At 48.7% G+C, this 67,211-nt stretch overlaps 3 protein-coding genes across 3 annotated transcripts; 1 reads left to right on the forward strand and 2 right to left on the reverse strand.

Moving 5' to 3' along the window:
• Nucleotides 1–1,693: 1,693 nt before the first annotated feature.
• On the reverse strand, nucleotides 1,694–12,164 carry LOC143268269 (uncharacterized). Its single transcript, XM_076549596.1, has 3 exons — nucleotides 11,916–12,164; nucleotides 4,664–4,790; nucleotides 1,694–3,393 (listed from the first exon to the last, which is right to left on the reverse strand). The coding sequence occupies exons 1-3, from the start codon at nucleotides 12,162–12,164 to the stop codon at nucleotides 3,371–3,373; spliced, it is 399 nt and encodes a 132-aa protein (XP_076405711.1). The 3' UTR covers nucleotides 1,694–3,370.
• On the reverse strand, nucleotides 8,770–10,804 carry LOC143268270 (ELAV-like protein 3). The gene is made up of 2 exons (XM_076549597.1): nucleotides 10,344–10,804; nucleotides 8,770–9,670 (listed from the first exon to the last, which is right to left on the reverse strand). The coding sequence occupies exons 1-2, from the start codon at nucleotides 10,672–10,674 to the stop codon at nucleotides 8,883–8,885; spliced, it is 1,119 nt and encodes a 372-aa protein (XP_076405712.1). The 5' UTR covers nucleotides 10,675–10,804; the 3' UTR covers nucleotides 8,770–8,882.
• A 92-nt stretch (nucleotides 12,165–12,256) lies between the features above and the next one.
• Asb1 (ankyrin repeat and SOCS box containing 1) lies at nucleotides 12,257–33,626 on the forward strand. The gene is made up of 5 exons (XM_006995455.4): nucleotides 12,257–12,715; nucleotides 16,528–16,669; nucleotides 19,097–19,399; nucleotides 26,280–26,665; nucleotides 28,696–33,626. Exons 1-5 carry the CDS (start codon nucleotides 12,667–12,669, stop codon nucleotides 28,821–28,823), a joined length of 1,008 nt encoding a protein of 335 aa, XP_006995517.2. The 5' UTR covers nucleotides 12,257–12,666; the 3' UTR covers nucleotides 28,824–33,626.
• The last annotated feature ends 33,585 nt before the right edge of the window (nucleotides 33,627–67,211 follow it).

The following is a 67,211-nucleotide window of genomic DNA, read 5'->3' on the forward strand; positions in this document are numbered from 1 at the left end:
AGGCAGAGCCAGGTGGATCTCTGTGAGTCTGAGGCCAGCCTGGCCTACAGAGTGAGATCCAGGAAAGGCACAAAGCTACACAGAAAAATCCTGTCTCGAAAAACAAAAAACAAACAAACAAAAAAAGAATCTGTAATCATTCTCTCCTAATTTGCACCTTTTGGCATGTAATATTTTGTAGACCTATTTTATATCCTAAATAATTAATAGAATCTCCTCTTTGTATTTTTTGTAATCCCCAACAAGGCAAAATTTTCTTTACTTCTCCAAATATTCTTTCTAAAGTATCTACATTTGAATCAGCTAGTAAAATGTTGTCTATGTAATGGTACGTTATAGATTGAGGAAATGTTTATGTATTACTTCCAATGGCTGTTGTACAAAATATTGGCACAGGGTTGGGCTATTTAACATTTCCTGTGGGAGAATCTTCCATTGATATCTCTTAACAGGCTGAGAATTATTATAAGTAGGCACTGTGAAGTCAAATTTTTCTCTGTCTTTTTCTTGTAAGGGTATTGAAAAGAAACAGTCTTTTAAAAGAGACAAAACTTCTGTTTTAAAAATGTTTCCCATTTTTTTAATGTGAGGGGTATAAACTTTCCTTTAACTAATTTGTCCCTTTAAGAAATCCCAATTAACTTACCAAATTGACAGTGACAATTCAGATGACAGTGTGGCAGCAGCCGGAGAAAGGAGCCCAGAGAAAGCCAAAGGGAAAAAACTCTAGTGCCAGCCGCACGCACGCGGGGACTTGCGAAAGCAGCTAACTCCTGTGGTGTCCGGAGCCCCCAAACCTATGGAGTTTGCTGTAACTCTACACTGAGCTGTCTCCTCAGCGCTCAAAAGTAGGCATATAATAGGATTGAAGTAACTGGAGGCGACTTAATTTGGTTTTTAAAATTCCCCCCATGCACTCAGGTTCAGCGTCTATCAGTGTAGATTGAGTGCATGGATGTTAGGCCTGTCCTGCAAGCGGGAGAGCCAAAGATTCAAGGAGTGATAGAGAATGGTTCATCGCCATTGCGGTGCTGGTTAGGTAAAAATAGAGAAGCGGCATAATAAAGAAGACATGTTAATATGACATCGACATGTGTGTGTCCTACAAGTCAGAGGTAACTCTAGAACAACAGTGTGGGAGGCAGCCAGCTCACAGGGGTCTCGGGGAGCGGGAGGGGAACAGGTCCCTGGAAGAGAGTAGAAGTTGTGATTCCACATAGAGCTAAGAAAATAGGATTCCATCTCGAACTGTCCTTGTCGCCCTACTAGCCGGAAGGGGTCTCAGCTGGGAGGAGGACAGTGCCCAGCATGAAGCCATGAAAGCATAGCCTCTTCACTCTCCTAAGAATAAGTCGGAAACAATGAGCACAGAACTGAGAGTCATCTCAAGGGCAAAGGGCACAGTGGCCCCAGACCACCACCCCACCCCCTCCGGGCTGTCAGCAGGCTGCTCTGGGTCCCCTGTCTTTGAGCCCTCAAGCTGGGATTTAAACTAAACAGATTTCCTATAGGAAATGCACACACAATAACGCTCTGCTAAAGCTACTTTTATGGACATTTCCCCTCAGAAATATTTCTCTCTGGAAAAATAAATTCACAGGATGTAGTTAAAGCCATTGTGTGTGTATGTTGGCTGAGCCTGTTCCTAAGTACTTCACCAAACAGGCCACCAAATCAAGAAGTGAAGGCAGGCTTTGTTCCTGTCTATCAACAGTGATATTTATTAATTTGCAACGCAGGGTGTTTTGAGCCTTTATGGCTTCAGAAATAGCCTTCTGCTGGTTCCCTGCCCAAGGTAGTGCCGTAGATTCTGACCCCAACGTGACCTCTGCAGGAGCCTCAGCTTCCACAACACCCCCTTTGTGCTTGTGCCCTTTGGTTTGGGGCCTATGAGGAAATAAATTCTAAGTGTGAGAATAATTAACTTCTGAAAAGAAAGGTCCCCCCAACAGTGCTTTTGGGTAACACAGCTAAGAGCAGTTACACGCTGTGACTTCTTTGCCTTCTCCTGTCTTCCAAGTCCTTTAGGGGAGCCTTTTGTCTACCCTCTGTCCTGGTTGGGGATCCAGCTGGACTTGCTCCTGATCCAGAGGGAAATCAGAGTGTTGCTTTCTGAGACAGTGTGGGCAGGCGGTGAAAATCTCTCCTTTAGTTGCAGAGTGAGGAGCTGGTGGCCCGTGGGTGAGGCCACAGAGCAGATCCACAGTTTTTGAACTAGTGGCAAGATGGCACTTTATGGGGGCATGTGACAAAGCAAAACCACCCACTGCATGGCCAGGAAGTAAAAGAGAATGAGGAAGGTCTGGGCCCCACAATCTGATGGGACATTTCCAGTCACCCCAGTTTCTGACATTAGGCTCCTCCTCCTAAGGGTTCTACCAACTTCTAATAGCCCCACAGACTGGGGGCCAGGCCTTTAATATCTGTGTCTTTTGGGAATAAACTGTACTAGGAGTCTACCCTACTCTAAGTGACTTCATTCTGAGGTTCTTCATTGGCATTTGCCAAGACCCTTGGTGTAGCTGCCTTGCATGCACAGGGGCCAATTCTCTTTGAGGCCACTCTTCAGCGCTCTACACTGGTCCGCAGGTCCCGCATTTCTGGATCTTGTTGGCTCTGGCTGTTGAGTGACATTGATCCACTTGTCCCCATAAGCCCAGGCAAGTTCCCCTGAGAGAAACACACCCTCATCCCAGCAGAGGGAGAGGTGAGTGTCTGCAGGAGATAGCTTCTGGGGCAGCTGTGAGGTGGGGTGATAAATGCCAGCAATCACATGGGTGGAGCAGGGCTGGGAGTCAGGGCCCTGGGGGTCAGATGGGATACCCGGTGAACTGGAGAAAGAGCTCCTGGGATGGTGTGAGGAGGCAAAGAAGCCACATCTGTGTGTGTACAATGGGAGGTCGGGGTGGGGTAGATAGCTGGGCTTCCCTAATGAAGGGCCTCAGATGTCTGCCTAAGGGGCACAAGGCTGGCCTTCAGGGATCATTAGCGGGTTTATGAGTCCAACTGATAGAAGCCATGTTTTATGGGAGGAAAATGTTACCCGGCAGTGAGGAGCATATAGTGAAGGGCAGAGTCCAGGCTGCAGACTGAGGGGCTGCAGTCCCAGCTTAGCCTGGTTGTGAAACTATAGTCCTGTGTTCTGGAGGCCCTCTGTCCTGGACTAACTTCCTGATCTGGTATGGGAGTCACTCTTGGATCCTCTCTGTCTGTCTGAGTTACTTCTCCTCTGGTCCTCTCCCGCTTCAGGCTGAGGTTTCTTCAGCTCAAAAGCTCCTACAGTTCCAGGACACAGTAGGCACCACACACAGGCAAGTGTAGTCTCTGCACTCCTGCCTACGACAGTCCATGGAGCTCTTCCAAACTCCACTCAGAGGAAGCCAGGATTCCTCACTGCAGAAGAGAATTTCAGTGTGAGTCAGGATAAAGCAAACCCTGTGTTTATTTAGAAAAAGCTTTCTCGAAGATCTAAGCATGGGGATTAAGAGCTGACGATTGGGATGGAGAGATGGCTGAGAGGAGAAGAGTGCTTGCTGCTCTTTCAGGGGACCTGAGTTTGGTTCCCAAGCAACCGGATCAGGTGGCTTACAAGCACCTGTAACTCCATCTCCAAGGGAACCAACACTGGAACCTCTTCTGGCTTCCTTGGGCACTGAATGTATATGGCATATACAAACAAACATCCACCATCTCAAAAGGAAGGGAAACATGTAAGAGAACAACAGTCACACTCTGGAATGGGCACAGGCTTCTCACGGGAGAGCCGTATTCCGTGTGTCAACTGTGGACAGATCTTGACTTTTGAAATTAAATTGTTCAAAGGGTTTAAATATTAATTTAAAAATGTTTTAGCTAGGTGTGGTGGCTCATACCTGTGATCTCAGCACTTGAGAGACTAGGGCAGGAGATTTGCCATGAGCCTGAGACCATCAGAAAGAAGGGAGGGCAGAAAAGGGAAGGAGGGAGAGGTTTTGAATTGATTGATTGACTGATTTCACAAACTCCTACACTGGGGTCCGAAGCCCTGGCACCAAAAGGGCAGCTACTGGATGTCCCCCAGGAAAAGGTGAGTTCAGATCATTTATTGGAAGCTGTATGTACAGGTACACATTTCCTGGCATTTGCTCATCTTTTCTATCATTTGGAACAGGGCTACAGGCAAGGGCAGAGAGAAGCTGAGAATTTTTCTCTTCCAGATTTTGCTGGTTCCTGGCCCTTCAGTAAAGTAGTGAGCAATGAGCCTGGTTCAGGTAGCAGAGGACCTGATCACTCAGCTTTGGACCTGTAACACTGGCTCCAGGGCCGCCACCTTTGAAGGCAAAGAATTGCTGTGATTTGAGTACCTAGAGCTTTGAGTTTCTGGCTTTGAAAGGCTGGGACCACAGGGCTCTAGGTATCAGGGCTTGAATGCTAAGCTCTGAGGCTTGGAAGCCTGCTTGCGAGTTTCAGGTGTGTAGGTCTGTCAGCACTGAGGGAGCCACCTCTGTTTGTGATTTCTATTTGAAGAGAGTAAAATGCCCCTCAGCCAAGTGTTATGAAAGGAACATCCACAGGGGCTGCCCATACAGTTCTGAAATTTTCTGTATCTGTTGGTATATGGCACTCATGGAATTTTGGGTCACTACCCAAATTTGGGTTACCACCCCAATGAAGTGGCACTTACCGCCAGCTACAGTGACAGGGAGGGAACTGATGTGTGGAGGAATTGCCTCATTTGGGATCCACCAGCAGGATGTGGACTCTGCCTCCCAGAGCTTTGCAACTTGGCTTTGGGGCTTGGGTAGCAATGTCTATGGAGCAAGCAGGGAAAGGAGAAGATGTTTATGGGGCAAAGCCCAAGTCTTCTGGACTCACTGGAGAGACCTGAAGAATCTTCCTGCCTCCACCAAGGACGGAGAGTTGCAAACATGGTTCTTCAGAAGAATGGATAAGGCTTGCTTGGAACAGGTACCCCCCCCCCAATACTGCCCTAGGCTCAGGACCAGGAGAGATGTCCATTTCAGGCCCCCATTGATTCAGTGTACTGCCCAGTTCTCAGAGGTAGCTAGCTACAGAGCATGAGCTGTGGAGGGTCAGCACACCTGATGGGGTAGGGGCAGCTTCCTACCCTATATGCAACTGGGGACTCAGCCTGGTAGCCCCATGTTCCTGCTTTTGGGAAGGCCCTCTAGCAGCCTGCAGTGGGAAAAGGCTGAGATGGGATGAGGGGCGCCTGAGCCTGAGGTATCCTGGCTCCTTGCTGGATTCCTTTCTGGGTAGGTCTTATAAGCTCAGAAAACCTGGAAGAACTGGGATTTTGTAGGAGAGAATGTATTCTATTCCTTTACACTGTATGAATATATGTTGCTGTTATTGGTTTAATAAAGAAGCTTATTGACCAATAGCTGGACAGGATAAGGTTAGGCAGGAGAACCAGACTAAGGACATTGGGAAGACGAAGGGTGGAGCCAGAGGAGCCTCGAGAGATGCAGAAAGAAGCAAGATGAACGAGTCATGTTGAAAGAAGGTACCACCATGTGGCAGAAGGTAGATAAGAAATATATGTTAATTTAAAATGTAAGAGTTATCTAGTAACAAGCCTGAGCCATCGGCCAAGCATTTATAATTAATAAGTCTCTGTGCATTTATTTTTGAAGCATTTTTGTCCCGATGACAAAAACTCTGTCTACAGGGGAGATATGTGGGACTAGGTTTTCTTTGAGTAAAGGCCTGACCTAGTTAGCTGCAGGCTCTGAGGTCTCAAGTACAGCTACAGCACTAATCAGGCTCCTGACCTTGGGGTCCTGACCTTGGGGGTAATGGTAGAGTGTGGGTCAGTGAGAATGGGGACTTCTATTTGCCTTACTCCAGGTACTGAGAATGCTGCCATGTGCTTTGGGAATGGGAGACCACCTTCCCTTCATGAACCAAGGACTGCTTGTCTCTTTCCAAGAGCAGATGGCCTTTCTGGGGAAGCAGCAGAGGCAGGTGAGGGGCATGAAGGTGTAGGAGTAAGGCTCTGCTCAGGCCACGTCACCTACACACAAAGGATGTAAGAAAATAGGACAGCTACCTGGGCTCCTTGCGACTAGGGAAGTGGCACAGCTGAAGTTGGCTGCATACTTAGTCCCCAGAACCTTGGACAACCTGACCAGGCAAGACCCACCTAACCAAAATCTTATTTTATTTTAAAGATTTTTCATGCAATGTATTTTGATCATATTTTTTCTCCTCCCCCAACTTCCCAGATTCTCCCACTGACCCAACTTCAGATTCTTTCTCCCTCCCTTCCCCACACCTTAAACCAAAACAACAACAAAATAGTACACACACACACACACACACACACCAAACAAACAGAAAACAAAAACAAAAAACAAAACCATACAGTCCAGAATCTCTTTAAAAAAAAGAGTGCACTGGGTCAGTGACTTTAATCCCATCACTTGGGAGGCAGAGGCAGACTGATCTCTGTGAGTTCAAGGCCAGTCTGGTCTACACAGTGAGTTCCAGAACAGCCAGGGCTACATAGTGAGACCCTGTCGCGAAAAAAAAAAAAAAAAAAAACAACCCCAAAAACTGATGAAAATTAGCCATCTTAACCTTTTTTAAAGTTATGACTATAAGTAAACACGATATAATCAATCCCAAACCTTTTCATCTTTCCAAACTGGTATTGTTCCCATTAAAATACTAACTTCAGCGGCTGAAGAGATGAATCCATGGAGGAGAAGAGTTCAGTTCCCAGCACTCAGCTCACCACTGCCTCTAACTCTAGCTCCAGGTTTTCTAATTCCCTGCACACACAAGATGCTCACAGCATGCACACACATACTTTAAATAAATATAAAAACAATCTTGCCAGGTATGGTGTTGCACTTTCCCAGCACCTGAGAAGCAGAGGCAGGTGGATCTCTATGAGTTCAAGGCAAGACTGGTCTACATAGTGAGTTCTAGGCCACCCAAAGGCTACATAGTAATACCCTGTCTCCACCCTTGCCCCCCAAATCTTTAAAATGTATTCACTTCCTATTTATCCTGAGGTAGGATAGAAAGGGAAACAATTAGGTTGTGAGAAGGAAGAGGAGCCCCCTCACCCAGAAATTTGGTTGAAGCCTCTTACCCACAGAGAAGCAGGAATTCCGGCACAATTAACTGTTCAAGACCTTTTTCCCTCCTCAGCTATAAATCTGCAATTTTCTAGGACTTTCATCAGAAACTTTATTTACAGGAAAAGGACATGTACAAAACTCCTTATGCAGCCAGTGGCTCCTGGTTTTACCCTATCAGATTATAATTCCATCCAAGGCATGTCTGAAGCCACCCTATAATCTCATAATACACATGTACAATGTGCAAGCATCCTTCTGAGATCTAAGTTGAGAGCCATCAAAATGGTGTATATAGCGAGTGCTAAGATTGTGACTCCTTTGAGGATCTACATGTGGGTATACCTTTCTTTTTTTTTTTTTTTTTTTTTTTTTTTTTAAGATTCTGAACTTTTTATTTTCTGGCATGAAAAGTACAAATAATTAAACAATTCCATGTAAAAGTCAGTTACCGCGGCCAGGCCTGGAATCTCAGTAATAAATAGTCTAAACGCAACTTGAAGTGTTCGTGGGTTTGGGTTGAGGTTTGGTTTTTTGTTTTTTTCCTACAGTTCTTTTTTATCACCTCCAACATGGACTCTGTCCTGGTTTGAAACTTTCCCAATACACAGGATGAAGGGAGGGTTGGAGGGGCTGAGCCCCCTCCCTACTGGCCCTGCCCCTGGCCCCCAGGGACTTTGGAAGACCCAAGGGCCCCTCTCCCTGGGAGCCCTTGGCCTGGCCCTCTTGGGGGACTGGCCTCCAGGGAGGGGGCCTGGCTGGGCTAAGCTTGTGTCTTAGAAAAAAGTCCCCTCCTCCCAGTCTTGGGGGCAGCAGGGACCTAGGCCTCGGTGGGAGGGGGTGGGGGGAGGAGCCCCCTCTTCAGAGCCCGCCCTCCCCCCAGGGTGGGGGACAAACCCAGCCCTTATTGCTCGGATGCCTCCAGCATGTGCGGAGGGCAGGGGGAGACCCCAGAAACAGCAGGGAAAGAAGGGGTCGGACCCTCCTGAAGGCGGGGAGCCCCTGTCCTGCTGGGAGGGGGGATTAGGGCAGACTTAGAAACCACCAGAATAAATAGGTTTGGTGTATCGTGAGCAAGCTAGAGTTCACCAGCTAAATAGACAAAAAACTTCTCAAGACAATAGCAAAACAATCCCGTTGAGAGACCCTGGGCACCGACAGCTGTGGGGACCCCAGCCCTCGGAGCCCACGGCACCCCCGGGGGGCACTCCGCTACCATTACTGTTATTAATAATTATTACTTTAATGACTCCACTTCCCCTTTTTATAAATAAATTAGGCATAACCACATCTCAGCAAAACTGAAAGAAAAGGGACCCCTTCCTTCAACTTGCAAAGCAATGAGAACAGAAATATACACAAAGGTCCTTAACAGGCCAACAAGGATAATAAATAGTTAACATAGCAATAAGTTAAAACTACATGAAGCTAAATTCAGCAAAAAAGTACAAGAAAGTTAACTGGTGACAGTTTATCTTTTTTTTTCCTTTTTTTTGTTTTTAAATCGTCTTTGTGTGTGTTTTTGTCTTTTTTTCTTTCTTTCCTGTTGCTATATTTCATCTTCTGAGTTTTCTTTCTTTTCTTTTTTTTTTTTTCCGTTTTTTATTTTTTGGTCTTTTTTTAATTTTTTTTTTCTTTTTGTTCCTTGCAGCAGAAACTCCACAGACGGTTAAGAACAACACCAGGAGGGGTGGGGAGAGAGAGTTGGACGCTCAAATGGGACCGTGGCCAGACACCAAACGCAGAGGACACCGGAAGAAAGCAACCAGAACCAGTGGGCGGGCGGGCGGGGCTTCACGACTCTCGGGTGTGACTGGGCCCACTGAGGGGTGGGTTGAAGGTTTGGGGCTCCCAGGGGCTCCAGCCTGTGGCTTCTGTTGGAACCAGGCGGTAGCCGTTCAGGCTGGCGATGGCCATGGCTGCCTCATCATAGTTGGTCATGGTGACAAAGCCGAAGCCCTTGCACTTGTTGGTGGTGAAATCTCGGATGACCTTGACATTGGTGACTGCCCCAAAGGGTCCGAAAAGCTGCCACAGCACACTCTCATCGGCTTCCGGGGACAGGTTGTACACGAAGATGCACCAGCCGGCACCCGCAGCGCCTCCAGACAAGCCCACACCGGCCAGGCCGCTCATGCCGTCGATGGCGATTGGGGAAAACCTTTTGACTCCATAGGCCATGTTGAGCAAATTGTCCAGCCGGAAGCGCTGTGTCTGATGATGCAGGGGCCCCGCGTAGCGCCGGGCAGAGGACTGGTACAGGTGGGTGAGCAGGGCCTGTCCCGTCTTCTGACTCGGGTTGTTTGCGAACTTGACAGTGATTGGCTCGGCTGCACCCAGTGGTTTCTGTCCATTCAGTCCCTTGATGGCTTCCTCCGCCTCGATCCTCTTGTCAAAGCGGATGAATCCCACACCCCGGGAGACACCTGTGGCCTGGTCCAGCAGGATTCTGGAAGTGATGATCCGACCATACTGGGAGAAGAGTTGTTCCATCTCCTTCTGGCTCATGGTCTTGGGGAGGCCGCTGACGTACAGGTTAGCATCCCGGATAGAGGCGGAACTGGGGCGTGCATAGGACACCTAGTTAGACTTTGGTGGTATCTGTACTTGGTCTGTCGTGGGCTCCCTATCTGGGGGGAGCAGACATGTGTGCTGTATCTCCTCAGGAAAAGTTTTGTCCCTCACCCTCACTGCCTCCAGAACAGGGACACAACCGAAGCAAAGATGAGCTGGGCCTGAGTGAGAGCGCAGTCCTGGCTATGGGCAGCAAGGCCGGCCGCAAGCTGAGAGGCCTGAGGGGGAAGCTTCCAGGGAGGGAATCCCGGCAGAGCTGCCTTGTCCTGTGTGCTGTTGTGAGTGTGTGTCTGTGCTAGGACAGCAGTTACACGGTTCTCGCTCTGGTAGTGAGACATGCAAACAAGGCTGAGCCATCAGGGTTAGCGTGTGTGGGGGAGGAATCCCAGGAGGGCCGGCTTCATCTGGAGGGATGCCTGCTTGATAAGGCGGAGGGCACTACAGGAATGTGTGGAGATCCCCTGAAAACAGTTAAAAGTTAGAGGAAAGTCTGCGGTCTTTAAGATGAGTGCAGAAGAGCTAAGAGTGTCCGGCAGCCCAGCGGAGTTAGCCACTGTTGTGTGTAGTTCAAAATACATCTGAGCCTGAGATGGGGGCCTAGCAGGCGCTCGTCTGTGTGGAAAAGCCATCGCAACAAGGAAGGGAAGAGATGGCCGCATCCTCCGTGTTAGCCTCGGATCTTGATGGTCTTTGTCTGCAGTTTGAGGCCGTTGAGGGTGTTGATGGCTTTGTCCGCATCATTGGGGTCAGAATAGTTCACAAACCCGTACCCCAGGCTCTGCCCTGTGATCTTGTCCCGGACCAACTTGCAGGATTCGATGTCCCCGATGCTGCCGAAGAGACTCTTGAACTCATCCTGTGTCATGTTCTGGGGTAGGTAGTTGACGATGAGGTTGGTCTTGCTGTCGTCAGTGGCTCCGTTTGTCCCAAGGAGTGGCCCGTTGGGCAGGGCCGGGCCGGCCGGCCCCCCCCCAACCTGAGACTCCATGGCCCCCAGTATCTGAGTGACCATTCTTGTGTGCCCGGTGGGCGCGGTCCGTATCGAGGGCGGCTCCGGGGGTCGTGCACTCCTGGGGGGGCGCCCGGTGCTCACGCCGGGGTCCCGCCCGGGCGTCTGCGGCTGCGGACGCTGCAGAGGCGGAGATGGAGGCGGCGGCGCCCTCGAGGGCCGGGAACGGACCCGAGCCTGGGGATGCGCGCGCCGACGGCCGGGTCCCCGGCGGCAGGTGGATGGAGGGAGCGGGCGCGCGGTGGAGGACGCCCAGTGCGCGGCCCCGCGGGGCCCGGAGAGGTCGCCCTTCCCTACTAAGATCTCGGCAGCTCTGCCTTCTGCGGTGGGCCCTCGGTCCGGCCTGTCCGGTGCCGGGTGCCGGGTGCCGAGTGTCGGGTCCTTGCCTCTCGCCCGCCCTCCCTCCCTCCCTCCGGCCCGCGCTGCGCGCTCCGCGCTCTGGGGTATACCTTTCTTAATCTCTTCTAAGTCTATGTTAAAATATCTTCAATAAAACCTCAAATTTGATTTTACTAGTCCTAAAATTCTTGTCTGAGTCAAAGCCATAAATCCAGTTTGGCCTGTGTTACAGTCTCTAAGAGATAAAGGGACGTTCTCTGGCTAGGATGAAAGCATGGAGTTTTATCTGTCCCCTCACCACTGACACTCCCTCTTCTGGAAACAACCTGCAATCTACTATACCATTCTGTTTCTATGAAGTTGATTCCTTTAGTGACCTCCATGAATGGAATCATGCACGATTTGTTCTTTGTAAGTGGCTTATTTCACTGAGCATAGTGTCCTCTGGGGTTGTCCATGCTGTGACCTGGGACAGAGACTTTTTAAGGCTGTATGGATGGTCCACAGCGCCACAGGTTGATGTGTATTTATCCATCTGTGCACATCTGGGTGGTTTAACACTTGGGGCATCCTAGCTGGAGATTTGCAGTTGTGGAGTGGAGCCATAAGGCTGGGCCACCTGGCTCTTTGCCTTGCAGCGTCACTGGTGTCACCTGTCCCTCACGCCAGCGGTGTTATCAAGCCAAACACCACTGCAGCAATCTCTTCTCTGTGCCCTCAACACCCTCAACGCCCGTGGCTCTGCTCCAAGTTGCCCCAGCCAGCTCCACAGACCTGTGCAACTGAGCCAGTCGGGCACGAGGCTATGTTGGGTACCTATGGGTTGCTAGCTCTCAGCTCGTGTGCCATGACCACACAAAGATGCAGTCAAGTCACAGCCACGGTGTTGGGAACTGAGGCCTCACCTCCACCTCACCGTACGGCAGGGCGCAGCCTCCCCGGTTCACTGGGGTCCTTCCCCTGCAAGAGAAACTTTCCCTAAGTCGCGAAGGGGAGTATGGAAGGACCCGACGGCGTCCATGCTTAAGAGCTGTGGAGAATGTGGTGCACACGGCGTGTCCGGTGTAAAATCGGGAGCGCTTGAGGAAAGCCACTCGGTCTTGCCAGGCTACAAACACCGCTGGCTCCATGGAGACATTCTGGGCTGCATTCATCTAACACCACTTTACAAGTCACTGACTCCGAAGGGACCGTCTGGAGCCGCACTGCAAAGACAGGCGGCGCGGCCCCAGGTCTCCAGACCTTCAGCCGCTGCCGGAGGCAGTGAACAGTGGGCTTGGCCGTAGACGGCTCCGCCCACGCCCCGCCTTTTCCGTGGGCGGGGACAGAACCTGCCAACCAGGAGTTCCCGAGGCATGCAAATAAGCTCCGCCCCCAGGGGAAAGGCGTTTCCCCAGACTTCCTGCTTCCTCCGTAGGCGCCCCTGCAGAGTTTTGCCTTCCTCACTGACCGGCGGCGCTCAAGTCCGTTAGCGAGGCCGGAAGTGCGATAGGGAGGTGCAAACTGGCCGGAAGCCGAGCTCCGGACACGCCCACCTGCCGGAAGCGCCGGAGCTGTATCTCAAACAGGGTTGCTGTGTGACAGGATCGCTGCGTCGGCGGACGGAGGGACGGACGGGCGGTGTGGTCAGTGCGGCGGCTGAGGGCCGGAGTCGGCATGGCGGAGGGCGGGAGCCCCGAAGGGAGGGCTGGCCCAGGGTCCGCAGGTAACGTGAGCGGCGTGGGGTGGTGGTGGTGGTGGTGGGGCTGCGTCTCGGGTCCAGCCAGAGTGGCCCTCGGTTCGTCCCGGCCCCGTGTCCTCCGTCCCCGTCGGCCAGGTCCGCGGAGCCGCACCCCGGGTCAGTAAGTGGGCGTCAGGCTTCGCGGGGCCCAGGGCGCGACCCCCGCTCCCGGCCTCTCGTGGACAACCCTCCCGCGGTTTTTGTTTTTTTTCCCCAAGGTGGAGTTACAAGGCCAGGTGGAGTTGGCCTTGAAACTGCCACCCTGTTAGCCGATCCTAGTCTGCGGTGACCCCGGCTGTGCCATGGGGCACGGATCCTCTTCCAGGTCTGAGCGCACTGGTCGGGAAAGGTCCTCAGCGGTCGGCCCTCTGTAGGGCAGGCTCCTTTTCCTCACCCCGTCCGACAGTCAGCGCATGGCCGAGATGGTGCATGGTGGCCCCTGCGCCCCCCACCCCCACCCTTTAACAACCGCGCTGTCCCCAGCCAGCCAGCCAGTGACACAGCGCTTACAGCGGCGCTCGACCCACCTGCAGAGAAAGGCGGACGGACGGTGGCCACCTGGCTTAGCGTCTCCGCTTCGCAGTGCTGCTACTGTGGGGCTGAGAATTCCCAGGAGAAGGAATTTCTGGTACGAAGTCTCCCACTGGACTGGGGTCTTTCTGAGACTGCCATGTGTGTCGTAGGTAACTTGCTGTGTCCGTCTCTGGTGTTGGAGAGACACTTGTTTTGTTCAAGGAACTCTCTTAGGTATCCAGAATCTCAGAAGGCCACACTCATGACAAACTCTTTTGTCGTTCCTCCCTCCATCTGGTCAACCAACTTCATTGATGGTCTACTGTTGGCTTAGCTCACCTGGCACTGTCAGGGTGACCAGAAAAGGCTAGACGAAACACCAAGAACTTCGCTTTGGCATTGACTTTGTTCCCAGGGACAGACAGGATCTGTGAGTGGACTCCCCTGTCACGCAGGAGTGTGAGATGGGTAAAAGCAGTTATTTCTTAGCGTAGAGAAGGGTCCTGTGGAAGAAACAGTGGTTTTGGCCTCCTGCCCTCTCCTTTCAGGACCTGTTTTGTTAGTGTGTTTCCAGCCTGGGGTGGAGGGACAGGTCTTGAGTGCTGTCTTGGGTAGTTGTGTTGTTATTGGATTAGATGATCAGACAAACACAAACTCTAAGTGGCCTTTTGACTCTAGAATTGGGGGACATTCTGAAGGTGCCTTGGCCCAGGCTGGTAGTGCTGAAGAATGGTGAGCAAATGGAGGTCCAAAGACCTGATCAAGTCCTCTGGTGCCCACTTGCTGAATCTTCCCCAACTTTGGCTTTGAACTTTGATACCCATTGGTAACTGCATTGTACTTGCAATGGAGGGTCATGATTGAAGGAGGTCCTGGATAGGGCCTTAAAGAGTGGTTTCTAGGCTGGGCAGCCGGTGGCACAAGCCTTTAATCCCAGCACTCGGGAGGCAGAGCCAGGAGGATCTCTCTGAGTTTGAGGCCAGCCTGGTCTACAGAGATCCAGGACAGGCACCAAAATTACACAGAGAAACCCTGTTTCAGGAAAAAAAAAGTGGTTTCTTGCCCCATTCAGTGGACTTTCAGATCCTGGAGGGCAAGGACACTTACTCATCACCATGCTGTAGCTTTAGGAGAGTCTTGTATTCAGCAGAGACTCAAAGGACGTTTTATTTGAATATGAAAACAACTTCAATATCTAGAAGAAGCCTGCTTTTGAAGGGATGTGCTTGGTCACATGCTAGGACACCATCCCAGGGTGGGAGGCTTGTATCTCAGGAGTTAGGATTTGTGCTATTTTTATAACATCTGTTGGTGCAATTGTTTTATAAAGCTTTTCAATCCCCTGGAGTTAAGTTTGGGCTGTGATATGAGCAAAGATGCAAGTGTTTCCAAGCAGGTGATTATATAAATACTCTCCATTGACTACATCTCTCTCCACTTTTGATGCCTTGTTTTGTTGTTGTTGTTATTTGTTTTTGTTGTTATTTAGTTTGGTGAGAGTTTTGTTATCTAGTATGGTAGAGGTTTTTTTTTTTTTTTTCATGCCATTACTCTTTTGTTTGTTTTCTGTTTTTCAAAGACAGGGTTTCTTTGGCTGTCCTGGATCTCACTCTGTAGACCAGGCTGGTCTTGAACTTACAGAGATCCGCCTGTCTCTGCCTCCCAAGTGCTGGGATTATAGGTGTATGCCACCACTGCCCTGCCCATTATTCTTACTAAAACAAAAAGCAATTTCCCTTATGTATATTTACAAATAAATTTTGGAATAATTTTGATATATCCATTATCAAATTTCTGAAGAGATGAGCTACACTTGATTTATAGGTAACCTTGAGAATTTCTCTAATATTGAATCTTCTCATTCTAGTACATGGTATGTTTGGTTTTCCTATTTTATCCGTTCCATTTTTTCTTATATAAGCTGGATTTGTATTTGTGCATATATCTTTTAGTTTTCTACTTTACTGAGGTATAACTTTTTTCTGTGTGTGTGTGTGCACACATGTATATGTGGAGGTCAGAGGTCAACAGTTAGTGTTATCCTCACTTTGCACCTTATTTTTGAAACAAGGTCTCTCACTACACATGGAGTTTACAGATTTGGATTTAGCTAGGCCGGCTGCTAGCCAGCCCGGGGATCCACAACCCTGCCTCTGCCTCCCCTACCCCCAGTAGAACTGTAGGCATGTGCAAATGGTCTTGGCTTTATGTGCAAATGGTCTTGGCTCTTTATACGAGTGTTGGGGATCTGACCTTAAGGGCGTGTGTTTGCATGGCAAGTACTACCAATTGAGACATCTCCCCATCCTCTTGAAGTGTAATTTTTATACAAAATGTGTACCTTTGAGATTTAATTCCTTTTCATTGCTATCCTAAGATAGGATAACTGTAAAGAAAAGAGATTGATTTAGTTCAGTCTTAGAGGCTGAATATCATGGTGCAGGTTCTGATATAGGCCCCTCACCTTACCTGTGGCACCTCGAGGCAGACAGCAGTGGGAGAACTGTGATCTCCAGGCTAACCAGGAAGCCAGAGACTAGGTGGGACTGGTCTCAAGCTCTTATAATAACCCTCCGATAAGAACTAGCTAGGATTCCAGAAGAAATTCTTCAGTCCCGCAGGAAGACACTTTCCCACTGACTCTGTGACCTCGTGATGCCACACTGGTTGATGGTCTTTGTTGTCTCCCAGAATGCTAGTTCTGGGGACCACGCTTCTAACACATGGATCTCTGTGGATACAGTAGTACTCTGATGAATTGTTTCTTATCTAGATACCCTTGTTGCTATTTCTTGGAGCAGCATGGTAGGGAACTTACCTTCCTTCCAGGTAATAACCCTTGTTTGGTCCTTGGCTTTTGGCTAACCAGCTGTCTTTGTAGTAAAGGAGATGGCTACCATTTTCCTTTCAGATGCCCAAATTTAGAGGTGTTCATACATACTTGGGATAAATTAGAGTAGTTACAGGCTAGATTTTTTGGGGCATAATATTTTCGATTTTAATTTGGTAGTACTTTAGGATCTTCTATGTTAGGAAGTACTGAGGCTCATTGTTCCATTGTTCCCTAATCCATCACATTTTTTTCTTTTCAGAAAAAATTCTTATCAGGCTTGGTGCCAATTTGATAAGGGGACGTTTACAGCTTGCTCTTTCTTATGAATTATCTTCTGGGGATTTGGAAGTTCCTGTGTGGCCAGGCAGGAAGAGCCACTGCAGAAGGCATCCCCTTTGCTTGGCCTTGCTAACGTTTCCCACGCTGATAGGAGCCCCTGTCTCCAGTGCAGGTCCTAATCTGAAGGAGTGGCTGAGGGAGCAGTTCTGTGACCACCCACTAGAGCACTGTGAAGATACGAGGCTCCATGATGCAGCCTATGTGGGGGACCTCCAGACCCTCAGGAACCTGTTGCAAGAAGAGAGCTACCGGAGGTGAGCATCCCTGCAGGGGCTGGAAACAGGATCGGCCTGTGGGTCTTCAGGAGGCTGGAATTGGTGGTTTGGATTGCAGGTTAAGACTGACGCTACGGGAGTACATTGACTTCAGAGGACAAAAGGAAGAATTATTGGTGGCCAGATACTGTGGGCAGGGGTCCCTGGGTCCAAGTCTGGCCCTCTGATTGACATTTGTGTTTTCTGGTAACTTGTTCTAGCTGGGCATTAGTTTCCTCAGTGTTTTTCTTGATGACAATGTTATTTATTTTAATTGTGTGTATATGGGTGCGTGGGTGGGTATGTACATGTAATTACAGGTGGCCACAGAGGCCTGAAGAGGTCATCGTTGGAACTGGCGATACAGGTGATTGTGAGCTACCTGATGTGGGTGCTGGGAATTGAGCTCAGGTCCTCTGGGAGAGTGGCACATGCCCTTAACCATTGAGCCATCTCTCTGGCCCTTTTCCTATGGCTCTTTATACTGAGTAGTTCTTTTTCTACAGCCACTTTATTGACATTCATTTGATGTTTTCTTTTTCACTTCTCAGGTCTGTAGTGATCAGCCATAGGCCAGCTGACTTCCCACTATAGGGATATGGTGGCTGCCATCTCCTTTGTTTTCTTTTACTGGCTTCTTGCCTCTTGATTACAAAATCCTTCTGGTCACTGAGTCCTGGCTCTTCCGTTAGAGCAGAGAGTCTTGCTGTGTCTCCCTGTGCGGGATGCTGGGAGTGCACCCATCATTCTCTCTGGAGGTCCCTTGAGTATGTTGTGTGAATGACGTCTTAACTAGATATTGAATACAACGGACACTGGCACTATATGCTTCTGTGTTTCTACTTTGCCTTGAGTGGATGCCGTTAATTGATGGAACTCCCTGTAGCAGACCTACACTGCTGCTTTTGTGTAGACAATTCCCAAGCAAAGGATTCCTGACCAGCCAGGAGTGTGTTCCTTTCTTATCCTTCTAATGTCTTAGCATTATTTCATAGAGCACATGTCAGTATTTAAAAGCCAAAACACTAGAGGGCTAGAGAGATGACCTAGCAGTTAAGAGCACTTGTTGCTCTCACAGAGGACCCAGATTCAATTCCCTGCACTCACACAAGACGTCCTCTTCTGACTTCTGCAGGCACCAAGCACGCATGTGGTACAAAGACTGTGTGCAGGCAAAACATTCATATATGCAATAAATGCATAAAATTAATAAATCTAATAAAACCAAACACAGAAATTAAATTTGTTTAATGTGTCAAACCCCTAAAGACTTAAGTACACAGATACAGCAGAAGAATGAAAGAGTTCAGTGCAGTTCCTATTGTGCTCCCCCTCCCTCTCCCTGTCCTCTCTTCTTTTCTCTTTTCCCCCACTTCTTCCTCCCCACTTGGCCCTTATGTAGCTTTGTAGCCCAGGCTGGCCTTGAACTGCTGATCCTTCTGTCTCTGCCTCCAGCTCCTGAGTTCTAGATTATTGACCCATGCTGCCACACTGGCTCCTTTTTCTTAAACTCAGGGCTCATGAATGTCCTCTTCCTTTAACATATTTTCTTTTGCTGTTCATTTCTCTGGTGGAGAGTTCTGGAGGGTTCCTGGCCTTTATTGGCCCATATCAGTCCAAGTGTGACTGGAGGAGGAACACCAGGGCTTGCTTTAGTGAGACACTGCCCATGGCACGTTCCCTAGTTTCTGCTTCAGCGCGGAAACCAAGGTGCAGCACACCTTGGTTGCTGACCTGGAGGGTCAGTGGACAGCGTAGCTAGTTATATGTGGTCATACTGTCTGAGAGCTGCATCTGGACAGTTTGGTGCCACTGCTGGCCGAGACTGCAGCCCTTGTAACCTTAATAATCTAGGCTCCCAGTTATTGTGGGTCAGGGTAGGAGGACAGAGATTACTACTACTGACTATCTTTATCTGGAGAGGACTCCAGCCTTGGACCTTTAGAGGTGGTCACTAGTAAGAGGGTGTGCATGGCCCTGCCTGTCCTGCTCGTGTCCCCGATGGATCTATATGTATTTTGTAGAGGATCAGGCTTTGGAATGTGGGTTAGGACTCTAAGAACTAGAAATCTCAGTTTTAGTGCTGATTATTCTGCCGAAGCCTCTAGTTTCCTTGTCAGTGGGCCCTGAATACCTATTTTCTCTGCTCAAGTTCAGCAGGGGCAATTGTGGAAGCATTTCAGGACACAGAACACAAAGGGCTGGAAATGTAGCTCACGGGTAGAGTATTTGCATAGCATGTACAACATCCTGGGTTTGATCCTCAGCACCAGGGGAAAGAAAACAGAACACAGTGAAGGTATTCTAACTGTGAGGATTGGCTGCCTAAATGGCTGTCTTTCTTGGGAGCCTCCGCCAGGGTGAGAGGAGGGAGAACAGCTCATTTGCCTAGGGTGACTCTCATAAACTCCCTGTCCTCCCATATAGCCGCATTAATGAGAAGTCTGTCTGGTGCTGCGGCTGGCTCCCCTGCACCCCACTGAGGATTGCAGCCACTGCAGGCCATGGCAACTGTGTGGACTTCCTCATACGCAAAGGGGCCGAGGTGGACCTGGTGGACGTCAAGGGGCAGACTGCCCTGTATGTGGCTGTAGTGAACGGGCACCTGGAGAGCACCGAGATCCTCTTGGAAGCTGGCGCTGACCCCAACGGCAGCCGGCACCACCGCAGCACTCCTGTTTACCATGCCTCTCGAGTGGGTAGGGATGACATCCTGAAGGCTCTCATCAGGTCAGTACTGCCCGGTCCCTAGCCACTTCTCCTTGTTCCTGAGCTTGCATTTCCTGCTTTAGGAGTGTGCTTGTTAGAGGACTTGGAAGGACGGCTTCATCAGTGCTCTTCATTGCTTTCTGACCCATGATGCCTTACACTTTCAACAGTGTAAACTTTCAATGTAATTTACCTTCATTTATAGCTTTAGCATATCCCCTAAAGTTTCTTAATCTTTAAATATTAAAAATATTATTATGTGCGTGCATGCGTGTGTGTGTGTGTGTGTGTGTGTGTGTGTGTGTGTGTGTGTGTGTGTACTAGAGGGGGCATCAGATCTCCTGGAGTTGGTACAGGCAGGTGTGAGCCATATGATGTGGGTGCTGGGAACTCAACTCTGGTCCTTCGCAAGTGCAGCAAACGCCTAACTTCTGAGTCATCTCTCCAGTCCCAAAGCTTATTTTCTTCAATACCTGTAGCTGAGGTCGATTTCTTCTTTGTTCTTAGAGGTATGGAAGAGGATTCTGTAATAACGTGAAGTTTTTCATTATTAACGCCGCTCACACACATTGTTGCGAATGCTTGCATGGTGTGTTAGCCTAAGTTCCTCTCTTGAGGATTCCCCTTTTTTCTTTGCCATCAGATCTGCCAAAATTTAGAGAAATGTTGAAGTCTGTAATTACTGTTGTGCCTTTTGTCAGTTGCCTCTGCATTTCAATTAGGTTTGCTCTGAGTGTTTGATTTAATTATATTAATATTACAGTTACTTTTGTTTGAGCCAGCTTGTGTTCTCTTTTTTCATATTTTCAGTAACATCTTTCTACCATAGAGATCGTGTTCATCCCTTACTGTGGAGGCCAGCTAGTTCTAGGTTAGGCCAGCGTAGCTTAGCTAGCTAGCTGTTAGTGAGAGTGTTTTGTATAGAAAAGGAGCAGGTAAAAGTTCCGTTGTTGAAGACTGCCATCAATGGGGTCAGATGAGTGGGCATTCTTGCCTTGTACAGAATGTGGTTTCTCAACCAGGTTCTGGAAATAGAGTCTTTCAAAAGGCTTATATACTAATGAGCTATAGACTTGGTGTGGGGGAAGATAAATGATCAAGGAGGTTTTAAATTGATAAATGATCAAGGAGGTGATAAAGTTAGGGCTTCAAAAAATCATTTAAGGGTTTCTAGCACGATGATCTAAGCTACCTTAAATTCATGCCTTTGCATCTTAAAGAATTTAAGGCATTAATGTGGAAATGATGTTTTGTTTTGTTTGAGGTAGGGTTTCTCTGTGTAACAGCCCTGGCTGTCTTGGAACTTACTCTGTAGACCAGGCTGGCCTCAAACTCACAAAGATTTGCCTGCTTCTGCCTCCTAAGTGCTGGGATTGAAGGCGTGCATTTATGTGTTTGTGTGTGTACATATGCACGCTCATGCATGCTCCACAGTATGACTGTGGAGGTCAGGGGACAACTTGTGGGAGTTGGTTTTCTCTCAGTTGTTTGGGTGTGTAGAGATAATAAAAGCAATAGAGAAATTTAGAAAATATTCAGGATTAAAATGAACTGGATCCTGTTCAGTATATTTTTATGAGTTTCAAAGGCTGTCTTTCCTACAGCTCAATTGGTACCAGATTGTCACACTGTCATACCAAGATTGTAAACTATTTGGAAGACATGTCTCCCATGAAGAAGGAAGAAATAATTACTATGTGAGATGTAGATTTCCTTGTTAGTTGAAAAGTGCAGTGAGTGAGGTGGAAGTTTCCTGCTTGTAGAGTGTTCTCCTCTCTCCTAGAAAGCCTCAGAGGAAAGGTAAGGTTTTCTTTGTAGAGGAGTGTAGCTAGAGTTTTCCTGCCTTGCCCACAGTCAGGACAAATCTTTGTCACCCGCCAGTCCCACAGCCGCTCAGACCCGACCAAGTAAACACAGAGACTTATATTGCTTACAAACTGTATGGCCGTGGCAGGCTTCTTGCTAACTGTTCTTTTATCTTAAATTAACCCATTTCTATAAATCTGTACCTTGCCACGTGGCTGGTGGCTTACCAGCGTCTTTACATGCTGCTTGTCCTTGCGGTGGTTGTAGTGTCTCTCCCCCCTTCTTCCTGTTTCCCTAATTCTCCTCTCTCCTTGTCCCGCCTATACTTCCTGTCTGGTCACTGGCCATCAGTGTTTTATTTATATAGAGCGATATCCACAGCAGAGGAGAGGTGCCAAGAAAGGATATTGACCTTGTGTGTCCTCAGGCCTGGGCTGCCCCAAAGAAGCACTTTTGATTCCAGGTCCTTTGGACACACATCTGAAGTGCTAGAGAACCATTATGAAGCAGGACGGCTGGCTGAGACTGTTGGCCATCTGTCTTCTAGGCAGGGAAAATGGTATTTCTCCATCTTCTCTGGATCCTGACTATTAGGTCCCCACATGTTGAGTCCCCTCATCATTGCTTCCTATATGTTGTCATTTCCTGTTTCTAGTGGAATACTCAGGTGATGACACAGTTTGTGAGACTTCACAGAACTATCTGGGGCCGGGGAGGGCTTAAGTAGACAGGTGACTGGTGTTTGCCTACTTTAGAGGATCCTACTGGGCAGGAATCTTGCAGACGTGAGTCCTGCTCTCGTTGATCCTATTACTCCCACTTTTCTTTCTGATCCCTTGATGACAGTGGTGTCAGGTTTTTCGTTGTAAAGCTGCTCCTCCCTTTGTAATTAGTATTTCGTGGGGAGACATTTTGCCCCCATATATATGCCTTGTGCTTCATCTCAAATTTGTATTTATGTTAGTGTAGACTTACGGTTTCTTACCTTGTTCAGGTGGAGTTACAATCCATCATTGTTGCTTACTTTGATGATCACATTAATGCCACTGGTGGTTTATGACAGCTCTGTGTTCTTTTGACATATCCTTACTGTTTTGGGAGCAGTTCCTTACGTTCTTACATAACAGGATAGTCTAAGCTCCGGTAGACTTTCCTGAGTCAGTCCTGGAGTAAGTCCTCCCAGAGTCCAGTCTTCTTTCAGTGAAGAAACAAAGATCTAAGCTGGGCAGAGAAGCACATGCCTGTAACCTAGCTATTTGAAAGCTTGCCACCAGACTGTGTAACATAATGAGACTCTGTCTCAAAAAGAAAAGAAACCAAGATCTGAAGTACTTTTGGGAGTGTGTTCTACTCTGGAAGCATTGTTCCATCCCTGGAGCTGGGGGTGCGTGTCCATATCACATTTCTGTTCCCGTTATACAGTGACCGGAGTTAATATGCATCTCTTACTGCCTCCCCTCACTCCTCCTTGCCCCATTTGGGCTCCATTTCCTTTGCCAAGCCTCTGTCCTTAGTAGGTATCTTGCTCACTTTGTCAGGACTCTGCCCCCTGAGCCAGATTGCCCTCCTTGTTGTAGCTGGCTGACCCCTGGTTAGAGTAAAAGAGATAGGTAGTTTGTACTTGACCTTAGACAACTCTAAATGCCATATATTTGGGTGTCTGTGGAGCATACCCAGGGCAGGCAGAAAAGACTGGCTGTGGGTCCTTCAGCACCTGCACCTGGTGAGAGATAGTCCTACCACCTGGACTGTCCTTGGGAGTCAGGAATGGTCAGCTCTAGGAATCACTGTCTGACTGCTGTGCCCCTGCCTCCTGGGCAGGGCTGCATGATGCTGCCCTGCTGGCAAGCCATGCTTCCTGTCGTAGGTCCTTAGGTCTTTGCAATTGAATCTGATGCTGGGAGTATCCCTGCCGTTCCCCGAGCCTGAATGTTAGACTGTCGGAAAAGAGGACTCATCATGTTGGGGAGCACAGCATGGCTGACCAGCTATGGATGGATGCACTTGGGTTTGTTGGTTCCTCTTTGCTCTTAGGTTTCAGTGGTTGCTTCACCATGTGAAGTGTTTACATGGCTCCAACTGTGGTCTATACAAAAGGTGTATTGAAAAGGTCTAGCTCCTAACCTTGTCTCATTGTCCTGATCTCTCCCTCCCCTCCAGGTAAGCATTTAGGTCTGTGATTTGTCCTTCACTATTACAAATGAGTAAATGCATGTGTATGGCTGAGTAGTTTATATTTACACATGGCAAACCTGTAAAACAAGTATATACTGCACACATTCTTATCTCACCTTTCTCACATATTCATGTGCTGTGGAGGACATTCCAGAGCAGTGTAGAGCAGTATTCCTCCTTCCCTTCATAGCTTCTCAGTTCTGCTTCTTGAGGTAAAGCAGCCAGTCCCTGTTGGTGGTTTCCTGGCTTAGCTGGTAGGAACAATGCCTTAATGAATTGCCTTGTGCTAACATCTTAGCTTTGCAAATGTGTCTTGGGAACAAGTCCCAAGAAGTGTGACGGATGAGTTCAAGGGTAAGTGCATGTGTAATTTTGATAGAATTGCCAAATTTCTCTCCACAGGGATTGCTCCATTTTAGTTGCCATAGCAGTGAGTGATAGTTGTGTTTCTATTACAGCACAGCCAGTCAACATTGGGAGCTTTCTAACCCTACGGGCACAAAGTAGAATCTTCGGGTGCTTTACAATTCGACAACATTTTATTTATCTGTGTGTGTGTGTGGGGGGGGGCGGGGCGGGGGCACTTCATGGCATGGGTGTGGAGGTCAGAGGATAACTTACACAAATTGGTTCTTTCCTTCCAGAGTGTGGGTACCAGGGATTGAACTCAGGCCATCAGTCTTGACAAGTCTTGACATCCCACTGAACAATTTCACCAGCCCCAGGTGGCAAATTTGACCTAAATAATGGCTCCTAGTTTCCATATGGTTTTATAGTTATGTAGCACGAATTGCTGGAAGGTTTTGTTAATAAAATCAAACCTGAAGCCAGGTATTGGGGTGAACACTGGAGATCAGAGAAGCAGAACGAGCCACAGCCACCTCACCTTGCCAGTTCCTCAGCTGGTCCTGTTTTCTCAGACTGGAAGCCTCTGAGTCCTCATCCAGAATCAATCTCAGCTGAACTGTGCTGCTCAAAAGCCTAAAAGCTTAACCAGCCAAAAGCTTCCAGTTTCTGGTCTTCATGCCTTATATACCTTTCTGCTTTCTGCCATCACTCCCTGGGATTAAAGGCTCACTTTTTGGGATTAAAGGCATGAGTGCCACCATTTTCTAGCCTCTGTATCTAGTAGCTTTTCTGTTCTCTGACCCCAGATAAGTTTATTAGGGTGCACAATATTTTGGGGCACACAATACCACCACATAGTTACTTGTAAATTCTGATCTGTTTGGAATTAATATTGTGTGCACTGTGATGAATGGACTTAACTTTATCTTTTCCCATATGCATTTCCAGTTGTCCTAGGGGAAAAAGTATGAAAAAGTCCCCTCTTCCCCCTTAAGATAGTTCCTTACTGTGCATCCTTAGTTTCTGCTTGCAGTTGGGTCTGTTGTAAGATGTTTGTGTGTTTACGTGGGTCTGCTGGCTCGTCCACATGCTCCTGTTACAGTTTGACAGAGCTTATACCAAGCCCTTCTTGAGGTGGAGCTATTTCCTCTGCGCTGTTGCTCTGCTTTTCGATCTTGTTTGATCTTCCAGATGAACTTTAGAACCAGCATATGTAGTTCCAGGGTCCTTTGCAGCTAGCTTCAGTAGTTCAAGAACAGTGTTTTCACTCATAAAGTCGACTTAGGGAAAAGTTGTGTTATTCTGAGCTTCTTCTAGTGTTTGATGTGTCTTTGCATTTTCTCAGGTCTGCTCTTGTAACTCTGAGTTGTTAGGTTTATGCTGTCTAGATCATTTTAAAAATTATTTTGCTGCCATAAGGGCTATTCTTTTCTACCTTATCTTTAAACTGGGCTTGTGTGTGTGTGTGTGTGTGTGTGTGTGTGTGTGTGTGTGTGTGTGTGTGTGTGTGTGTGTGAAGGCTGTCATTTCACAGTCTGCTACTTTAGTGAATTATCTTATTGCTTGTTGTTTATTCATTCCTTGTAGGCCTTTTTGGATTTTGGAGTCCTTTCCTCTGAGCATAGAAAATGGTTTGTTTCTTTCTTTCCAGTCTTGTTTATCTGATTGCCTTCCTTTGCCGTCACACTCGAGTCTTCAGCATTGGTGTCAAGAGGCCGGCAGGTGGAGGGTCTGTGTTGTGCTTCCCTTGGAGCAAGGGGCACCTCTCCTACTCCTCGTGCGATAAGATGATGGTTGCTGGCCTGAGAAAATGTATTTTATCCTTTTTAAGGAAATAGCTGTCACTTTCTGTTTCATAGAGTATTTTAAAACATGCATAACTGTTGGCTTTTGCCCTTTTTGCATTATTAGTGATAATCAGTATTTTTCTTTTAGATTTATTAATACAATATATTATAATATTATGATAATGGAATTTCTAATATTGGAATTAGTTTTGAATTCTTAGGGTAATCCCTATGAGTTTTTGGTACACTGCTTTCTAAATATATGTTAGGATTTTCTTTGTTATAATAATTTTTTGCTTGTTGAAGATTTTGAAATTGAGTTGGGTTATTGTATTAGTTTTACAATGCATTTGAAAGTTTTTCTTCTCTTACCTCTTCAGATCTTTATTTTTAAAGATCTGAAAGACTTCCCTTAGTTTCCTATCCTTCTTAATACCAAGCTCTGAGATCTTGGTACTTCTGCATGTAGTCTCGGCACACAGACAACTTAAAATACAACTCTTCTGTAGGTGTGTGTAACTGCTGGAATCTATTGTCTAGGCAGTAAGGACAGGAAAGTGACTGTGCATGTTCACTATAGGCTGAGTTTTTCCCTCAGTATTTTTGACTTGTAGTTAGTTGAGTCTTTGGGTACAGTGCCTGCAGATAGAGAGGGCTGGCAGTGTTTGTGACCTGTGCAGTCTCTAGAGGCTCCCCATGTGACTGTTGAATGCCTTCCTTGGGGTGCTGGACATTCTTTGTGGTCTGAGTTTGACTTATTATGACTTATTTTTCTCTTCCTGTAGGTATGGGGCGGATGTTGATGTCAACCATCACCTGACTCCTGACACCCGGCCCCCTTTCTCAAGGCGGCTTACCTCCCTGGTGGTCTGCCCTCTGTACATCAGTGCTGCCTACCATAACCTTCAGTGCTTCCGGCTCCTCCTGCAGGCTGGGGCAAATCCTGACTTCAATTGCAATGGCCCTGTCAACACACAGGAATTCTACAGGGGCTCCCCCGGGTGTGTCATGGATGCTGTCCTGCGCCATGGTTGTGAGGCGGCCTTCGTGAGCCTGCTGGTAGAGTTTGGAGCCAACCTGAACCTGGTGAAGTGGGAATCTCTGGGCCCAGAGGCAAGAGGCAGGAGGAAGATGGACCCTGAGGCTCTGCAAGTCTTTAAAGAGGCCAGAAGTAAGTGGCCTGAGCTCAGCGCTCTCCTGTGGTCTGGAGTTGATTGAACCAGTGAGATGTAATAGTAACTAAAACAAAAACAGGGCCTGGAGGAACGGCTCAGATGGTGAGAGCACTGGCTGCCCACAACTGTCCATGGCTCCAGTTGGAGGAGGCCCTCCTGGCTTCTGTGGGCACTGCATGTGTGGTGACCAGACATACATGCATGCAAACCCCTGTACACATGGGAATAAATAAGTAACTCTTAAATACAAAACAACAACCCTCCAAAAAGAATTCCAGCCAAGCGCTTGATTAGAGCCCTTGATAGGGACCAGTAGTTCTCCAGAAGACAGCCTTGGGTGTTTCGCCCTCCTCCCTCGTTCCTCCTCCCTCCTCCCTCCTCCCTCCTCCCTCCCTCCCCAGGGCTGGGATTACAGTGTGGGCCACTCCTCCCCATTTCTTTGGGAGGGTGAGTCCCTGTGCTATCACGGCAAGTACTTTACCTTAAACTCTCTCCAGCCCCAGGTGGTTATTTTGACATTCCTAAACCCCTAAAGCTGATAACCAAAGATCTATAGAAGTAGATGTATGCTTTCAAAGTTCTTAGAATTATATTCTCTAACTTTTTTGCTCTGATTTTTGACCCCATCCCTAGCTAATGGTTTCTTTTTCACATTTTTTTCCTTTTTATTTTTTTTCCCCTTAATTTCTTAGATCATTGTACTAAGTGATGGGTTGCATGTCATTTTCTTTAAAAATATTTTTAATATATCTATTTATATGTGTGTGAGAGAAGCATGCACATGCCATTGCATGCGTGTAGAAGGCAGAGGACAACTTACAGGAGTCTATTCTTTCTTTCTGCCACATGGATCCCACGGGTTGATAAGCGTGGAAGTAGCATTCTTCCCTCTGAGCCATCTGGTTGGCCTATCACGATGTTTTCATTCATGGGTCATTATGTTTCTTTCTTCCTCATCTTTGCCTGTCACTTGTCGCCAGGCCGGGAGTAGCTCAGCAGGAATCAGCCACATTTGCCTTCTCTGCCCTTCTTACCCGTCTTTCTCTTCACCTGTGTTTTTCTCTTTTTAAGATTTCTTTATTTATTATGTAAACAGTGTTCTGCCTGCCTGTATGCCTGCACACCAGAAGAGGACACTAGATCTCATTACAGATGGTTATGAGCCACCATGTGGGTGCTGGGAATTGAACTCCTGTCCTCTGGAAGAGAGCCAGCGCTCTTAACCACTGAGCCATCCCTCTAGCCCCTCTTCATGTGTGTTTTAATGAAGTTATAAGCTCATTTTCTAGAGCCCTTTCTTTTTTAGTTCCACTCAAATAGCCTTAGAGTGAATTGTGTGGTAATCCGTTTTTGTTAAAATGAAATCTGGAGTTTGCTTATTTGTGTAGTGGGATTTGCCAAGGAATTGCTAAGTCAGTGTCAGGAGAGTTTGAACTTTACCTGTGCTTGCATTTGCTGTCAGTGCCCTCTCTGGAATTCAGAAATCAACCCGTGTGTCTGTCCATTTCCTGCCGTCTTGTCAGAGGACAGCTGAAGGGCTTGTCCTCACTCTCTTATTTCCCGAAGAACGTTGATATCAGTGTGTTTTTGTCGTCTGTACCCATGCCAGTTCACGGAAACATGTTCTTGGTCAGCCTTTCTCCAAGTTGCGGGCTGACGGCCGGGTGGGAAGCAGACTGAAGGAATGAAGCTGCTGTGTCCACAGCTTTTATTGTCCCCTTCTCTTCCTGAAGCAGGGCTTGGCTGTGTCTCTGAACTGGAGCAGGACTGTCAGCCTAGTCTCTGGTTTCAAGTCCTGCACACTTGGTGTCCCAGGGCTCCTTGCCCCTGCTGGGACAGAGCAAGAGTGAAGGTCATTTGCTCTCATCTGTGGGCTCTCCTGTGGGCAGGTTAGATGGAACAGACAGCAAGGCCTCCTTGCCTCCGGAGCCTCCTTGGCTCTGAGATTAGGAAGTTGTGTCCACTGTGGTCAGCTTTGGGCCTTTGGAACTAGGCTAGAATCAACCTTTCCCTTCGCACTCTCCAGGTGTTCCCAGGACCTTGCTGAGTTTGTGCCGTGTGGCCGTGCGAAGAGCTCTTGGCAAATACCGACTGCATCTGGTTCCCTCGCTGCCGCTGCCGGACCCTATAAAGAAGTTTCTGCTTTATGAGTAGGATTCAGATGCAGTGTCAGCTGCAGTGAGGACGCCCATCATTGCGGTGAAGTTGACACAGACTCCCGCGTCCTGTGAACTGGGTCCTGCGCTGCCGGCTTGTTCCCTGGCTGTCCGTGAAGATGAAACGTTGGATTGTGGTTCCGTCTCAGGTGCTTGGGCCACCGAACACTCCTTGAGTCATCGTCAACGGAGAGGCGCATACACACTTAATTTTGTTCTTCAGTATCTCTGTTTTGGATTTGTACTGTTATATGTTAATGAAATGGGCTGTGCAATGTGTGCAGTATGGGGTGAGCTTGCAAGCCTCGTGGTAGCCCTAGTGGGGAAAGGTTGTCTTTTCCAGAGTTATGCTTCTATTTATGTTCCTACTTTGCAGTTTGATTGTTCTCTTAAGGTCTGATATCCAAACAAGAAGAGTTGTGGTAAGAAAACATGTAGGGAGCAGAGATGCAGTTCCTGCACTTGCTAGTCTGTTTTCCTGCCGCGTTTGTCTGTCTGTGCTGTCAGATGCATAGCCCTTCTTGCCGCTGCCACACCCTCTCAGGAGTGTCTTCACTCCAAGATGGTTTCTTGGCTGCAGACACTGCCTCCAGGGAGGTCCCAGCACAGCCTCTGCAGTGTAGCACCTGTCCTGGAAGGGTTTTCTGATGGATGTCACCCTGGGGATCTTCAGACTGGGATTCCCTTTAGGAGGCCCACCTGGGACTAGCCGGGAAGTGACTGCCCACATTCAGACCAGGGATCATCCCAATAGCACTCACTGCCAGTCCTCACAGGATGACATGACACTGGGGTGCTCCATGCAGACCCTCCCATACAGAAAGTGGGAACTGTATCGGCCACCTGGGTGGCTCCAGGCTCCAGCTGTTTGGCCCCCCAGGCTGTTCCTCCCTCTTTCTGGTCCAGTGCCTTGTGGGCACTCCTAGAGATCTTTCCTCGTCTTGCCCAGAGTTGTTGGTGAGTGAGAGAGATGAGCTTGTTGCAGGTGTGAGGGTCATGTGCAGGTGGGTCAGGAACTATGCATTACTTAAGCATCCTCAGGTTGCTCCTGTTTTGGTAAAGTTGTATTTTGTCATTTTGAGCCTCTTAGGACTGTTGTATGGATCTGTGCTGATTGTAGACTTAAGAATATTTAGGTACAAGCAGATGTTAAATCTGTTTAGATTTTGGCCATAAAAGAAATCTAACTTGTAATGATACTTGACTGTTGTACCATCATGTGGTTTAGCTGACCAGACGGGCAGTGATGGTCATCGTATTTTGTGGATGGATTTCCAAATCCTGTCCTAGTGTCTCAGAATGGCCCTGTGCAGCAGCAGCAGCAGCAGCAGCAGCAGCAGCAGCAGCAGCAGCAGCAGCAGCAGCAGCAGCACCAAGCTGATCCAAATGCACTACATGGAGTTCTAGTGGGCCTTGCCCAGCCCTGGCCAGTGAGTACTGTCTCTGGGGAGAATGAGCTAGGCCAGAGCCTGCGTCTCCCCAGCCTTCCCCCAGCTGTTCTGTAGGTGGCCCAGGCCTCAGCTCTTCACTGGGCTTTGAGTCACTTCCCCTGTGCTAGGTTTTTTAGAATCTCAGCACTGTGAGGTTCTGCTGCTTGTTCAAAACTTCCAGTTGGTGAACCTGAATGTGAAACGGCATTGGTGCTGACTGAGGACGTTCTTCCTTGTTTCCAGTAGCTCTGTGAAAGCACCACGTTTGGTGGTTATCAAGGATGAGGGACGGTGGGAAAGAGCAGCACCATTGCCGTGAGCAGCTCCGGTTCATGAGAGGCAGGCACCATGGGAAGTTGATGTGGCCTTGGAGAGGACTGCAGCTTTACTCGGCAGGCTTGAGCACTGGGTACCTGTGTCCTCCCAGCATGCAAATGTGGCAGACCTGATGAAACTGCTGCCTTCTGGTTGAGCCGGCCCTGGCAGAGGAGCTCAGTGGCCCAGAGGGAAGGAGCCTGACGGCTGTCCCTGCTCATCTGAGGGGCGTCTGTGTGATGGTTGCTGTTCCTGGGGCAGCCTCTTGATTTAAACAGAGGCTTGTGCCTTGAGTTGGCCAGGCAGGCTGGAGTTTAGCTAGTACTGATGCCTCAGAATTTGGTGTGCTTTTAGACATTTTTCCAGAAATCTACCATTGTCATACATTTTGTAGCTATTTTACTTGTGATATTTGCTTGCTTGCTCAATTTATTTATTTATTTATTTACTTATTTATTTACTTATTTATTTATTCATATTCTTCCATAAAAGGGCTTAAGGTGGAGATTCTTTTTTTTTATATTTATTTATTTATTATGTATACAGTGTTTTATCTGCACACCAGAAGAGGGCACCAGATCTCATTATAGATAGTTGTGAGCCACCATGTGGTTGCTGGGGATTGAACTCAGGACCTCTGGAAGAGCAGCCAGTGCTCTTAACCTTTGATTCATCTCTCCAGCCTCCTCTTGTTTTGTTTTGATATTAGGTAAATTTAGGCGAAAATACTTGTTAGGTAAGTAATTAGCAATTTTCAAATGTTGACCATTTCTGTTATTGGGCTTAAGGACCATCAGTTTCAGAGTTTTCCCTCTGCTCTTTTGTGCATGATTTTTCAATGTAAAATTTTTTCTGAAAGAAAAAGTAATGAGTATGGTTCTGAGCAGAGAAAAACATGCCTGAGAGCTGCCCCGCCCCGCCCCGCCCCACCCCAGCCAGTTCTTGGGGCTGTGCAGGCCCCACTGCAGACAGGAGGACCTTCCCGCTGTGCCATTCAGTGGACTCTGGTGAGGTCCTGTGAAAGCTGACACAGGCGAGGACTTTGGGAGCGGGCTCTGTCACTCGGGAACGACCTCGTGGAAGTGCACTTACCGTGGGGGCCGGAGGTCTGGAGATGCAGGGCTGACCTCTGGTGAGGCCCACAGCTCATCCGAGGAGAGCTGTGCAGGGGGAAGGATAAGGACAGCATGTACCACTCGAGGAAATCACATTTCCTTAGCTGACTGGACTGTCTTTAGTCTGCCTTCATGCTCTTCCTGACAAATAATGGAATGTCTGCTTGAAGGTGATGGTGCAGGCTAGGTCTTTGCATTTAAATCACTCTTGATTGCAATCCACAGAAGGTTTTTGTCTTTGTTTTTGTTTTTTCCAAGTTTGCTTGTTGCTGAAATCCTGGCATAATCGGGCGGTAGTGGATGTTACAAACTAATGAGAAATTTGGGATCTTAAATAGCCTGCCTGCATGGAGGTGAAAGGCATTACAGCTTTCCCACTGCCTGGGGTCCAAGTGATCTCGAGGATCACTGCGAATGGCCTGAGAAGTCTGGACATGCTTTTGATGGACCTCTACCACCCCAAATTCACGAGGCCACCCATAGGAAGTCAGTGTGACCTTTTTGGTGAGGAGTGCTTGTCCCCTACTCAGGCCTTGGGAACCAGTGGCACCAAGGATGCTAGAAGAGCCATTACTGCCTGCCCACTGGGCACTTGGTGGCTAATCCCGGCCTGCGGGGTCTAACGGCTTTCCTTCATCACAGTGATTCCTGGAAGTGCCTCTTGGTGTGGGAGCTCCTTTCTTGCCCTTGCTCATTTCCACCTCACTGCTCTCCTTCCCACACCCCTTGTGTGCAGTAAAGTAGTGGGTGATTTGTGGAGCATTTGGTATATGCTCTACCCTGACAGAGGATGATGAAGTGAGGAGGGTCCAGGGGAATTTCTGTGCCTGACACTCAGTGTCAGGAATGCACCGATCCTGTGTATGTGAGGCGAGCACTCTACCACTGAGCGGCGTCTTCAGCCTCTTGGTTTCTTAGATAAACCGAGTAATGGGAGGATGTTTGCAACTCTGACTTGAGCTGGGCCTGTGAGAACAGAGCTTTCTTGTCCGTGCAGCCAGCCCTGCTCCCCCTGCAGTGTCTGCCCGGCTTCCGCTGCTGCTGCTGGTGTTGGCGTGTGCAGCGTCTGCGCTGGGCTCTGTGTGCTTGTGCTGCAGACATACTTTCACCCTCCCTTTCCTAGTGGGGGTGAGTGTGAGCTTGTTTGCAGTGGCCAGGACAGATTGTTTTTGCCCTTGTGCCTAGTTAAGAGCTTTCCAAAGTACAATGACATTTTTGATACATTGTTATAATAAATGCTTTATTGCTCTCTGATTTCCTTCCAAAATGCCTTAATTTTGTGGCCTGTGTCTCATTGGGTAGAAGCTTCTTCCACGTGCAGTCTTTTATTTACATTCATTCATTCATTCATTCAGTCATTCAGTCATTCAGTCAGTCATTGTGTGTGATGTGTATGTTTGTGTGTGCACGCACTCCTGTGTAAGCTGTGGTGTGGATGTGGAGGTCAAAGGACAACTTAGGGAAGTGGTTCTCTCCTTGTACCATGTGGGTTCCAGGCATTGAACCCAGATAGTCACATGGTGGAAAGTGCCTTTATCCTGAGTCGTGTTGCCGGCCCCCGTGTGCAGTTGTGTGCACAGTTGGAGTAGAAAGGACTGACTCCTGCAGTTTCCTGGGACTGCAGAGGAGGCACTGACGCAGGAGCTTACAGCTGTTCAGGAGATCTTGGTTGGGGCTGCAGAGGAACCCATGGTGTTGCCAGGATTAAACACCTAACACCCTGTTTGACCTGGGGGCCTAGTTCCTGGACGGAAGAGGTTGCATCTCACAGCTTTCCAGCCAGTAACATTGTACAGCGTCCTGTGCTGTGGGGGCATGGTGGACACTGCCATTTTCTGTCCCATGTTATATATGACTTATTTTGCCTGTTTGACGGTAAAGATGTGCAATTTGGGATAAGCTGGAGAGAATGAGCTGAATAAAGGTATTTCTTCATCTTGAGTGTCTGGCTCCCTGGCGTGCCCTCTGTGTCTTCTCTTTCAGAGGTTGTCTCCATTCCCTAACACCTGATCAACTACTGAAAGGGAACAAGGTATCCCTAGTCCCTCTCCACCTTCCTCCAGCTGTTTGTGCAGCAGAGGCTGCCTGTCATGGATGGGTGGATGAATTGTCCATCCATCTCCATCTTCCATGTGGAACTATTTTTATGAGACAGGGTCTCATGTAGCCAGGGATTACTTTGAACTCCTGATCTCCTGCCGGGATCACAGGTGTGCACCACTGTACCTGGCCTCACAAGGCTACTGTTTAGTTTGGAGGCTGGATGCTTTGATTCACACCAGTGAAAGCTGCATAATCCAATCCCTTGTGTGATTCAGTGTGGCTATTTACCATTCCTTCTTCCTAATCCCCTTGACGTGACAGAAATGGATTCCTTTCAAGAATATGGATGAATGATAACTCAGAACAGCCTGAGAATACAATACTGTGACAGAGACAAGGGAACATAGAGAATCTGAGCTCCTGGGGTTCTGGAACTGACAGTTCTGGTGCCTCCGAAGTGTTTGAGGGGCAGGTGAAACAGGAGCACTGGCCACCAGCCTCCTAAGAAGCAGGTAGCCCCTGCCCACCACACGCCTGGCACCTGAACCCCCTTCAGTCTGCAGGGCTTGCAGCTCCGTAATGCTCTTCAGAAAGTGCAGCAGCAAGAGCCTTCTCTGAAAAGTCACCTCAGCTCCAATGGAAAGACCTCAGATACCTGTGCGGTATGTGGCCACAGAAATGACACCTTCCAGAGGACTCCAAGTGAGAGAGGGTCCTGAGAACCAGGCTTCATTTTCCAGATCACAGGTGTTAATGTCAGGAAGATGGCTGTGATCTCAGACTGGAGAACTGCTGGTGTGGGTCGGCAGTGGCCGCACCAGGTGCCATGAGCAAGCGGCACGAGAGACCACGGGACTTCTGACTCAAACTTTTGAAGGGAAGTTATTTCCAGGTCAATTAAAAGCCACTCTGAAGGACTTAGGAACTCTAGAAGTTTAGGAAATTACTTGATATTCTTCCAAATGAGAGAGTAAAGCCAAGAAGGAGGAAGGCTTACGGAGGAGATTGAGGTTCCAAAATAAAGAGAGAAGGCACCAGGCATGGGGGATGTTTGCTTAGTCTTCAGCATTGGACACTGAACACCACAATTATTGATAAGTATTGATAACTATAACATAACAATGGAAGCTAGCTGAGCAAGGAAAAGTTAACACAAGAGAAAGCATGATATGACAGCTGTGATGCGTGTGTAAGTGTTCCTGATGAAAGGATTGTTGTATAGAACAGTGCCAGCAAGTCTAGCCATGTCAGATGGTGGTGGATGGAAGATGGAGGATAAACGTGAGTGGAAACTGAACAGTCACCGTTGTATACAGAGAGGGGTGAGGAGTCACCCCAAAGAGAGAGAGGCTGAGAATTAGTATAGTAGAAAATAATCAAGAGAACATGAAGTAGAAGGGACAGTGACAAAGAGCAGAAATTTACTAGACACACCCCAAATATGTAACAGAGTCCAGAATTACTACCCCTAAAGAAAAAAAGTGTGCATGTGGGGGTGATCCCAGATACTAGACAAGAAGACATAGACACCGTGAAACATCTTTCAAAGGAGTCTCATGTATGGGCTGGAGAATTGGCTCAGCAGTTAAGAGTACTGGCTGCTCTTGCAGAGGACCCCAGGTTCAGTTCCTAGCATCCATATAGCATCTTACAACCATCTAACTGCAGTCCCAAGAGATCTGATGACCTCTTCTGACCTCTGTGGGTACCAGGCATGCTTGTGATACACAGACATATATGCAGGCAAAACACTTGTAAATAATAAATTAAGTTTGGTGGTGGCAGCAGTGGGTGGCGGGCAGTGGTGGCGCACACCTTTAATCCCAGCACTCAGGAGGCAAAGGCGGGCAGATCTCTGAGTTTGAGGCCAGCCTGGTCTACTGAGCAAGTTCCAAGACAGCCAGGGCTACACAGAGCAACCCTGTCTTGAAAACAAACAAACAAACAAACAAACAAATCTAAAAAACAAGTTTCATGTAGGCTGATCTCTAACTCATTGTGTAGCTGAGGATGACAATGACCTTGAACTCCTGATCCTCCTGCTTTCAATTCCAAAATTGCTGGGATGCCACCATGCCTGGCTATTACTAGAAGAATATACTCCCGCCACTTTGCTAGACTGGCATAGGTCCTTACTGCATTCTAAATCTTATACCCACAGATTAAGAGAAGCTACCACCACTCATCAAAGAAACCTTTCAGTAAGTGGAGACCATCACACTAAATCGCAACTGGACACAGGCAGAAATGAACGGATCTTAGGGAGCCCAGCCACAATGGACACATGTACATATGGCCCTAGCAGCAGGTCTACAGCAACAGGGGTTTTATAAATACGGAGAATGAGCAATCCTTTTAAAGCATCTACTTCCGAAGAGTCTGGACTTCCAGGTAAAGGAAGTACATCTTTGATGACACAGGAAGTCACACGGCTCATAGCAGTGGAGACTCAAAATGACTCGGGATTTAAGTTTCTCCTGGGCCCACAACGATCTCTGCTCCCAGTTTTGTGGTTCTGCCCTTGCCCTGGCAATGCCCTGACATTGCTGGGAGACTGATAAAGCTGTGAATGCAGCACTGTTCATAGCCAAAGCAATTAGGTATTTTCTGAATCTCAGACTAGCCACCTGTGTGCGCGCGCGCGCGTGTGCGTGCGTGCGTGTGTGTGTCCTTGGGAGCCCATCTCCATCTCTGGTACTAATTCCATGTCACCATAACTGCCCTCATAGGAGCAAGGAAGGCTTGAGAGAACCTGTAACTTCCTGTGGAGATGGGATAGTTCTAAAGAATACCCTCAGGAAGGGTACCCAAGGAAGTGGGTGAGCTGGCAGGGGACGAAGCCCTTCCTAAGACATGAGTGGGGACCCTAATGGAGAGGTCATGTGTGGTTTTAGCTCAACAGAAACCAGAGACGTTTTCCTGGTAGGAGATGGTCTGTGTTTATTAGGCAAGAATGAAGAAGCAAGGAACTGAGCTGCCATAGGGACAGAGCCCTCCCCCAGCACACCTTGTGGGTACCTGTGGGGACCGGTGATACTGTTAACCTTGCTAAGAAGCCTGCACGCACAGCTGGACTCACTGGTCAGCTGCTAAGAAGCCCTTTATGGAGGCAGTTTGAGGTGTCTGTAGTATTCTCTGGGTGTCTCTGAGTCCTCCTGGGGAAGCCAGCTGAGTTGACTCTAAACTCACTGGTAGGTGAGCCCCCCCCCCCCACTGGGTTGAGGCTCTGTAACCATGGCCAAGTGGATGGACTGAGGAAGACTGGGTAAATCAGAGCCAGGAAAAAGATGGTACGTCCTTCTCCAGTGTTACTCTGGCGACCTCTGCTGGCGGACAGAGCCTAAACTTGAGGCAGCAGCCAAGGGAAGAATCCAGCACGGCAGCAGGACAAAGCAAAGTGGAGTTAAAGCAAAGAAGTATGCTGGCAATCGGTGCCAGAAAACTCATGTTAAGTTGGTGCATCCTTGATGCTTAAGAAAGGATAGGAAACTCACACTGGCCCAGCTCACTGCTAAGCACAGGTGGTTAGAGGGGTTAGCAGCATACTAAACACGATGCATTGGGACCATAGTGGGCATATACAGTGCCAGCTGGCTCTCCACCAAGAAAGACGGTTCTTCCTTCATGGCACACTCGCTGAGCTGTGGCCCTGATAGCATGTCACTAGGAACGCTGGGCCAAGCTATGGCCGTGTTCTCTGTCCCTTCCTGCTTTCGGTTGCTGATGACGACGATGAGCAACTCTGTAGGACGCTGTACCAGGTGCAGGTCTTCTGGACATCAGGGATCTCATCTTGGTCGGTTACACAAACCACACCTCTACTTCCAGTTGTTGGACTAGTGTTTGTGTTTTCCATGGACCAGCCTGCACTGAGGTCCATTTCTTGCTTCTGTATCCTTTCCCCTCCCACAGACTGGGTCCCGGGACACTCCAAAAGATGCATTTACCCCCAGAAACCATCTCCATGTCCATTCCTCCGAGAAGCCAGCCTGCCTTGGCTGTGGAGTCCTGCACTTGTGAGGCCCCGGGTGGGAGTGTCTGCTTCACAGCGTTATCTCCATCTTCTAGCAGCTGCTGAGATCATCTCGGCTTGCTTTCCCCAGTGCTTTCTCTCCCAGACCCCAGTAGAACTGTCCTTGAGTTAAAACAAAAATCCACAACCTATCGATGCCCCTGCTGGGGCACAGCCAGACTTGCAGGCTGGTTAATGGATCCCAGCTCCATCCCTGAGCCCTGAGTTTGGAGCCGGCTCTGAGACTGGATTGCTAGGTTTCAGTTCTGACTTGACCATTCCCTTGTTTGGCTTTGTGTGGTAAGCTTCAGGAGGATCTTCAAGGAAGATCTGCAGGGTTTTTTTTTTTTTTTTTTTTTTATCTGCAAAGTGGAATGCAAACCGGCTCATCTGAGGGGGGTAGTTAAGAAAACTGGGCGGGAGCCAGATGTGGTATCTCATGCCGGGAACCCTAGCACTTGTGGGCATGAGGCAGGAGGAACACATACCTCTAGGCTAGCCTGGGCTATATCGGAAGACAGTGTAGAAATAGAGAGAGGAGAGAGAGGGGACACACACACACACACACACACACACACACACACACACACACACACGGGAAAGAGGTGAGCAGCTTCTGCCTGGCTTCACCTCCCACCATACATATGTGTGGTAATTTGAATGTAACTGGCCCCCAAAAGCCCATAGAGAGTGGCACTATTGGGAGGTGTGGTCTTGTTGAAGGAAGTGTGTCACTGTGGGTGCAGACTTCGAGTTCTCTTTTGCTTAAGCTTCACTCAATGTCAGAGTCCACTTGCTGTTGCCTCCTGATCAACATGTAGCCAGCACCATGTCTGCCTGCACACCACCATGGTGAGAATAGACTGAACCTCTGAAACTGTAAACCTCCACCTCAGTTAAATGTTTTCCCTTATAAGAGTTGCCGTGCTCATGGTGTCCTTTCACAGCGATAGAAACCCTAAGTAAGACAACATGGCTATCTGAGGTTGGTGCTGAGCCAGGGCTTTCAAGCTAGGCTTTGAGACTAGGGTTTCAAACACCAGTGTGGGTGGGGCTTGGAAGAGCAGTGGGACACCCGAACTTGTCCCTGCAGCTATAAGCTAGGCCTTCAGGGTGATGTAAGGCCACCCCTCCGGATCTATGGGGGATTGGGTTCAGGACCCCCAAACTAGGAAACCAAACCTCCAGGTTGTTCAAGTCTTGATATAAAAGGGATAATTTTTATCCATTTATTTTTTAACTTTAAAAGACAGAGTCTCACCATATAACCCTGGCTGGACTGGCATAAGCTAGGGACCAGGTTGGCCTCAAATTTATGACAATTTTTCTGCTTCTGCCTCCTGCATGCTGAGATCATGGGTATGCACCATCATGCCTAGACGAGAAGGCCATTGTATATGTGTATCTGCATGTAGCTTACATGCATGCCTCCATAATCTTTAAAATCACCTACAGATTAGTTACGACACCTAAATACTTAATATAATGCAAATGGCTCCACGGTTGTTACACTCTATTGCTTAGGGAGAAATGACAAGAGAAATGTTTCCTTGCTGTTCAGCACAGATGAAGTTTTATTTCCTGTATTTTTGATCCATGGTTGGTTGAATTTGTGTATGCAGCACCCACGGATGTGGGTGGCCAACTGCCCTTTGTGGTGTGTTGGGAAGGATTAGCAACGGTGCAGGTCCAATGTTCAGTGGAGTGTGTGGCCCATGGTTCAAGTATCCAGGGTGCCTGTGTTGGTAGAGGCTTCACTGAACACCATGACAGAGGGATGTGCCATTCACTGTTCAGGGCTCCCTGACACGAAGGAGTGCAGAATGCGGACAGTGGCGCTGGATGTCTGTTGGTGACTCCCTACTCTGCATGGTGGTGCCATGAAGGCCCTTTCCTGTGTGGCTCACTGTCATGTAGGGCTATGACAGATCAGGGGAGATGATGCCACAGTGACTCGGAAGCACTTGGTCCTTCCTGGTGAGATTGGAGGGGATCAAGGCCTGACAGAATGAAGGTCTCAAAGACTTACTGGCTCCTGATTCTGATCTTGGTTTCCCATAGAAAGCCAAAGTGCACATGTGACCCCCTGAGCACCAATTATAGAAACCTCCAGTTCTATAGTCCCCACAGGCCTGCGGTTTGATCTCTGAACTCCAGGCTGCTGGCAAGGATCACCTGCTCTCCATGTTCTGAGGCCAGCAGTTCCTCTTCACTTCTCCTTTGGAGCTACAAACCAGCATTCCTGATGTGAAAATCCAACATCCAAATGCTCCCACATCTGGAGCTTTTTTTTTTTTTTTTTTCATTGACCCAACACCACAAATTTAGAATTTCCATGTCATAAAAGCTTGTTACTTTGCTTCTTGCATATAGTTCTTAAAAATATTGCCTAAGATTACCTTTAGATTATGTACACACACACACACACACACACACACACACACACAAATGTGTGTGTGTGTTTATGGGACATAAATAAATTTTATATTTAGACTTGGACCCCATTTCCAAGATACCTTCTCATTATTTCTATGTAAATATTACCCAAAGGGGAAAAAAAATCTAAAGTCTGCAGCATTTCTGGCTCCAAGCACTTTGGATGAGGGACCCTGAACCAGGTTACACTGCTTTTAGACTAAGGATGCCCCTCCTGCCCCTGCTAGTCTCTGCTCTGTCTGTCATCTGGCTCCTCACAGGCCAACCTGCAGGCACAAGCTTCCCAGAGACAGAAGGCAGAATACTACCTTCCCTTTAGATTGAGCTTTGGGATGGCACAGTGGCGGCAGTGGTGGTGGAGATCGTGACTGGCCCTGATTTGAGGTTTTCTTTGGCTCCGAGTGGCCCGTGGAATCCAGCTGGGTTTTACCTTCTCTGTGGACGTGGATGCTCAGGGTGGGGCAGAGATGCCGCTGGCTGTGGTCATACTCCATTGGTATGATGGTGTTGGACATGTCCAGATTGTTTCCACACTAGGCCCTGTCCTCTGGTGCCTGGACCATGGCAATGCCCTTGAGCAGAAGAGGAAGCTATTCTTTGGGACTTTTTAGTGGCTGGTGCTGCTCACAGAAGCCTGTGCCCGTAGTCAGAGAGGGGGCAACCCATTCCCTTCCTGTGTTCCTTGCTAACCCCTACAGAGCCAGCATACTGTAGGTGCTTCATAAATGCTGGATGAATGAATGAATAAGTAAATGAGTGAATGATATGCTCTGACAAGAGTGAATTCCTTTTGTAGGTTGAACCTGTTTCTGGAGGACCCTCTGCCAAGGCCATGGAGAGCTGTTGTCCTATCCTGGCCACGGAGGTTCCTTTGGTGACTTCTCTCCCAGCTCCTGGATCTGAGTTCTGGCTTCACACCCAGCAGCCTGATAAGGGGCTCATGGAAAATGTGCATTTATGCTTTTGAAATCCCTAGTAGGCTGTCCATGCTGTTTCGGAAGGAGTGACTATGGTCTTGAGCCAAGCTGCGGTGAGCTGTGGACTCTGAGCTCAGTTCAGGAGACCCTGGGGCCAGCTGGGAGGGGTCTTGCTCTAACCAAGAGCTCGGATTTCAGGGCTTGTGAAATGCAATGGGAATTCCAGGTGTGTGAGAACAAGCTGTATTTTCATTGAGAAGCTTTTCGGGCGAGTCCTGCCAAATCCAGCTTTCTCCCACTTCTCATCCATCGCTGCTGTCACTTGGGAAGGCATCTTGCCCTGCCCTAGCAAATGCATCCTTGGCTGCTTGCCTTCCTCTCCCCTAGCCTCCCTTGAGGCTACTCCCTTGTCTATGCCCCCCTGTGTGTTGGTGACTGCTGTTTTCAGTGCTCTGAGAGGCCCGTGATCCTGACCAAGTCTCACCTCGAATGTTTGTTATATGGCTGGAATGTACATTGGCCACTCCCCTGCCTTGAGGGGCTGGGATGGGTGTAGTGTGAACATGTGTGGGACAGTGGCCTGGTTACAGAGACGTGCCAGGGTCACTTGGATAGGCACTCAGTCTGTCTCTGCCTGACACTTAAATCTTTCATTTCCCCTCAGAGACCACAAGGACCAGATCTGTATTACCCACGTATGAATTAAAACTGAAAAAGCCCCCGAGCATCGTCATGCAAGTGTCTTATGCTGTCTCCACTGTTATAACAAATAAGTGGAAGTATATTTCCCAGGGTTGGAGTGGCGGAGAAATCCAAGATCAAGGCACCAGCAGTTCTGGAGTCTGTGGAGGGCCTGGTCCCCGCTTCTATGATGGCACTTCGGGTGTTGTATCTTCATATGGTAGAAGGGACAAAAGGGCAGCAGACTCAGGCTAGTTCCCACAAGCCCATTTATAAGGATGGATCTCTCAAGCCCTAATCACCTCTTATAGCATCCCACTGGGTCTTAGGTTGCATCGTGTGAAACCCTGAGAGCCATCCTCCAGTCTACTAGTGCACCAAGACCTTGGGATACTTCTGAGGATGGTTGTGCTAATTGCCAGGACTGATGACTTGGAATGTGGGGGTCCCTTGGCAGGTTCTTGGAAGGGTGGGGTTCTCAGTTGTTTCTTTGACTGGAAGGAACCCCTCTGTTACAGACTCTGAGAGACTTGCATCCCACGTGGCTGCCAGCCGATGGACACCCAGTGTACAGGATGTTCACTCAGTGAGTATCAAGTTAACAGTGAACGGTTTTATCATGACTGTGCCCATGCAATATTTAAACAGAATAATCGAGCCTCTTATATTTTTATTGGCTAAACCTGGCAACTCCATTTGGCATAAGTGTGAGACTGAAATTCCAAGTTTTATGAGTATATGATGCTCTCTGTGGGAAATCTAACTTATAAATAAGGATGGGGGAATATTTTGAAAAGCAGAGTGATCAGATGAAGTTGTTTTTCCTAATGAGACTGAATGAGCCTCTTCTAAATGAGCTTCAAACAACCTAATGAAGACTCAGCAATTCCCCAGCTGCTCCCTCTCTGCCAACGGGAACCTCAAGATGGTTTTCAAGTCTGAAAACATGAACGTTTAGCATAAACTTCCCTAAAGCCTGGGTTATTGTATTGACTGATTTAAAAAAATGATTTTATGTGTATGAGTGTCTGTATGTGTACCACGTATGTGCAGGAGTCTATGGAGGTCAGAAGAAGGCATGGGATCCCCTGAAATTAGAGTTACAAGTGGTTGTAAGCCACTATGTGGGTGCTGGGAACCAAACCCAAGTCTTTTGGGAGAGCAGTAAGTGCTGCTAACTGTTGGGTCATCTCTCCAGCGCTCATTGGTATTTTTATTCTTCTGGTCATTTTCTTCCTGTCACTCCAAGATGCCCTACCACGAGAGGGTCTTGATTTCCCGTTTGCTTGTTTCCTTTCTTTAAAAAAGTGTTTGTATGTGTGTGTGTGTGTGTGTGTGTGTGTGTGTGTGTGTGTGTGTGTTGAATGTACTTGTTAGTATCTTATGTGCGCATGTGTGCATGGAGGCCAGAGGTCAACACCGAATGTATTCCTCTCTTTACCTTTATTTTTAATTTTTTGAATTATTTACTTACTTCATGTGTTATGGGTGTCTGCATGTCTGTCTGTGTACCACATGCATGTCTGGTGCCTGAGGGGGTTAGAAGAGAGTATAGGATCCCCTGAGACTGCAGTTAGCCACCATGTGGGTGCTAGGAATCGAACCCAGGTCCTCTGGAGGAGCAGCCAGTGCTCTCAACTTGGGAGCCATCTCTCCAACCCTCCTACCTTTATTTTCGAAACAGGGTCTCTCGCTGACCTTGAAGCTCATCAATCCGGCTATACCGACTGCCCGATGAACTCCAGCAATTCTCCTGTGTCCACCTCCCCAGTGCTGGGGGCTCATTGTCACAGCAGCTGGCCGTTAGTGGGGACTTGGGATCTGAACTCAGGTCTTCATTCTCGCATGGCTGGAACTTCATTCCTTCAACAATGGACAGTGACCTGGAACTGCCGAACTGCAGCCATGCAGCAGCTTTCCCTGTTGGCTTTTGGTCAGAGGTGAGGTTTGGGCAGCGGGCTTGTGCCCCCCACCCCCTTTTTGGTCTGTCTCTGGAAATTTCAGCTGCTTCTTTCTTGGCATGTTTTTTCAATCTCCTCCTCACTCCCTTCTCTCCCAGAACCGAACGAATGAAGCGGAGGGAATGAAGTGTGGCGTTCCTGGTTATGGCCTCACAGGCCTCCGAGTTCTGTGAGTGCCCTGGCCACGGATGCCTGCTCTTGCTCGTAGTGGGCTATGTGTGATCTCTCTTCTCTATTCACTTCTTTCCTCTGCGTTCAGTCCTTGGGGGAGCCCATCCAGCGAGTTTTCCACTTTATTTTGGTACTGTGTTTTTCCAGTTGCAATGTTTCCTTTTTTTCCCCTTTTCTTAGATTCTACCTCTTTTTTTCCCCCTTGGGTTTTCCGAGATAAGGTTTCTCTGTGTAGTTTTGGTGCCTGTCCTGGATCTACAGCCTCTGTAGACCAGGCTGGCCTCGAACTCACAGAGATCCATCTGGCTCTGCCTCCCGAGTGCTGGGATTAAAGGCGTGCGCCACCACCGCCCGGCATAGATTCTATCCCTTTGATGAGACTTTCTAGTTCATAAGTTCCCAGTGTGTTTCTAGCTCCTTGTGGGAGCGTTTTGATGATGGCTACCCTAGAATCCTCACCACTAATTTCTATGTCATTGTTTATTGACTTCTTCTGGCTCAAGCCAGGATGCTTCTGTTTCTTGGTGTGATGAGTGCTTTCCAGTTGTATTTGGGTATCCTGATCTCGCTCTAGTTTAGCAGGCTTCCTCTGATGCTTCATTGCTTAGGAGGGAGTTGGCATCCTGGGCCTCCGTCTGACAGAGAAGAATGCTTCATGACTGCATGGCCCTCTCTGACATCACCCTGGCTATGGGACTGGTAGAACTCCTTTGTCTTGTTCAGAGGGAGCCCTGTGACCAATGCTGCCCTGCCAGTGATACTTAGAGGTCCATTGACTTCAGGCTTTGTCTGTCAATCTCCAGAGAGTCCGGGATGAAAACCAAAGCAGTGGTCTCCAGAGCCAGGTGGGCAAGGAGGAGGAGAGGCCAGGAGGACCTGGCCTCACTGCTGAAGTCCTGAAGGGCCTTGTGTGGGAGGGGCTGCCACACTGTTCTGTATAAGGTGAGTCTCACTGTGGACGGAGAACCTGTCAGGCAGAGAAGGCTTCAAGTGTGGGGCTGCCTGGGTCTCTGCTCTGGGTGCTGTTTTCCTTCTTTGGAGCCCAAGGAGAAGGACCGGTGTCTCTGCAGGGTGACTCTGTGTTGCTTTGACATCCCGTTCTTGTCTGTGATGGAAAAAATCGGTAAGGAAAAGAAGGCAATACGGGAAATGGGATTTACTCTGAGTATTAGGTTAGAGTTGGGAATTTGAATCTGATTGTCCTGGGTAAGAGCATGAGATCTTGTGGACGAGCACATCAGAGAGATTCTGTCTATCACCTGCAACTCTACCACCAACATTCTCCCCAAAGGCCCTTAAAATTGCAGTCTGGGACATCCCCCATGGCAACCCTCCCCTGCCCAGCCAAGAGCAAGGAAGGAAGGACTCCTCTTGTCCTCTGACGGAGGGGTTAGGAACAGCCACAAGGTCAAGATGGTTTCTCAGCAGTCAGCCACCAGTGTCTCTCCAGGGTTTGTAGGGTCTAGCTGCAGGCTACAGGGGTCAAGCAGGGCAGGATGGAAGGAGGCAGGGAGGAGGCTGGGAAGGGGCCAAGGAGATTTGTGCCTCGTGCCTGAAAAAGCCTTGGGAAATGAAAAATTTCACTTCAACCTCTGAGCGATTTAATCCCGACCTCAGCCAGGGTTCCAGCCAGTTAAAGGTGAGCCTCATTCTGAGTTTTATTGTTCAGATGTTGGCTCTTATATGTAATTTGGCCTGATGTAGGGCTGGGAAAATGCATTGTCTTATTTCACCCTTGACATTTTTATTATAAGGAATTTTCAAATCTGTGGGAAAGACCGCTTGGGCTGTTTCCTTGGGAAGTACTTAAGGAACGTGTTAGCTACCGAACAGGAAGAGAGCGGCTGCGTGGGGGTGGGAGAGCAGACTTGCCCACGCTGCCCAGCACTTTATTTCTCCTTTTTTTTTTTTTTTTTTTTTGGTGACAGAGTTCTCAAGGTAATACGTGCATTCCCCATGGCTTCTTTTTGCCTCATTAATCAGTTGCGAACAGAACCTCCTCTTCTTCCACAGGGAGAGGCGCCTGCCCTGGGCTCTGTGACAGACTATTTCCCTTCATTTCTCTGGCTTTGTAGAGGGAAACCAAGAAAGCATGTCGCCCAGGCCTGTCTCAAAGGAGAAAGGAGTTCATTTGCTCTCAACAGGGATTTCTTGGGCCTGCATGTACTTATTAGTCCTTGCTGAGAACCGGCTACTGCTCTCTTGAGGTTTAACAGGGGTTTCTGAACAAAGACTGCTAGCTAGTGGGCCGGCCATCCCTCCCGACTCGTTAGAGGGCTTCTCTGGGAAGCTGTGCTGGACTGACATATGACATCTGGGAGTAGGTACTGAGGAAGGGGCAGATGTGAAGATGCCTATGGGGACATGCACTGGCATCTTGAGGGGCCAAAGAGGTAGTGAGTGTGCCAGAGGCAGAGGAACAGGGGAGGTCCCATTGGCCAGTAAGAGAGGCCACAGAGCATCCTTGGTCATGTCAGTGCTTTGTGAGCCTTTGGAGAACCCACATGACAGTTTGGATGGCCACAGGAGTCACAATGGGATCTGCTCCACGGAAAGAGCCTCTGACCACAGGAGTGGCCGTGATGCCTGGGGAGAGGCCCCGGTTTGGTTACTGCTGGAGTCCACTGGACCCTGGTCATGTGGACCAGGCTGGTAGTGGTGGGTGGTGAAGTGGGTAGAGATAGGCTGATGTCAGAACTGTTTAGGAAGGGAGGTGCTCTGAGCCCAGAGAGTCAGATAATAATAGTGAGGAAGAGGAGGGTGTCAGGGTGAGGCCTAGAGTTTTGCTTCATGGTGCTGGATAGGGCATTTTGTTCTCTAAGCTGGGAGATGCTGGGTGGCTTGGCCATAGAGATGTTGAATTTGAGGCATGGTGAGGCACACGGGAGAAAGTATGGGGGAGATTAATGGGATATAACATTTGTACTCAGAGGTGGGGTCTGCTCCCCCTTTTCATCCATTCTTAGGTCATACTACAGCCACATACTCCATAAAATGCTAAAAAGAGCTTGTTAAAAACTGTACCCCCGCCGGGCGATGGTGGCGCACGCCTTTAATCCCAGCACTCGGGAGGCAGAGGCAGGAGGATCTTTGTGAGTTCGAGGCCAGCCTGGTCTCCAAAGAGATTTCCAGGAAAGGCGCAAAGCTACACAGAGAAACCCTGCCTCGAAAAAGAAAAAACAAAAACAAAAACAAAAACAAAACAAAAACCAAAAACTGTACCCCCTTGCTACAGTTTGAATGTTTTGCCACCCCCAAATTTAGCCCATTATTTCCTTTTTGCAGTATATTTGTGTCACCCCCAAATTCATGTTGAAAACCTAGTGATGGTACCGGAAGGTGGAGCCTCCTTGAGGTGATGAAGTCATGAGGTGGAACCTCCTGAATGGGGTTAGTGCCCTAGAGACCTCCAGCTGCCTCGTCTCTTCCATCACGTGAGCACACCACAAGGCAGCCCTGTGAACCGAGGGCAAGCTCTCTCCAGACGCTGCATCTGCCAGCACCTTCCAGACTGTTAGAGAGGGTTCATGTTGCTCATAACCCCCCTACCCACCCCAGTTGATGGGATTTAGTAACAGCAGGAGCGGACTCCAACGCTCCTTCAGCTACATCTCTCTTTCCCTTTCCTCCCAAGCATGGGTCAAGCATCTCCAAGTTTGCTGTCTCTGGGATACAGACAGAGACCTTTGTGCCCACGATACTAAAGTGATCAGCTCTCTGCCTTGTGCCTCGTGGGCAGTGGTGTCCCAGGCAGGGCACAGCCACCCTGAAAACAAAATGAGTCACTGGCCTGAAGGTGTTCTCAAGTCCAGCTAAGCAAATACGAGAAATTTCTTCGTTGCTCTTGAGGGCTAAATGATGACCTTGCCCCTGAGCCCCTGCTTCCTCTGCCCCCTTGGGCCATCTTGCTCTTCGGGGTGAAAGGTTACATGCAGGTGTGGAACAGTTTCCCAGCCTCCTTGTCACAGGGTGTGCAGACTCGCGGTGCCTCCTCTCCTTAGGTGCGAAGTCTCTCCCTGTCAGTTTATATTATAAAAGGGGTGCTTTTGTTCATGCACATTTCTCAACAGTTTTCTGGATCATGTGAGTCTCAATGGGGGTTCCCAGTTAGGACCATGTTCATACATCTGTCAGTAAGTCCCTCTCTCCTTCCTTTTTCCCAGGTATGTCTGCCACTGCCCGTGTCTGTGGACGGAGGCCAAAGTATGTAGTGTGTGAATACGCGGGAGGCCAGAGGTCAATGCTGTCTTCTTCCGTCACTCTCAGACTTGTTGTTGAGACAGAGTCTCTCACGAATCCCGGAACTCACTCGTTGGCTCCTCTGCCTGGATAGTGAGCCCTGCTACCTCTGCCTTTCAACAGACGACAGACTGGATCTGCGTGCCTGAGTGTCCGGAATTCAAACGCAGGTCCTCACGCTTGTACGGCAAGAGCCTTATCCACTGGGACGTCTCCCTGGCCCGTCTTCGCTGCTAGGTGACCTCTTTTCTCTGTCCTTTGTCTCGTGTGTGTGTGTGTGTGTGTGTGTGTGTGTGTGTGTGTGTGTGTCTGTGCATGTTTGTCTCTGTGTGTCTCTATGTGTGTGTGTGCGTGTGTATGTGTGTCTGTGCGTGTTTATGTCTCTGTGTGTCTCTATGTGTGTGTGTGTGTTTGTGTGTGTGTATGTGTGTCTGTGCGTGTTTATGTCTCTGTGTGTGTGTCTGTGAGTGTGTATATCTGTGTGTGTGTATCTGTGTGTATGTCTGTGTGTGTCTGTGCGTGTTTATGTCTCTGTGTGTGTTTGTGTGTGTGTGTATGTGTTCTCTGTGTTCATCTGTGTACTGCAGCACATGTGTGAACACCAGAGGACAATCTTGTCTGTCAGTCCTCGCCTTCTACTTTGAGACGAGGTCCCTGTTGTGGCCCTGCATACACCCAGCTAGCTGGCCTGGGAGCTTTAGGGAATTCTGTCTCTGCTGCCATCTCGTCGTAGGGTCCCTGGGGTGTGAGGACACTGTCATCATGCCTGGCTTTGCGTGGGTCCTGGGGGCTTTGATTTAGACTCTCACAAACGTACAACAAAAGCTTTCTTCTCCGAGCCATCTCCCCAGCGCTGCGTTTTCCTCTCTGTGGAATTTTCTCCAGACTTTCCTTCAGGGACTCCGTCCTTTCAGCGATGTCCAATCTGCCCAGAAAGACAGGTGCTGGGTTCTGTTCACTGATTGTGAATAAGGAAGGGCTTGCTTTATTTTGCAATGAGGCAGAGCTTACCTATAGCAAAGCTCACAGGCCCCCGGTGTTTTCAGCCTGATGAGGTGCTCTGTGCACACCTTTCCTGCAAAGTTCGCCCAGGTCGAGGTGTTTTAAGTTCCCATTACTCCGAAGTCTTCCTCACGTCCCCTGTGTTTGATGTCTCCCTGAAAGATAATCGGTCCCTAACATCCCCACTGCCACAGATTGGCCTTGTCTGTGTTTGAATTTCCTGGTAATGGGTTCCGCTGTATGCACACGTTGTACATTTTGCTTATTGTGTCTCCTCACACTGTTCCAGAGCAGTTGCCTTGTTGCTATATAACAACCCTTCATGTGGTCACCACATGTCCTATTTATCAGTTCTTTGTTGTTGGACATTTGTTTCCAGAACAGGACTGTGACCTTTCTCTTTTGGTGCCATGCCCAGTATATCTGGTAATTAAAAAAAAGATTTAGTTCTATTTTATGTGTCTGGGTGTTTTGCCTGCATGTTTATCTATGCACCATGTGTACGCAGTGCCCACAGAGACCAGCAGAGGGCACAGAATCCCCTGGAACTAGAGTTCTCGATGGCTGCTTGTTAGCTGTCATGTGGGGACTGAGAAGGGAACCCCTGTAAGAGCAGCCAGTGCGCTACAGGCTGCTGAGCCGTCTCTCCAGCCCGTGTTTGGTAATTCTGATGCATGGTGCGCATAAAAATTGAGGCCATATTTTTTGTAGCTCTGAATGATGTTACCTTCCTCTAAACCAGTGTTTCTCAACCTTCCTGAAGCTGTGACCCTTTAATACCTCATGTTGTGGTGACCCCCAACCATTATTTCATTGCTTCTTCATAACTGTAATTTTGCTACTGTTGTGAATCATAAAGTAATATCTGATATGCAGCATATCTGATATGCGACCCCTATAAAAGGGCCGTTGACCCGCAGTTTGAGAAACCCTGCTCTAGACTCTAGCATCTAGAGAATGTTCACTTTTGCTCACTACAGGCAGTTAGACTGGTGTGGATCAATTTAGCCCAAGAAGGTAGTGCGCTGAAAAGGTGATGCTCAGCCTTTGTCAGGCTCCTTCATTCCTTGGTCATCCCTACTTATTCTCAGTGCTCCCTGGCATGCCCTAAACAAATTCTTCTGTAGCAAAGTGACACACTGGAATTCTGGGTAGCTTTTCAGACACTTGACGTTTGCTCTCTCTAGGGCAAACTGGCCATCACCGTGAGGAGCGAAACAACATGGTGTTGGGCTCAGCCTCATGAACTTCACTTGGTCCTAGTGTCTCAGCTCTTGGCTGACTTCGGGGCCCCGAACTCCACTTTTGTTCCCTCTGAGAGCACGGAGACCAAAGGAACTCTGCTTATGTCCTCCCGGGAAATCTGCAGAACTTTCCCAGGTAGCAGGGGAAGAGCAGGGTCTTGAGTTGACCCTGACAGAGCACTTGCTCCACAGTATGTTTGAATGGGGTGAGTGCCTGACACCCATGTGTCTGCACCTCCCGTCATCTTTGGCATTTGACTTCCTACTGCATTTTTGGAGGATGGGGTACATCTTCTAGAACAGATAGTGTTTGATTCCTACCATCACTCCTCAAGCCTGACCTCTCTCAGTATGAGCTTCCTGGAGTCTATGTGTGATCTAAGAATTCGACTTCTGACCCTCAGCATGTGATAACATGGCTCCCAGGGGCCACATTCTCTTCAAACCCCACGTAAGCATATTGACTCCTGACAGAGGATCTGGAAGCTTCTTAGTGCTTCCAGTAGGTGTGGATCTAGCCCATACATCTGTGTTCTCACAGGTGGTTCCTAGAGCCTCTACCAAATGCATTGTGCTCCTACCTCTCATCTCAACCTCCTGGAGAGGGGATGGGTGGTGTCCTTTTTTTCCAACATGCCTGGTGGTTCCCTTCTCCTCAGGGCTCTGTGTCTTGTAAATAGAAACGTTGGCATTGATCTCTTTCTCCCCAAACTCCCTGTTGCTATGGACTGAATCCTGTTCCCTGACAACTCTTACATGGAAGCCCTGGCTCTCAATGCGACTGAATTTGGAGATGGGCCTTGAGGAGTGATTAAGGTTAAGTGAGATCATTAGGGTGGACCCACATCCACGGCACTGGTGACGCAAGAAAGGGAAGAGAGACCAGTAGAGAAGCAGTGTGAGGGCAGAACGGGAGTCAACCTTTGATGTCAGAGGATTGCCCTCACCAGAGGCTGGCCACATAGCATGCTGGCCTTGGACTTCCATCCCCAGAACTGTGAGAGATAAATTCATGTCGTGCCGTCTGCCTGGTCTGAGGTATGTTGTTGTGGCAGCCCGAGCTAACACCTCTCATTGGGCACTGACCCCACCGTGAAAGAGTTCCTACCTCATCCTACACCGGAGAAGCCACACATGCTTTCCTGGTTGATTTTTATTAAAAACATGGCTTTGGGTCATGCATGCTGGGTAAGCTCTCGACCACCAAGCTACAGCTTCAGCCCTTTTTAGTGGAGCCAGGGCTTGGTTGTCATGATGATGATTTTTTTTTTTTTTTTGGTCAGCTTGATCCAAGCTGGGGTCATCTGAGAAACAGAAACTTAAAGTGAAAAAATGCCTCTATAAGACTGGCCTGTAGGCAAGTCTGTGGGAGCATTTTCTTGATTAATGATTGATATGGGCAGGCTCGGCCCATTGTGGGCACTGTGGCTCCTGGGCAGGTGGTCTTGGGTTGTATTAGAAAGCTATAGAGAGCAAGCCAGTAAGCGGCATTCCTCCATGGCCTCTGCTTCAGTTCCTGCCTTGAGTTCCTGCCTTGGTTTCCCTCGATGAAGGACTGTAATCAGGACATGTAAGCCAAATGAACCCTGGTTCCTCAGGTTGCTTTGCATCATGGTCAACCACAAGCAAACCTGGACGTTTGTCCAAGCTGGCCTCGAATGTAAATTCTCTCTCTTCGGTTCCTGAGTAGCCGAGAACACAGGTGTAAGCCACCATGCCCAGCTCTCCTGGTGGCTTCTTTTCATTTTTTGAGATGCTGTCTGTGTGCCAGGGATTGGGCCAGAGCCTCCTACATGCCAAGAGTGACCTATATCTTCAGTCCCTTTCCTGGGTTCTTAAAAATATTTTTATCTCACAAAGCATATCTAGTCCTCTACCTACAAAGACTCCTCAAATACACACACACACACACACACACACACACACCATATACATCATAGCCCTCCCATTCATACACCCCATACTCTACCCCCACAATCACACACACCATAAACATTCATCAAACCTCATTCCCTCCCCACATCATCCATATGTGCCATATACACAAGATCCCCACATATTTGACAGTTCCCCTACATATGCTACTGACTCCCCATATATACACACCATATGCCACGCTGTCTGTCTGTCTGTCTGTCTTTCTCTCTCTCACACACACACTATACAGACCACACATGGGATTTACCATGACCACTACACCACATACATGTCCACTAAAGTTACTCACTCCCACATCACACACAACACTTACTATAACACTATAGACCATATGTACTACATATACAACACACACCCCACAAACCACATACCATATGTACTACACATCTTATAGTGTTCCATATGGCCACTCCTTACCCACACACCATAAATAGCATAAAACCACCTCACAGCCGCTTTCCCCAACATAAATCACATGCTACATACCATATGTATCACATATACCACATACAACACATGACAAATATGTGTGTAGCATATTTATACTCACTAGGCCCACCCAGACCCACATTATACATATCATATAACACACTGACCTACACATACCACACACCAATCTCACATACCATATTTACTATGCACATACCATACTTCATGCACTATGCACGCCACATACCATATATATCACATATACATACTCATCCCATATACTATATATACCATATATACACCACATACCTCAAACACCACACATAACACATATCTCATATACAACACACATACATACCCTACACCACACTCCCATTTGCCCCACCCCTGACATAAGCACATCCAACCCCACATGTATATTCTCATGGCTGTGGCTTGGCTAGCATGTTTGGGATATGATCTAAGTGAACTTTGCTTTCATTGCTAGAATCTTGGATGTGGGGACTGGTGATGATGGTCCTGGTCTCCTGCATCTGTACCTTCCCTTCCCATGCAGGAATGCCCATTGCCAAAGGACTTGGTAGATTCTTGTGGTGTGTTGACAGTGTCCTCCAATGGCTGGGCTGGTGCCAACTTGGGTTACCCATGAGTGTGGTAGATGACATCTTCCTATGGCTGGGTGGGACTTAAATTAGCTTATTGTCCTTGGAGAGAATAAGGAGAGGGGGATCTGGAGGTGAGACACAGACCAATTTGTGCCTCTAGTGAGTGGGACTTTGATAGCAGCTGCATGAGGCTGATATGACTGCACACATGCTGTAGGAGCTGGCTGAGGAGATGGTATGCCCTGTCCTTTTGGACAGGCAACTGAAGTGTCTTGGTGGGTTGTTATGTTGACCCTGTGGGGCAGGGCTCAGTCATGGTACCTGATGAATTTTGACTCTGTGATTCCAGTGTTCTGGGGCCTGTGGACCTCAAGGAAAGCCTTGGGCCTCATAATGGAGGTGACCTTTGGATATGAAAAATTTTCCAGAACAACACAGAAAGTTGGACTTGAGGGAGGGTGGATGGATGGTAGCCTGTACAAAGGCCTGTGGTTTTACGGTTCACGTTTAATGATATCATCTTGGACAAGGTTTGAGTCAGCTTTTAGCTGGCACAGGTTCCTAAATGCTGCTCCGTGGGCTGGGACCTCCCTCCCATGATGCCCCACATCCCACAAAAGACTTTCCAAAAGTTGTTTCTAATTAGCCTCACCTTTGGCCTACATGGCTGAGGCTGGGGGTGGGGTTCACATTCTTACAAAGTGTTTAGAATTGTTCAAAAGTGGGAGAGGCTGCCCTTTGATCACAGTCTGAGTGGTTATTGCACTCTGGCCATCATCATCTTGACAAACTTCTTCCCCTCCCAGCCCTCCCTCCCTGCCCCACTTGGAAAGGCCTGGAGCTAGGCTGGAGTGACCTGGACTGTGGGTCCTCCTGCACCCAGCCAAGTCGACTCACCATGGCAGGCACTGGCTGTTTTCAAGAGCCGCCCTTCCCGCAGGACCTATTCCCAGAGGGAGTCTGTGGGGCTCCTTGCGATAGGAACTCACCAACGGCCAGGAGCCCTCTGCAGAAGGGCTTAGAAGTGAGGAATCACTCTCCCGCAGGGCTGATACCTCCTGGGACATTGCCCCCGCCCCCAACACACTCCAGGGGCTGATCCAGCCCTGAGAATAGTGTAGAAGCTGGGGCCTGAGTGATTCCACTAACTAGTCAGTGTCTCTGTGGGGCCAGCAAAGGGCTGTGTGTGGATAAAGGATGGAAGGAACGTGTGATGGATAAGGGTGAGGAGGAATGAGACCTGCTTTGGGGACAGCTGCTGGGTGTCGGGAGGCCCCTCCCTCCTCTTCACATCCCAGTTGTTGGGACAGAGTTCTCTGAATGTGCCCCCCCCCCCACCGGCCAGGAGACTTTGGGACAGAACGGAAGTGGTTCAGAGTGGTCCAGCACTTAGTGCTCTAGATGGGCGCCTGTTGGCACCTTGCATACTTGCACTGCCTCAAGGAAGAGATGCCCAGCTCCAGGGCACTTGTCTGCCTGACATCTTACCCTCCTTGTCTCTCCTACTGCCATTCCTATCCAGGCTACTTGGAAGGGTGGACTCCTCTCTGGTCACTCCTTATCAGAAGCCATGTCTGGTCTCAGGGTCGTTGAACCCTCTTCCTTTCCCGGTCGGTCACCTACTCCCCTGACTTACACAGGTGGTCTGATGGGTCTGTATGGTGTGTGTGCACCAGTCATTAGATCTCTGAGGAGTCGCATTGTTTTGTGAGGACTTTATACCTGAGCCCTGTGGTGCAGAACAATGGTACTACCACAAGGGCCATTCCAGTCCTAATCTGGGGCCTGGATAGATCTTCATTCTCTGTCAGGAAAAGGAAGCTTTCACTCCAGGAGCTCCCCAGGGACTCCATGATCTCCCAGTTTACACAGTAGGCATGCAAGGACACCCTAGGCCACAGCAATGAGTTTGCTAGAGCAAGCGGGTTCTAGTGCCTGGGTTTGCAGACCTCTGAATAGAGTTAGAGCCCTCCTTGATGCCTCCCACCCCACTTGCTGGGTGTACCACAGGCTCTGGTCTACCACTGAAGGTCCACCCAGGGGAAGCTCCCTGGATACATTCTAGACTACTTATGTGTACCTCTTGGATGCTGGCCTTTTGTGAGTCATTCTATGTGAATAAAAGAGAACAAAAAGCAAATTCAAAGAGTTTAAAGTGGCTGAACACAAAGATTAAACCATCTTCTGGAGCAGTGGTTCTTAGCTCTCTCCAGCCTCATCTGCTAATGGGTCCCCTGCAGACCAGGATCTGAGCAGTGACAGTCTGGACTTCTAGAGTAGGCAGAATGGGATCACAGCCCATTGGATGATGCCAATGCTGACTGAGCCAGTGGGCAGCCATTGAGTCCTCTGTAAGTGACAAGGGGGGTAGCCAGAGAAAATGCTTCCGCACTAGATGGCTCGCTTCCCCCCGACTTTACAACCTAGCTCTGGGGAAACAGGGTCTCCAAGAACATCTTTACACTTCAGGGGTTTCTGATCCCTTTGTCCTGTCCTTGTCTATGTTCTGTCCTTGTCCCTGTGTCTGTCCTTTGTGTTCTGTCCCTGTGTTCTGTCCTTGTCCCTGTGTCTGTCCTTGTCTGTGTTCTGTCCCTGTCTGTGTTCTGTCCTTGTCCCCGTGTCTGTCCTTGTCTGTGTTCTGTCCCTGTCCCTGTCCCTGTCTTCTCTTTTCTTGGTCCCTACATTCGTCCTTCATTCCTTGCACCTTAGGCCTTAGGTTCTTGTGTCCTCACAACTGAGCTCCTGTGTTCTTGTCCTTGGCTCCATCTGTTCTGTCAATTCCACTGGATCCTAGAATGTCAGGGACTCTTCATTCAGGCTTCTTCTACTAAACCGGGGTGGGGGTTCCCTAAGTGTGTGAAGAGAAGGATTCTTCTCTCTTCCTTTGTCACAAGGATGACTAGTGACATTTGTCTCTAATGAGTGGTGATGCACTTTGGGCCCATGGATGCCCTCACTATGTTTATTTATTTATCACTCATGGACAGAATGCTGATTCTGACAGACTGTGTATTTCGTGCTTTACCTGAATCTTATCTCCCTGCTAGCATTCACCCTTCTCTGCCTCATGACTGTGGATGCAGCAGGACCAGCCGCCTCCCCCGCCATGATGGATGATACCCTCCCACAGTGAGCCAGAACAAACCCTCCCTTCCTTGAACTTCTCTGGCAGGTACTTTGTCTCTGTGATGAGGAAAGAACCACAGTGCGCTGTACTCACTGTGCACGCTCTTTCTCTAGCAAAGCCTGACTTACAAACCTCCATAGGAGGCCACCTTCTCTTGGTGTTTCACTATTGAGCTCTTCTTGGGGATGACTGGACAGGATCTGAGCATTCAGCCAATGATGGAGTCAGCATGGGTGGGACAGGATGTAGCAGATGGGGATCCGGTCACTGGTCTATCCCATTGTCTCCATCCCAGGGATCTCATTAAGTCCTAGTGTTGGGAATGAGGGTAGTCATGTCTTTCTTCCCAAGGCCTGAGAGTACTGTAGAAGATAATCATGACCTGGATGCAGAGGGCACCTCAGCCCAAGCTCCCCACGGGTTCCTGGCCAGCTCATCAGGGGCAAGAGGCTGAGACAGCTGGGTTAGGTGGGGGCCACGCATCCTCCAGAGGCCAGGCCTGTTGAATGGGCTGTTTGTGTTTTATGAACAGCCCAGGGTTGCAGGAATGTAGCCCAGCCCACAGTGGGTAAGAAGGAGCTAGAGCTGAGAAGTCATAATAAAACACCCTTCCCAGGAGGAGAGCCTTCCCATGAATCACGGAGAAGGTGATAACAACCCTTTTGGCAAATGCATTTGCTCTCCCCAAGCCCAACTATGAGCAGAACACAAGGGCTCTGTGACAGCAAAGCTGCCTGCCAAGTGGATGCTGTCAGGGTCCTTACGTGGCCATTTTTGTTTGGGGCTAGCTCTGACCAGGAGTTTAGAGGATGCTGACGCTGGCTGAAATGTCTTGGGACTGGTCGTAGGTGACAGACACGTGTATTCATTGGTGCTCTTTCAGAGGGGGAAAATAAATGGAAAACACCTTGCTGTTGATCTCACTTTTTGTTTCTTTGTGTTTCCACATGTGTACAGGTGCATGCATGTGTGTGTGCGTGCATGTGTGTGTGTGTGTCCCAGTCCATTTGTCCATTGGTTCGTTTGTTCTTTCTTTCTTTTTTTTTTTTTTTGCGAGACAGGGTTTCTCTGTGTAGCTTTGCGCCTTTCCTGGAACTTACTTGGTAGCCCAGGCTGGCCTCGAACTCACAGAGATCCGCCTGGCTCTGCCTCCCGAGTGCTGGGATTAAAAGCATGCGCCACCAACGCCCGGCTCGTTTGTTCTTTCTTTTCTTTAGTGACGGGGTCTCTCACTAGCCTGGAATTGACCAGCTGGCTGAGCGGGCTAGGCTGCGTGGTTAGCCAGCCCCAGAGATCCTCCCGTATTTGCTTCCCCAGTGCTAGGATTCTGATCACCACTACTGAGCTCACCAGGCATTTCTAGCACGGGTGCTTGGTATCAGACTCATGTCCTCATGCTGAGTGGCAAGCACGTTGTCCACATCTCTCCAGCCTCAAGTCAATTCTTTTTGTTGTTATTGTTTCGCTTTGTTTATTGACCGGGAGATGGAAAATACTGTGCAGAACGCCGTTATCAATGGGGGTGTTAAAGGGAGCACATTCATGTCCTGACCCACCCTCCCTAAGCTGGAGCTGTGATGTGGATGATCACTGAGGCTTCTAGCCCCAGGCTGCCTGTGAGTCAGAGGACATTGGAAAGGAACAAAAGTAGGCTGGTGATGTAGCTCAGTTCGTAGACTGCTTACGTCACACTGGCAAAGCCCTGGGTTCTATCCCCAGCACCCCATAAACCAGCTGTGGTTATGCAGGTCTGTAATTCCAGCTCCCAGGAAGAGAAGGTAGGAGGACCTCAAGTTCAAAGTCATCTTCAACTCCATAGGGAGTTGAGGTCATCCTGGGTTACATGAGAGAGAAAAAGAAAGTGCATGATGTGAGTGTCAGAGCAGCCATGATGAACTTGCCATGCAGGTCAAGAGTAGGACCACCCAGGCTTACAGAAAGAGCGAAACAAGTATGTAAAAAGGGCACCACACATTTATCTATTCATCATCTATTTTTCGTGATATGCAAGGACCCAGTCTGGGGTCTATAAGGAAAAGGGATGTGGGGTGAGTATGGACTATGTTTATTGGGGGGTGGTGTGAGTGTCTGTGCATGTGGATATGTCTGTGTACACATTTTCTGTCTTAGGGATTCTGTTGCTGGGTGAAACACCATAACCAAAGCAACCTGGGAATGGAAGGGTTTATTTCATCTTATGTTTCCAGGTAACAGTCCATCACTGAAGGAAGTCGGGGCAGGAACTCAAGCAGGGGAGGAACTTGGAGGCAGGAGCTGATGCAGAGGCCATAGAGGGATGATGCTTACTGGCTTGCTCCTCATGGCTTGCTCAGCCTGCTTTCTTATAGAACCCAGGACCACCAGCCCAGGGAGGGCACCACCCACAATAGGCTGGGCCCTCACACATCAATCACCAGTTAATGCCCTAGAGGCTTGCCCTCCTACACCCTGATCTTATGGAGGCAGTTCCTCAATTGAGGTTTCCTCCTCTCTGATGACTCTAGCTTGTGTCAAGTTGACATAAAGTTAGCCAGGACACCTGTGCGTCTTTGCATACATGTGTATAACACAGGTGTACAGGAAGTGACAGGTTGTATCTGGGCCTTTACTGTGTGGAGGCTGGTCCCTGGTCAGGTGCTCATGTCAGAGCATCCTTGGGGAGTCCAGCACTTACTGTCCAGGTGGGAGAATGGAGGCATCGAAAGATAAAGAAACTCTTCTGTGGTTATGTAGCAGTTTGATTGGCAGAGCTGGGATTCAGGACTTAGTGTCTGTCACCTGTCATGTCACATGCAACTTCTTCATCTTGTCCCTTTTCAGCTCAGTGAATGTCCAGAAAATGAGAGGCAGTGCTGTGTGGCTCAGAGAAGGGCCGAGGGAGGGCACATGGGGTGGTGTCACAAGACTCCAAACCCTTCCATGCTTTCTTGCTTTTTTCTGGGGTCCCTGTATCCTGGGGTGTGCCTCCCATGCATCTAGCTTTTCATACATCTCATCAGCGGCTGGGACCTATTGTGGCTTGGACATACATAGGCGGCCTAATTACTGGAATACAGTATGAACACTTAGGTCTGCTATCCAATAAGATGTCCACCTAGCATGCTGGGACAGCCAGACTCAGCCTTGGGTGGGTGAGTGAATCTATGCAGTGTGCATACAGTCTACCCAGAGGGATTGATTTTTATTGGTAGCTTTTGTAGTGATTGTTCATTGTTGAAAATTTGAGACATATAAGAAATATAAAAAACAGAGTTTAAATCCTGTTACCTATCCGGAGAAGCCTTAAAACTTCTATATATTTTCCTGAAGCTTCCTAGATTGTGACTCATATAAGTATGTCCTATGGGGTCACTCATCTTCCCCTGGAGGCTCAATGGTCCCCTCAGGATGTCTGAGTGCTCCACAGGAACAGCTGTAGACATCATCTGCAAAGAGACTCCTGTGTACACAGCCCTTGCAGCCATACTTGGCCTGCCAGACGACCTGGCCTGGTTCTCCAGCCACTCCTCCCTGTGAGGGCTCATGTGCTGGGTGTAGCATCTTCCTTGTGGTTCTTTATGCCCTGGCTCCAGCCTAATAGAGGTTCATTAAAAAAAAATTCTGAGGTTCAGTCTAGGACCCCGTTGCTCACTCAGCCAATGCTTTGCCCTGGGCTCTTTTGTACTTATTTTGAGACAGGAGCTCCCTAACTTGTCCAGGTTGGCCTTGAACTTGCTGTGTAACCCAAGCAGGTCTTGAACTTCCAGCCTTAATGTTTTAGCTTCCTGAGTAGGTGAGACTCCTGGCCTGCACCAGTCGGCTTTGCTAGTGCGGGGGTGGGTGTGGGTGCAGGGGTGTTGGGACCCAGGTGAATCCAGGTTGTTAGCTTAGTGAAAACTAGAAACATATTGCTCTTACTTCAAGAAGCAGGAGAAACTTTTCCTGTGGTTTTTCTCTTGATTGTTATCGTCACGGTATTTTAAAATTCTTATTTAATAGCGTACAGATTTAGACTCTTACAGGAGTCCAAGTCCACTCTGTGACTTGGTACAGGTGACAGGTGGGGAGGCATCTCCTTGACTCCCCCGACCTGGCCCTGACTCTCCCATGCGGGAGCTGGGGGTGGTGTGTGTGTGGGGGGGGGACTTGCTATTGGGAGATGAGTAGCTTCGTCATCACCGTCTTTATGATCTCAAGGCGGTGGCAGTAGACCTGTGACCACCAAACGACACAGGGGAGCCTTGAGGCTCTTCAAGACACGTTTCTGCCCTTGGCCTGAGTGTCCCCCTACCCCAGTCAAGGTACCATAGAAAAGCAACTGTCCCCAAACTTGTAGGTTTACTTGGCCACCCTCTTATTGCATCATTCTGTCCCTTCTCAAGGACGGGTGTGTTTAGGTGTAAATCTCCTCCCTGGGTAGCCGTGGACTCCTGGTATTTTGCTTATCGTCTGCCATGGGAGTAGAGAGCAGACAGTTATCACACAGTTGTTTAGAAGAACCTGCCTCCCGTACAGCTCACCCTGGAGAAGCCAGAGCAGAGTGTGGCGCAGAGCAAATGCAGGAGAGAATGCGGATGAGAAACACCTGTGCCCGGGGCTCCTGGCCAGGCATTGTTGCAGATCTGTGTGTTTTCCTTTCAGTCCGGCAAGACTCAATATAGTGAAAAATTAAGTACACCATCAACTGGAGCTACCAAACCCAATTCATAAACGGGATTTGAAAAACATGGAATAGCCAGGGCAGGACTGGCCCCTGGCCAGGAAGCATGGCTGTACAATGGAGCAGTGTGTGTCCTGGGCCCCGTGTGCACCCAGACCGCAGTCGGGAGGAGTGTTACCACCCTTGGGTGGCCTATGCATCTAATCCAGCCTGAGGAAAAGTTTCAACGGGACCCCAGAGAGCAAGAGGGTTGCAGGAGCTCCAACCTGCAGACATGAGCCCCCAAAGCCAGCTGTCAGCAAGCAGGCTGCGAGGGGAGTATGTGGTGTGGGAAGCGGGGGCAGCCGGGATCCAGAGGGGGAAGGCGCAGAAATCTGACACAAACGGCAATGTTTTACCTTTTAAATCACCTCGGTCTTCGCAGTTGAAATCCGCGCTGAACTTCCCACCCCAGTGTCTCCTGGGGGTGGGGGTTGGAGGGCCCAGGCTGCGTCTCGATTTCCAAGGTCACAAGTCATAATTCTTCCTTGTTCTGCAGCCTCTTGCAGGCTGAGTTCTGAATGTACTGCTGTGATGGTGTGAAAGTTCTCCGGAATGCCTCGGGACCCTCTACCTGGGCTCTACAGAGAAGCTCCAGGTCCTGGGTGGGTTTTCTGTGTCTGTGATATTTGGGCTTTGCTTCCCCAAGAGGGTCTATTAGCCAAGGGACCCAAGACTCATACCACCTTAGGGGTGACTCAAGGCCATTTCCAGCCTTACTGACTTTGGAAGTGCACTGTCCAGGGCTGTGAGGAGCCCATGTCTCTGCTTTTCAGAGTCAATGCCCTGGCTATGACAGTCCAGAAAAGCTGCTTCTAGATGCCATGATGCCTGATCACCCCCTGGGGGACCCACAGACTGGGACAAGTGTGCAGCCTACTTCAGAGTTCTTAGGTAGCTTTGGTCACCTAGGACCCATGGGCCCTACCTTGACTCTCTCTGGCCTTTCTCCTCTTAGTTCTTGCTTTACAGCCCAGTGGCCACTAGAAGAAGGCTGTGTCTCCAAAGCCATATTGCAAATAACCTCAAATCTAGTGGCTTGAAACAATGCACATTTATCCTCTTACAGTTAAGTTAAGGGGTTAGTGGGCCACAGTGGATTCTTCTAGGGCTCTGAGGGGAACCTACTTTCCTTATGTATTACAACTTCCAGAACTACCTGCAACCCTTAGCTCAGAGCCCCTTGGTTCAGATCTCCTTCTTTGCATGGCTCTGCCTCTGGTTTCCTTACTGAGGCTTCTGGTGCCAGACTGAATGGTTCGGTGCTAGCATCTCATAGGTCTCCATCATAATCTGCAGAACTGTGAGTGTTCCCTTCGGCGGCAGAAGAGTGTCTTGGTCCACTTCCCTGCTGTAACGAAACACTGTGGGTTGGCTAGATCAGAAGCAGCAGGTGTGTGTTGCTCCCAGTGATGAGGCAGGGCCCCCCAGACCGTCACGTCTGGTGAGGCCTCAACTACTTCACACATGCTGTCACTGTCTTCTCAAATGCAGGATGGACAAAAAGCTCTCAGGATTCCTACAGAAAGGCACGACTCCTGTCGATGAGGGCTCTGCCTTAGTAGCTCCATTACGTCCCAAAGGCTCTGCATTGTATCCTGTCACACCAGGGTTAGGAGTGTGACGGTTAACTTAAATCGTGAGATTGACACAAATTAAAAACCACCTAGGTAAAGCATCTCAACGAGGGATTGTCTACACTGGATTGGCCTCTAGGTATGCCTGTGGGTTGTTTTAATTAATTGATGTGGGAAGGCCCAGTCCCCTGTGGGTGGCACTATTCCCTAGGCAGGAGGTCCTGATTGTATAAAGTGGGGGTTTTGGTACCAGATGTATAAAGTGAGGACATGACCACTCCAAGGTATGGTTCAGGGGAAGGTCTTTATTGTCAATTTGAGGGAGAGTATAGCCAGAGGCATCTCGGAGAGTCCGGAGCAGGGAGAGAAAGTATGTGAGGCCAGCTCCCACCTTTTCAAAGGTTCTTATGAGGAGGAGAGAGGGATAAGAAAATATTAGATAGAAAGATAGCAAAGAGGAGAAAGACAGAAACACAGGAGAGCTTCGGGAGGACCTGGGTCAATATCCAATGGCCCTTTCCATGTATTCAAAAGGGCTTTTTATAACAATGCCAAGGGGCGGGGCAAACAATCAAAGCTAAGAGTAGACACTGCACAGCCAAGTGTAGACCTTTCCAAACGCCGGGTAACCACGCCTGTGGTCAACTCACCCCTTATGCAGCCCTGCTGGGTAAAGCAAGCTCCGATTCTTAGACCCTGAGTAAGTTCTCACTAGGGGTCTCCACAAGAAAGTAGGATACTGAACATGGCCAGTAGAGTGAACTGGGCCATTGTGGTGGTGGTGGTGGGTGGGATTTGAGAAAGAAAGACTAAGAGAGGAGCCCGAGAGAGAGAGAGAGAGAGAGAGAGAGAGAGAGAGAGAGAGAGAGAGAGAGAGAGAGAGAGAAACCCAGAGAAAGCCAAGAGAGCAGAGGAGCAAATGAGTGAAATGGTAGGATTATATAGGAATGAGAAGCTGGGAGAAGGAAGCCTGTGAGCTGGGGAAGTTTAGGGTAGGGGAGCGGAGAGGAGCAAGGATGGACTCTGACAACAGGTACTTGAAATGCTGAGAGTGCCTAGGGGCCAGCGCGTGCATTGGCAAGCCAGTAGGCACCAGAGTTAGCTATTAGTCCCGGGTTTCTTTTGGACCTGACACCAAAGTATGCAAGCAGTGTGCACACGCTCTGCTCCTGACTGGATGTGACTAGCTTGTTCAGGCTTCAGCTACCATCACTTCCCTGCTATGACGGACTGTAACCTGGCATTGTTAGCCGATTTAACCCCTCTCCCTAAATTGCTTTTTATCAAGGTATTTTATCACAGTATCGGAAGTGAAACTAGAATAGAAATGGATGTACGAATCAGAATCAGGAGGGGGTGGTCGGGCACACAAGAGCACCATGGTGGAGCCATTACAGATGTGATTAGGAGGGATGGAGGTGTCCTGAATGGAGGGTTCTCTAGAAGGTGGGAAAGGGAGGAAGGAATTTGGCTCTGCTTGATTTTAGCCCAGGGAGATGGGCTTTGGATTTCTGAGTCCCAGGTGGGAGTACGATAACCCCATGCTGTTTTTAGATTTGTAGTGAATTGTTAGATCGGTGATAAGCAAACACAGTCTTCCTTGGAATTTCCACCAAGGAAGAATTTACGAGACAACCTGGCAGAGGGTTAAGAGGACTTGGCTTGATGCTGCCTGGACTGTCTGTGTGTGAACCGCTGTTTCTGTATGTGGGGGCTGGGGGCACTGTGTAAGGATGGCCTGGAGTTCGACTGGAGGACAGGACTCCCCTAGGACCTGCACATCTCCTTGCCTGGGCATCTAAGGACAGTTGCTGAAAATTCTCAGTCTTTGTGCTGACTCTACATTGATTTAAAATTTTATTTAAAAATTTTTTTTTAATCAGTGGTACATGCAGAGTATTTAAAGATCCAAGCAGGCAAACAGCAGGACTTCCACACTTCTGTCTTAATCTTTTGGTGTTCCCCTGCTGTCTCTGAGAAGCGTGTTTCCTTGTGTCTGGTTCTTCACTTTGGGCACCGACGTGATTCACGTGTGCTTTGTGTTCCAAATGGTCATGTGCTGGGGACTTGGTCCTCTGTGTGGTGACATTTGGAGGTGCAGCTTTAAGAAGTGGGGCTGGGCCTGGGGAGACGGCTCAGTGGAAATGTGAGGCCAGAGTAAATGCTTCTTGGGCATTGTGGCCCTCTGTAATCCCAGTGTTGGAAGGAAGAGACAGGGGATCCCTGCAGCAAGCCAGTTAGACAGGTCATATCTGTGACCTGTGGGTGCAGCTGAGAGACTCTGCCTCAAGGAATATGACGGAGTATGGTAGAGAAAGACTCCCACTGTCAACCTTGGACCTCCACAGGTACATGCCTGTGTACACCGACATGTGGTGACACTATGTATGCATATATGCACACATGCACACACTCACCACATCCACATTAAAAGAAAAGTGGGGTTCAAAGCAAAGTCATTAGGCCACTGAGGTGCTGCTCTAGGAAAGGACTAATGCAGCTTGCGAGACCTGGTTAGTTCCCATGGAAATGATTTGTTAGGAAAGGAAGACTGGTTCCACCTTGTCTCTGGCTTCCTGTCTCACAGGCGGCTTCATTTGCATCTGCTCCCTCCATTCTGATGCCCTTCCCAAACTGTGTGCCCCTTAAACCTCCTTCCTCTACCAAGTGTGCAGCATCCGGGGTTTTGTTGCCGCAACAGTAGGCTAAGTCAGACATCATCTTCCACGATGGAGGGCTTCAGTCCCTTTAAGCCCCTTACTTTCATCTTCTATTCCTTGTCCTCTCTTTCCTCCTCCCCTTTTCCTTCCACCCCCCTCTTTTTCTCTCTCACACACTTTCAAATAGACTTTATATCTTTGCATGTTTTACTGAAGTGCATGGAGTTATTAAAAATAGAAAAACAAAAACCAAAACAGCAACAACAACAACAACAACAAACCACAACCTTTCCAAACTAGAGCTTTCGTGTACGGGAGTGGGGGGGGGGGATGGATTCTGAAACGGAGTGGGAGATTCTCATGTGTGCACTTGGTGTAAATAGACTGAAGTATGGGAACAAGTCCCGGGCCCTTCTCCCCACAGCTGTGTCACACTGCTGGTGCCTGGAAAGGCTGAGCTTTCCCATTCTCAGCGCCTCATGGGATCGTGTCTCCTTGATTGCACTGGGTATTAACACCCAAAGCTTATTAAGGACTTTGCTGGAGAGCCTGCTGAATGTGAATGGATGCTTTGGCATTTAGTGGGAGAGTATATTAAAATTCAGACCATGGAGCAGTGAAGGAAACATTCCTCAGATTCCCGGGGATGCTATATAGCTTCCGAGTCAATGATTCCCATCCAATGGCTCTCACCTCTTGCACTCCCAGCCTTGAGGTGACAGTTGTGTCTCCCAGCCTACATCATGAAGGTGGGGATCTTGGCTGGGTTTTCTGCCCTTGTTTGTCACACAGCACAGGCTAAGTTGCACTGAGCAGTCCGGGAGCTCCTCAGCATCTCTCTCGTTATTGGTCCCTGTTTCTACAGCCCAACAAAACCCAGAGGCAGTCCAGCGTGAATGGAGGTGGGTGGCCCAGAGGAGAGGACAAAGTTGACATATTTGCATTTCCCTGGTGACAGGTGTTCCTGATCATGTCTTCATGTGCTTACTGGCCACTTGTTTATCTTTCTTGGGAAACACATCTTCATCATCTTTGTGTATGTTTCCCTCCCAGTGGTGCTGAGGATTGGATTTAAGATTTCACACGTGAGACAATCATTACCCTGAGCTACAATGCTAACCTTTCTGACTATCTTTAAGTTGGGCTAGTTGTCACTTTATAATTATGTTGTGTTACAGTAACACTTCTTCCCCCCCCCCCCATAGTCCAGACTGGCCTTGAACTCAGAGAGATCCTCCTGGCTCTGTCTCCCAAGTGCTGGGATTAAAGGCATGTGCCACCATTGCCTGGCACAGTATCACTTAAGAAGAGGGGCTATGTTGTGTTACAGTAATACTTCTTACAAAGAGGGATGGAGGGCACCAGGAGAATACAGCCCCTGAATCAACTAAGCAGCGCTCACTTGGGTTCACAGAGGTTAAATCAGGAAGCACGGGTCTGTGTGACTCTGCATCAGGTCCTCTGTATAAATGTTATGGCTCTTAGTTTGGTGTTTTTTTGTGGGACTCCTAACAGTGGGAACATGTGTGTCTCTGACTCTTTTGCCTGCTCTTGGGACCCCTTTCCTCACATCCTTGATATGAGGGCTTTCGCCTTGTCTTATTTTGTATCTTGTTTTGTCATGCTTGGCTGCTGTCTTTTGGAGGCCTGGTATTTTCTGAAGGGAACCAGAGGGGGAGTGGATCTGGGGGAGAAAGGAGGTCGGGTGCAGGACTGGGAGGAGTGGAGTGAGGGAAACTGGGATCAGGATGTATTGTATGAGAGAAGAATCTATTTTCAATAAAAAAGAAGTGTTTTTGTTTGTTT

The sequence above is a fragment of the Peromyscus maniculatus genome, chromosome 13 (assembly GCF_049852395.1).
Source record: "Peromyscus maniculatus bairdii isolate BWxNUB_F1_BW_parent chromosome 13, HU_Pman_BW_mat_3.1, whole genome shotgun sequence".
Classification (NCBI taxonomy): domain Eukaryota; kingdom Metazoa; phylum Chordata; class Mammalia; order Rodentia; family Cricetidae; genus Peromyscus; species Peromyscus maniculatus.

What these genes read in the sequence shown, in the direction of transcription:
- Asb1 (XM_006995455.4), top strand. Translation starts at nt 12,667, where the DNA reads ATGGCGGAGGGCGGGAGCCCCGAAGGGAGGGCTGGCCCAGGGTCCGCA. An exon ending in CAAGAAGAGAGCTACCGGAG is followed by an intron (nt 16,670 to 19,096) that starts GTGAGCATCCCT and finishes CCTCCCATATAG; the next exon opens with CCGCATTAATGAGAAGTCTG. An exon ending in AGTCTTTAAAGAGGCCAGAA is followed by an intron (nt 26,666 to 28,695) that starts GTAAGTGGCCTG and finishes CGCACTCTCCAG; the next exon opens with GTGTTCCCAGGACCTTGCTG.
- LOC143268269 (XM_076549596.1), bottom strand. Translation starts at nt 12,164, where the DNA reads ATGAATGCAGCCCAGAATGTCTCCATGGAGCCAGCGGTGTTTGTAGCC. An exon ending in TGCCGTACGGTGAGGTGGAG is followed by an intron (nt 4,791 to 11,915) that starts GTGAGGCCTCAG and finishes CTTGCTCCATAG; the next exon opens with ACATTGCTACCCAAGCCCCA. An exon ending in CCCTGTCACTGTAGCTGGCG is followed by an intron (nt 3,394 to 4,663) that starts GTAAGTGCCACT and finishes TCTCTTCTGCAG; the next exon opens with TGAGGAATCCTGGCTTCCTC.
- LOC143268270 (XM_076549597.1), bottom strand. Translation starts at nt 10,674, where the DNA reads ATGGTCACTCAGATACTGGGGGCCATGGAGTCTCAGGTTGGGGGGGGG. An exon ending in ACTGCAGACAAAGACCATCA is followed by an intron (nt 9,671 to 10,343) that starts AGATCCGAGGCT and finishes CAAAGTCTAACT; the next exon opens with AGGTGTCCTATGCACGCCCC.